The sequence below is a fragment of the Oryzias melastigma genome, linkage group LG17, assembly GCF_002922805.2.
Source record: "Oryzias melastigma strain HK-1 linkage group LG17, ASM292280v2, whole genome shotgun sequence".
Classification (NCBI taxonomy): Eukaryota; Metazoa; Chordata; class Actinopteri; order Beloniformes; family Adrianichthyidae; genus Oryzias; species Oryzias melastigma.
Genome location: NC_050528.1, coordinates 26,561,248 through 26,622,263, shown reverse-complemented (window position 1 = coordinate 26,622,263; position 61,016 = coordinate 26,561,248). Strand labels below are relative to the sequence as shown.

The following is a 61,016-nucleotide window of genomic DNA, read 5'->3' as shown; positions in this document are numbered from 1 at the left end:
TAGTGCGCACATGTTTGTAATCAGAAGTAACTTTGATTAAAAAAAAATGTTTTATTTTTTATTCAATTTGTAGAAAAAAAAATTAACTTAAATTTTACTAGCTGGTGTGCACCAAATAGAACCCCCCAAAAATAACAGTTTTCTTACTTAAATTTTTGGAAAAAATATTTTTTTCCAGTTACTACCACACAAGACAGAAACAAGAAAAAAAGATTTGTTTTACTTCAATTCTTAAAAAAATATATATATTTGTTAAGTTATTATCTGGTGTGCACCAGAGAGTAACAAGAAAAAAATGTTTTTTTTACTTCAATTTTGAGAGAAAAATTTTTGTTGTACTTCAATTTTTAGAATAGAACATTTTTTCCAGTTACTATCTGGTGCGTACGAGTCACTATTAGAAAAAAACGTTTTTTTTTACTTCTTCTTTTTTTTTTTTACTTTGATGTCCCTTTAGGGACTCCGTAAAAATCCGACGTAGAAAAAAACAAACAAAATAAACGTGTGAGCAGAAGCCACCGTAAACGTGAAATGTGAATCTTAGCAATAAATATTTTAGAGATTTAGGTATTCCTATTTCTACATGAAAGAGTCAGTAAAAATAGCTCTCATAAGAAGCCGTAATAAATAAATAATTTATTTGAAAATAAATATAGTTTACTTTTACACAGTAATACACGAAGATGCATGGCATCCATTTGGCTGAGTTCACCTGAACACAGAGGAGATGCAAGTGTGACGTCCCTGTTTGGGTAGAAATAACCAAAAAAGAGCTGGTTTCAGCATCTGCGTCTGAATATAAACGGTGAGTCGAGCATCTGCCTTCAGGTTTCTCTCACATCAAATATGTGTTCACACTAGAGGTCTGTGGTTTGTATCTGCATAAGTAATGTCCAGCCTTCAGCATCTTGCATTTGTGGAAAAATAATCCTAAATCCAGACTGGGATTCCCTGATGATCATCTCCTCAGCCTTTGAGCAGCCTCTTTCTCATCGGGGTGACAGCGCCCCCCTCTGGTCATCCTGCACCCCGGCTGCACTGAAAGCATTTCCGGGAGCTTTTAGTCACCGTCTCCTCCTGGTTTTTCCCTCTTCAGCCCATGCACATGCAGCTGGCGGCGGACAGCGACTGGATGGTCCTCCACGTTGTTTGGGCATCCATGAAGGAGACCGGCTCGTAGCGGTCGGGTCGGCAGCAGGGGTGGCTGGTGACCTTTCGGACGGTGCGGCGGGGCAGCGAGCCGTTCTGTAGCAGCGCTTTCAGGGCCAAGTCGTAGTTTGTCCTGGAAGACTGGCAGGAGCCCACGCAAAACTTAAAGAGGACGATCTCGTCCGAGTCGAAGCCCAGTCCCAGGTCCCGCACCTTCATCTGCCTCTTCTCCACCCGGCAGTCCCGGCTGCTCTGCTTTGGGGGCCTGCTTCTGTCTCTGCCCTTCCTGTCCGCTTTTCCCGCCTCTTCCTCCTCCTCCGGGTCTTTCTTCCTCTTCTTTTTCTTCTGAGATCCTTTAGATTGAGGTTCTGTGGGGTCTGAGGAGCGCGGGGAGCGCCCCGCCCAGCGGATGCTGGGATGGTCATCCATCTCATCCATCACGAAAGGCTCTGAAACAGATAGAAAGGAATCGTGTTTTTGAGCTTAAAGTTAAATTAAGCTTAAAGTTGCATTTCTGAATATTTCCCAATTCTAATTGTTGTGAATCAGACGAACAACTCAAAAAGCTTGTAGGATTGTACCGTAGAGAGCATGCCAGGTGGAGTGAGGGTCGCTGTCGTCTTCCTTGTCTTCCACCACCTCCGGCAGCGTCACTGGAAACTCCTTCTCCTCCTGGCCTCCCAGGACGCCCACGGCGTGGCTGGAGTCGGATCCTTCAGCAGCCGCTCTCACGTGAACTCCTTCCACCACAGGCAGCAGAGAAACCAGCACCCAGAGCAGCACCTGAGGACACGAGCACACACACCGTTTCATTGATGCAGGCGCCTCGCTCGTCTGCTTAGAAGAGTGCAAGAGTGAGCACATTTGAAAGAGAAATTAAACAAAAAAAGAAAAAGTCCGTTTTAGAGAGATTTTAAATTGGATTTTGCTGACTAATTCCTGTTATATTAATGCGTAAGATGGTCAACGTAATATTGACATACCGTTTTACACTGGTCTCGATAGTGTATTAGTGGTGTAGAAAAATATGTATTTGGTGATATATTGTGATATTTAGCTTGTATCGATTTAAAATGCTGATAAAGATGAAGTAAATAGATGCAAAAGCCGTTGACAAACAGCAGGATTTCATCTATTTTAGGGAGAAACTGTCTCTCTGTCTGTGTCTGCCCCTCTAAACCTCTAATTAGTTCTTCCACACTTGGCAGTAAACCTCTGTAATTAGGAGTTTGTGATAATTGTCTCTCGTCTGTGGAGGTACTTGGTTCTCCTCGTCTTTCATGGGGTGACTTTAGATGAGAAACAGCTCAGATTGGTGATTTATCAAGTCCATCAGCTCATACTACATGTATGGAGGGTAAAACTAAAATAATAAATCAGGGTTTTTATCCTAAACTGAATTCAAAAAGGCAGATTTTGATTAATCCATAAAAACTATTTTCAAAGGAAAAATAAAATAGAAACAGGAGGCTAGTGTATTGAGATCAACTGTTCTTCTTAAAGTTTAAAAACTAGAGCAGTCATGTGTGAAGAGCACATTTTAACTTTATGCACCATTACTTTTGATGATTTGCAATTTTTATGCTTTTTGCTTTTATGCCTTTCCTATAAAAGCAGCATCTGAAGTTTATTAGTTTAACTCTGACGACAAATGTTTGCAGTTTTTCTGCAGAATTTGCACCAAAAAAGGAAGAAACAGACGTCAACCAAAGTATTTCTTTCATATAAATGTAATTCCAGCTCAACTGTGCATTAGTTGAGACAAATCAAAGCATAACTCATTCAAGTTTCCAGCCACTCATCAATGTTTTTCCCAGTTGTGGTCAGCCACAGTAACTTTATGGACTTATTTTGTTCCACTTCAGGCTAAAATGTCCTGGACTGGCCACCTTCTTTAAGCAGAAAACCTTTGTTTCCACATGGAGGAAGGTCGTTTTTTCCAAAATAATTACAATTCTGTGTAAAACATGTTTTTGTTCAAATTTTTTAATGAGTAAAATTAAAATCAGACTCATTAGTTTTTATGTTACGAATAAGCTCCTTTTCCAACTGCCTTTTTTGTCTGTCCCAGGTTCACAACAATTTGAGTTATTGTCAGAAACAATGTTTTAGGCTCTAATGTCTTCATACATGTAGCTCATCATGAGAAAAATCCCACAAGAACGAGTTACAAAAACATGATTTACACTGGAGTGTGTACTTAAAGCTACAGCCCAGAATGAAGCCTTGGATGGATGGATGGATACATGGATGGATGGATACATGGATGGATGGATGGATGGATGGATGGATGGATGGATGGATGGATAGATGGATGGATAGATGGATGGATAGATGGATGGATGGATGGATGGATGGACGGATGGATGGATGGATGGATGCACAGATGGATTTTTGTTCAAATTATCAATCAGTTAATTTGAAATCAGGCAGAAGATTAAGAGATATATAATTCCACTACAAACCAAAAATCTATCCATCCGTCTATCCATCCATCCTTGTTCTGATAATTCTGCTAAATTAGTTTAAAGGTGGAGTTCTAAGCATTTTCTTTACTCATTTGGTTGTGAATTGGGAGCAGACAGAAAATGCAATGAAAAAGTGTCCACTTCAGGAGAGGAAAGGTGGGGTTTTCCTCAATTTCTAACGAACTCCGGTGACTTTGCAGAAACTATTTCCAAGAAAACGACACCATTTAAAAAAAATATGGCAAAAAAAGTCACAATCATAATTAAAAGACCACTGGGAATGCTTTTAAAATAGATCCAAAGATGGTGGGACTTTAAGTTAGTACAGCTGGTGCAACGGCGGTCTTTTTTTGTTGTTTTTTTGACCTGTGACACTTTCAGCTGTTAGAGGAGGTCCTCTGCAATGCAGCATTTCCATCCTGGATGTTCAGGACTCCGTGACAGGAGCAGCCGAGCTCGACTGAAATGGATCCGGCCTCTGGGCTATCAGGTAACCGAGTGTCAGACGTTCAATAGAAATGTCAACAGATGCTGGTCTGATTGTGAACTGCAGAGTAAACCGGGTTCCTCGTGTCAGCCGGACGGGAGGAAGCGGCTCTCGCTGTCGGTGTGTTCTTGAGACACGATAACCGGATGGAGGCTCGACTCACTGCAAAGACTCTTATGGAGTATATTTGTCTAATTTCGACTCATTACACTTGATGGAAGACACGCTGACTTAAAAGGCAACATTTCATGAGAAAGGAGGACTTTGGAGTCAGGCAGATGTTCCTCCTCAGCCAAATATGGAATATGTCGACATCTGGAACGTCTTAGTTCTTACTCCTGGAGTTTACATGGCAGACAAAAGGAAGTCAGACAAATCAATGGCCGGTTAAAACAGTTTCAATAGTGGTTGACAGCCATGGAGGACAGTGGAAACAGTTTTTGGGATTTTTGATTCACAGAGTCGAGATAATTTGACTTTCGTCATGTCTACCAATAAAATCATCTCAGAAACGACAGCGTCACTTTGTTCTCAGCTCATTTAATCAAAAGTGATCATTTCAGCCTGAAGGAATAGTTAAGCCAAACTCCACTGAGCCCGGCGTGCCGACAGTTTGAAGAAAAGCTCATGTCTCGCTGCGGATACATTTCATGAGTAATTCAGACCTACATGTAACTCATCTTGAGGTTTGTGTGTCAGCCGAGAGCAGAGGAAATTGTATACGTCTGGGCCGTTCGCAGGGACGGTGAGGGGAGAGGAGAAGGAGGCAACAGGAGCCCACAGCTAGAAAAGAAGATGTCTCTTTCTGACAAACCTTGGCGCTCGCCGACGTGACAGCGGAGCTCCGTCTGTCCCTCCGCCGAACCCTCCATCTGGACCCACCTGCAGAAACAGAGGCGAGGAGGAATTTTAGCAACAAAAACAAGCCGCGCTCCGTCAGCCCCGTCACTTTTTCTTTATCCCTTTAGAAATCTCCAGCCAAAAGGCACAACATGCGGGCGATATGATGTCTTTACACTCACAATTGTCCAGATACTGTAAGAAAGAGCAGCCCCCGTGGGCCCCCGAGCGGGTGTCACATAAATCACGTCCTCAATGCACAAGGACAGTGTTTTTGTTGCTGCTTCAGAAAAAGAGCGGTGTTTGCTGCCAACAGCTGCGGCTAGTGTCGGCTTGTCTGTTCATACATCCATGCAAACAAGCTCAGCGTGGCAACAAAAGGCCGCATCTGTGACTTACCCGTCAAAGGCATTCTTCAGGGTTATTCCTGTGGCAGACGCACAAGTAGGGAACTTCACGGAGGTCCCACACACACAAAACCCCCCAGAGATGGAGGACGACTGATAAGCAGAGTCATGGATGCAGATGTTTATATGTACGTGCTGGGTGGAGGATAGACCTGGCCCTGAGATGAGCTCATCAGGTTCAATCTGTGAGAGGCAGAGCATCTGTGGAAATCGATTCTTAAATCGATGTTGTCGAAAAAATGAAGAAAAAGTCGGACCAACATCTGCGCCACATCTGGAAGCAGAGCGGTACCTGGAGGATCCGGCTGCTGTCAGAGCCGCGGAGGTCACTGACACATGCCAGCTCCTTTGTTATAATATTGTTTCAAACCGCAGATTTCACTATAAGAGGCTGCATCCAACGCTCAACAAAGACGGGATTTTATGTGCGTCTTTACTCGGTTTATTGTTTCCTTTTGGCTTCTTCCATTTTTAACGCGACTGCGTCGTCTGTCAAAGAGCAATAAAGCGGTCAGAAAAATAAGAGATTCATCGTAAAATAAATTCAAAAGTCTCGCATCAATTCATTATAAACTCTTGCAAAACCAAAAACAGATTTGAAAAGGAAATAAAACTGTTTTTTTACAATGTCGTTGAATCATTAGAGCGATTTTAAAATTCTGTTTGCAGTTGATCTTTTATTTCAACCATAAAGAATAAAGCTCCAGAACACAGTGCAGTTAAAAAATCATGCATTTTAAATGACTTGAGTAATCCCTATTCTTATTTTTGCAATTCCTTTTTATTTAATTACAAACAGTTTAACCATATTTATGGCTTCCTTTGATGAATTTGACATTTATAGATCTAGAGTTGAGAATGATTCATGCCTCATTTCCCAAAAAGTGTACAAAAGATTATCTTATGATCGATGGAAAGTGAAAAGATTTGACGGTAGAGATATAATGCCCCATATAACAAAAACTGTGTTTGAGTTATTGGTATTTAGCCAATTTAAATTTTGATAAACAAAATATCTCCTTATTGGACAAATTCTAGAATTTTGGAAATTGAAATTTAATTTGTAACAAGCAACATTTTTGCAAAAGTGTTTTTTATTTTTATTTTACTGCTGCCTTTGTTTCAAATGCTTTAAATGTGTTTCCGGTAAATCCTGGAGTTCAGGAGTTGTCACTGCCACAGACTTCACTGTAGATTTGGTTGATTGGGGTGCAGGTGGGCAGAAAATCCCTCCCAATATGTCAACATACATATTTGACAAGTTGCAATACTTGGTGTTTAAAAATGTTCAATTTAGCCCAAATTTCTGATTATCAGTTCCTAATTCTTTTATAATCAGAGTCTGGTTGATTTTCTTTGCATCCAGATTTACACTGGTTCGTCTGTGGTTCGTCTGTATGGAGGGTCTGTCCCGCGACTGCCAGTTAGCATCCTGGGTCCACCCCCTGTTCCCTCTATCTCCCAGATCCGTGGTTTATCCTGCCACCCCCCTGTCGAATAGAGCGTCCCGCTTATCCAAAACTTGTTCAATCAGGCCTCATGCCCTCTCCTCCTTCATGCATGTTTTGTCAGGGTGAGGGGAAAAATCGATTCGCCAATTACATGGCGATATTTTGTTTTTTGCCGATACTTGTACCAATTTAAATGCTGACAAGACGATAATTGATTATTTCTGAGAGTCCTTCAGCGTCTTACTTCTGTTTTCCACATAAATTGCTAGTCAGCAGCACAGCACACTGAGCCTCTTTGAGCGGCTCGACACCACGACCAAAACAACATAAATGATGTTGTGTTTTTGTAATTCCAAATTAAACCTTTTGCCATGTATGGAGGAAATGGACACAAATTATGGACACCACTGGTAACGTATTATTAAACATATCCATACACTTTAGGACACATCACCTTAAATACAAAACAATATTTTATAAAGTTTTATTTTCAAAGTACATCAGAAGTTTTTATTTTGAAACCCAGACCAGTTTCCTGTTTCTCTGGATTTTTGCACCAACATTGACGCTTCAACATACTGCAAGTAGAACTCGTGCGTAAAGCTTGCGTTGCATTTTGGAGGGACAGATTTCAAATGCAGACGTGTTGGAGGCGATGTAAACATTCTGATTGATTAATGAACTTTGACATTTTTTGTGTCAATGCCATGGAGATGCACCGCAGACAGTCTAGTGAAAATCAGCCTTTGGGATCCAACACCTAAACACGATAACATGTTCAGGCATAGCTACACAAGTTTTTAATGACTGTTTTCATGCTACAAACAAAATGTGTGGCCATGGAACACATGTTGCAAGTTTAGATTCAGTAGTGACACGGCAAAACTCACATGAGTCAGAACATAGCTGGTTTATCTGGTGAACCCAGACATGGCAACGAGCTTGATCAATGAACCAAACCGTTTTTGTTTTGCACTTTGACATTTCGTACCAAACCTCTTCCAACTGTGGGTGACGTACCAGTGCTGGCAAATAGAATAAGAAGAGAAGGATCCTTCCTGCTTGTCCAGTGTGAACACCATGAACTGAATATGTGTCCTTGAATGTGTATCAAATGGCCGGTATGCACATGGTTTTAGTCACATGATAGTTTTTACCATCTTCTGCTTCAAAAGTTAAATTCTTGACCCTGATCGGCAGCTTTACCTTCAGCATAACCCCAGTTTTGTGTAGATCTTAAACTTATATTATTTTGACTTCTAATAACAACAACAACAGAAAATAAATATGTTGTCTTCTTCATTTACAAGAGACCCAACAGTAACCAATATAGGTATGTATGTATTTTTTGTTCTTTTTTTAACAGTTTCATTTTTGTCAACATATATATATATATTTTTTTCATTAAAAAGAATCAGCAACCAAATCTGACATTTCTTCAAGATTTTGAGCCCTCAAATAGTCCTCACAGCACACTGAAAGACTTGAAGGAGAAGAGGGATGGGCTACTAAAAAACAAATAAATAAAATCAAGAAGAAAATTAGCATGGATCAGTTTGTACAATTCTTTAAGTCAAACTGCATCCACTGAAGCCAATAAAACCAAAGAAGGTGGTATTATTGATTTTGAGGTGTTCATTTCTTTGTTCGTCTTACCAGTTGCATGCCTAAACAAACGGCATGGTTTGTTTCATCTGTTTCATACTTCAGTAAACAGTGCCGATGCCGGGATGTACAGGTTACATAGAAGAGGGTGTCATCAGCAAAGTGTCAGACCTCAACAAAAAAAATTTAATAAATATGAACAGGTGCCTGAAGGAAATGATGCAGAATTAACCTAAGTCTTTTTGGATCCTGTTCACATCAGTTAAATCCAACTGAACCATCCCAGAGCATGTTTGATCACCTAAACTGGCTTCTCCCAGGCTTCAGAGCATTACCACAGTTTCAAAACTCAACACAGAGCAACCCTTTTTGAGAGTTCAACATCCACTGTTGAATGGAAAGAAGAAAGGCTTGATCACTTGCCAAACGTTGAAGATTATAGGTGCTCTGGCACTACTTAAATCGCTTAGTGAAAGAGTGCTCTTGGATCATTACATAAGCACTTGTTTTTATAAGAATTTGATCAAGAGAAATGTTGGTGTAATTGTGCCTTTGCAGTATCTGCCCCTAAAATGTGGCGCTTCTGATCATCTCAGTCATGTAGCAGACCTAATGCTAAAGTTTATTTAACCTTTTTACAGAATTAACATAATTCCAGTAGATTCTGAGGCGGAGAAAAGCAGCCTTTACAGTAGTGAAATACACAATCAACAATTATGTAGAGAAAAACTCCGCACATCTTTCACTGTCAGAATCAACTAATTCACGTTGATCGTGTTAACAGTAAAAGAGTTTTGGTGTGTCAGACAGCATGCTTTTAGGGGTTACTAGTGACTTAAAGGGTTAAATGTTTATTTTGTGTGGCTCCTCATTCAACTCTGTGATAACATTTATGCGTACTGTAGATTAATTTCTGTGATTTATGGATTTTCAACAGCTCTCATTCCTACTATTAGTTCTTTTACAATGTTCACTATCCAACTGTTTTTGTGCTTACCAATCCTATAATTGTGTTCACATTGTTTGAAGACTTTTGATCAACCGGTTTTTGCTTGAATGTCCACAAAAAGTTGATTTAGAGACTTTGCACATTTCCAGACCCCAATACAGACTTTTAAAATAAAACACGGGAATGTTGGGTGTTGCGCTCTTAAATGGTACATCACAAAGATACACTAATAATCCTTCAGATTGCAGTCATCCAGTTTCCACTTCAGTCTACTGAGCAACATAAAGGTTTTATTGTTGAAAGATTAGATCCAAACCACCTGAATTCATCAGATTCATCATCTGACTCCAAAAAGAAAATAAACCTTTCAAATCCAAAATGATAGGAATAATTCATACTTTGTGGTTGTTTGCAAATAGTCGAATCAGTTCAGGACTGAATATCTGAAAGTTTGTAGGTAAATCTGTCCACATTGTGCTCCAACATTTGAAACCACATCCATCATTTGTGCGGGCCTTTGTTTAGCTTTGCCGCTGAACTACAGCCGCTGTAGCACACTCCTGTGTGTGCGGCTCATGTATTTGTAGATCGCGCCGATATGAAGGCACCATGTTTATTTAACAGTCAGTAACAATCCAAGCAGTTCAGTCTGTGCAGCGAGATGAAAGACTGACAACAGCTTACGGATCACAGCTCGCGATAAGACCTGCTGATGCGTTTATGCAGCCCTGCATGCTGCAGCTGTGGACATGCAGTCCAGACAGTGACTGCTGCACACCGAAGACTCGGTAAAGCAAACGCTGCAGAGTTTACAAACAAGTTTGGATGCACTGCAAGCTAGCCTGTCCTCCTCTCTACTGGCTGCGAGGCGAGGCGGGGCAGAGGGCTGCAGGTCCTCACCGGGTCTCCGGAGAGGTGCCGCTCAGAGCTCCTAATGCCACAGCTGGGAGTGTTTAGCCCTTTTTTTAGATCAATGAGTCTACACTGGCCTGTCTGCTGGTTCTTTTCACCCCAGCACTCCGGAGCTGTTTACAGCCTGACGCCTCCAGCCTTTTTTTTGCAGATGAAGTGGGAGGAGGAGTTGAGAGATGAAGGAACTAGAAAAGGCCGAAAGGACTCACGCCGGCCTCCTGAAGGTGTTTATGTGGCCTAGAGTTTCAGACCCAATGCAGGACATGTGTGTGATTCTAGGTGTGATTAGAAAGAAAAGCATGTTTGCAGCCTCTTGTTGGGCTGATTAAAGTCATGGGTTTGTTCATTAGCGGGCCCGTCTGCAGCAGGGGAGAGGTCGCTTCTGTCAGCTCCCATTTACACTCTTGGTTTTCTGCAGTCCAGTTGTTGTTCACTGTTAGCTGAGAGGGTAAACTGTTGGGAAGATGAGACGGCAGATGAGGACATCACAACTATTGAACTTTAAAACACTTTCAGGTGTGAAAACTTGGTTTCTAAAAATTAGGGGAAAACTAAAGAGTTTAGTTTGATGATGTTTTAATGCAAAAGCAGCACAACTTTGTGCAACGTGGGGTATTTTCTGCCCAAATAAGATGCACTTACAAGCCATAATATTTTTAATAAAATGATGCCTTATAATGCGGGGCGTCTTGTGTACTGTATGGATACATTCTGTTTGTGCTTAATGATGTCGAAATGACTGAGAGGTACACAGTGCTCTGTCAGAAAGTTTTGTTGGTTGTTTTTCTGAACATGCTAATGCGGCCACCGTGTAGCGGTGAAGGATTAAGAGGGGTTTTTACGTCTTACAACAAGGTTGAAAGTAAATGTAGTCTTAGTAACATAGTTTTAGCTGTATCAGTCTGTTTTTAATGTGTTGCAAATAAGGTTGGGAATTAAAAGTATTATGAATATGCTAATGCAGCTAACACTTCTAGTGTGGCTAATGCTTCTAATGTGGCTAACGCTGGTAATTCTGCTAATGCTTCTAACTTAGATAAGTCTTGTAATGCAGCTAATACTCCTAACGTGGTTCATGCTTCTAACTTGGCTAACCCTTGAAATGTAGCTAATGCTTCTAGCGTGGCTAACTCTTGTGATGCAGCTAATGCTTCTAACGTAGCTAACTCTTGTCATGCAGCTAATGTGTCTAACGTAGCTAACCCTTGTAATGTGCCTGATGCTTCTCACATAGCTAACCCTTGAAATGTAGCTAATGCTTCTAGCGTGGCTAACTCTTGTGATGCAGCTAATGCTTCTAACGTAGCTAACTCTTGTCATGCAGCTCATGCTTCTAACTTGGCTAACCCTGGAAATGCAGCTAATGCTTCTAACTTAGCTAACTCTTGTAATGCAGCTAATGCTTCTAATGCAGATTACGCAGCTAATGCTTCTAACTTAGTTAACTCCTGTAATGCAGCTAATGCTTCTAATGCAGATTACGCAGCTAATGCTTCTAGCGTAGCTAACTCTTGTGATGCAGCTAATGCGTCTAGCGTAGCTAACCCTTGTAATGTGTCTAATGCTTCTAACTTAGCTAACTCTTGTACTGCAGCTAATGCTTCTAATGTGGCTAATGTGGCTAATTTAGCTAATCCTTGTAATGTGTCAAATGCTTCTAACTTAGCTAACTCTTGCACTGCAGCTAATGCTTCTAATGTGGCTAATTTGGCTAATTTAGCTAACCCTTGAAATGCGGCTAATGCTTCTAACATAGCTAACTCTTGTGATGCAGCTAATGCATCTAAAGTAGCTAACCCTTGTAATGTGTCTAATGATTCTAACATAGCTAACTCTTGTGATGCAGCTAATGCGTCTAACGTAGCTAACTCTTGTAATGTGTCTAATGCTTCTAGCAAAGCTAACTTTTGTAATGCGGCTAATGCTTCTAATGCGGCTAACGCTTCAAATGTGACTAACGCTTCTAACCCAACTAACGCTTGTAATGAGGTAAACATGTAGCAGTGTCAGACTGTTTTTTATTTTTTTTTTATTTCTACACAATCTTAAAAGGTTGAGTATTAGCATAATCACAGTCATCTTAGCTTAGCTGTATCAGTCTGTTTCTTTTCACATGTTACAAACAAGGTTCGGCGTTACAAAGTATTCTTATAACCATATATGTATATCACTGACAGCTTGACCCCTCCCCCCTTGTGTTCCAAATAAGAAGTACCTGTTTACTTCAAGAAGCCAAAATCCCAAAAACCTCTATTGTTAAATAAACAGCTATTATTCAGTCATTCTAATCGTCAGAATAACCATTCTTGCTCTGATACCTTTCTCTTAAAATCTTCTTGCTAATCCTATTTTTTTTTCATGATATTTTTTCTTTATTGAAAGTTAATTAAGTTAAAAACTGGCCAACCAGATGCCTGTGGTGCCCGATGGTCCCCACCTCAAGTGCTAGATTGACAGATTCTCCCGAACCGCTTTCAGTTGAAGCTTACAGTATTTACACATTGACGGCCTTATAGTGCATAAAATACAGTAGGCTGCTTTAATTCTAGCAAGATGCCATTGACGCAGATTAGATGGAGCAAATTTCTAATCCAGAGTGTGTTTGGGTTTAAAAAATGAATTCCTTTTCTGTTTTCCAAGGCTATTTTCTTCTAACCTGTTTGCAAACATCATGAGTCACGAGAGATTAATAGAGGCTCTAAAGAAAACTGAAAATGGAGATCTACTCATTTGCAGGATGTAACTAAAGCTACGACTCGACAGCCGAAAGACAAGACGTCACTTCAAGTTTTATTACAAATGAATAAGAATGGACTCATAAACCACACAGACAACTGTGTCAGTCAAAACATGTTATTCAGGACAACACAAAGTAGATCTTGCAGCATTAAAAGTGTTAAAACGTTTGGAATCTAAAGAAAGATCAGTCCAGTTTTTCATCAAATGTTTGCTCAATCAGTTTTAACATGAATATAACAAAATGGTAATTTAGAGCATAGAAGCATTAACAAAAAGCTGGTCCGTCTGCCTTTTAAGCTCCTTATCTTTAATTGTAAATGATTCATTAGTGCTTTGGTTTTATGTCTTGTGACCACAAATACTTGATGCATTAGATTATATTCTCCCCATTCCGAAATGATTTTCCAATGTTTCCTCTGTTAGAGAAGATAAAAAAAAAAAAAAAAAAGTATTTTGCTGAATTTTAACGACGGTTCATCCCATAAAACTAACTCCCCTCATTAACAGTCATGGAAATTTTCTGCTGCATTTGTAGAAAACATTTGGTCCTTAGATTGACAGCAGAAGAGAGGATAATTGTCCATAAAAATGAACCAAATCTTGTCTACACTTGCAAATTTTTCACAGTATTTAGCTTAAACCTAGAACACACACATAGTAACAAATATACTGAAGAAAATAAAATAGAACTTTGTGCATGTCCAAAATATTGTGAAAATGTTTCCATCTGCTGATACCCAAAGACTCTGTTGTAAATCTTTGAGTAATCCTGTTGCCCCAGCAACAGATTGATAAATCATGAGGCCTTGCTAACCCTAAACAACTGCAATGCCAAGAATGTGCCAGGACAGTCAGGTGAGTTAACATGCTTGTTTATACTGCATAGTTTCATCGCCAAACATTTTATTACTTCTGTGTTGATAAGTTCATCTGAAAAAATAACTTTTTTTTAAAGCCACAATAACTGCACAAAAACGATTTTTATTGTTGAAACAAAAATTCATGTTTAGGGAGCTTTTTCCAAAGCTCAGAAGTTTTAACTGAATTGAACCTCATGCCCCTCATGCAGAGGGCATCACTTTTGGGAAGCTTCTGGACAGAGTTTTGCAGAACTTTAGAGTCAACCTCATTTCACAATCCCACATTGAGAAGTTTGCTTTGTCTGGGTAATGCTGGAGTCACAATTACAACTGATGGTGAGGCTTCGGTAGAATCATCAAGATTTAGTGCTGCTGCACAATCTTTTGGGAAATCGTTGGCGTGGTCATGAATGTAGAGGGCAGCAGTCAGGCGGCCGTCAGGAGACGATCACACATCGTCCAATCAGAGTTGCTGCTGGCCGACGATCCAGCTGTCACCGACCTGGGGCCACCCGGCTGTCGCCCAGTTTCGTAATGGCATAATGGCAACATGTAAAGCACAATAATCTTTACCATTACTAAAACAAAACAGGTATATTTGCCATAAAACTTTCTATTTTCTTAAAACCTCTGTGGCCACAGCGTATAAAAACGCGACAGTTCCTAATCATAAAACGTGAGAACAATAAACCTTTTATTCTGTAAATGTGGTCATTTCATGAACTAATACAACAGAGGCTATAAATTTCACATAAAGTTTGAAGTGTGAGCTTGACGACAGCTTAACAGTGAACCATTTATGGTCAGTAAATGAAAATATTTTCAAAACAAACGCATTATTTCCTCCTTCAAAACACCGAAACAGTTTCAGGTAAGAAAGATGAGCAGCTTTAAATAATACAACAACCATTATGCAATAATATTGCAGCATAGAGAGGATGCTGTAAAGTTGTGCTGTTAAATGCAATGCAGTTACAGCGTAGCGGTAGCTCGTTTTTATCCTGTGTTACAAGACAGAAAAGCATGCAAGAAGGGTATTTAGCTGGGTAGAAGTTGGACCCTATTTTCTGTCTGACGACACAACAATCGTTGCTTTACTTTTGTCTGCAGTTCACCAGTTGCTTCATTCCTACTCTATTTTCATCACCAGCTACAGTGAGATTTTTTTTATTTTTTATTGAACAACTACACACTACAGAACAAAACATGGTGTTTTTACATTATTACAATCAAACAGAGGGGGCAATAGCAGCATTAAACAACAAAATCAGAATCAATAAAAAATAAATAAAACAATAATATTAATATCAATAAAAATAAATCTAAGCAAAAGTGAGGTAAACAATAAAAGATCACTTAACTATAGATATGCAAGGGAAGTTTTTAGTCTTTCATATATTGTTTTTATTTCTGGTTTCTTAATTAGCTCTAATGATTCTAAATACAACTTGAATACATTTATAAATATTCTAAAGTCTTTATATTTTTATATTTGTGTTTATTAATTTTAGCCAGACAGAGGATTATATTCAAGCAGATTTCGTCCCAATTATTTTCCAATACTATACCAAACATGATGGTATTTAAAGAGAATGTTGGTTGTTGTGGGAATATATTCCTCAGCCAGTTATGTAACTCTTTCCGAAATATTTGTGTTTGGGGACAAGAGTAAAATAAATGTTGCATGGTTTTAATTTCCTTTTCACAGAATGTACATATGTTATCATTTATATTAAACCGTAATCGTAAAAGTTCTTTAGACGGATAGATAACATTTAGTATTTGAGTTTCTTTAACTTTAGGAAAGATCGGAAATTTCTACGGTGGCCATTTTGGTCTAGTTGTATTCAGAAGAATTTCAGGGCGAACAGAAGCTCGGTCCGATTGGACTCAAACTGAGACCATCTGGAAGGACCAGCCTGAGAGCGGCTTCTGCCCCGGGACCAAGGTCCTCTTGTGTTGCATTGGTAGAGTGTGGCACCTCAACTGCTGTGTCAAAATCCTCGGAATAAATGTTTCAATAATCCAATAAATCACTTTTACAAAGAATTTATTTTTCTTTCTGACTCCACTCTCAGTCACATCACAGCTGACAGCGATTGCCGTATTTATTTAGACACACCCACATCGATAAACTCGCCACACTTGAACCAAACTAACAAGAACTTATTTAGAAATAAAAGACACAAAATGAAACATAAGAAACTGTAATTGGGATCACATTCTAACATCTTGAGTGTATTCAGACTGAACTGGATTATCAGGGGAAACCAATAGTCTTCTGTCAACAATTGCTGTGGGACTCACTGAAACTAAACTGAGAATGGTTTGAGACACCGCCGACAGCACACGCTCTCAACATTTTTGTTTGAAAAAGTGTTCAAAAACCATCAGGGAACACAGAACCCCAAAAGTCTCAAACGTCCTGGAAACTCCCTACTTTGGAGAACAGTTGATGATTTGTCACCAGCAGCTGCAGAGCAGTAAGATAGAACTGAACCTTTAAAGCATCAACGGACCTGAACTCAGCAGAAATATGGTTTTGGTGGGCCGAATGTGAGCAGACTGTACTGAGAGAGGTAAGGATTACTGTAAAGGAGACCAACTCAACGTTCATGGAAACAATGAGTTGGTGATTCAACTGATGCTGCAAGTCACAAAACATGAGTTTATAACACGTTTAGGATAAAGTCCACAGATTTAATCCACTCTGTAAAAAGTCTATGCACCTAAAATGATCAAGAAAATGTATTTTATAGAAATAACTTAATGGGGGTGTATTTTATAGGTTTGCTTCTTCCACTTCTTTTCAAGCAACAAATGAAACTACTGGACTTCAATTGATATTCATGCTATTTAATGAATCTCATGGGACGTGTGTCATGTTTGCATGACTACAAAACACTTATTGTATGAGAAATTACACTTTCTAGAAGATCATTTTCTATGATATTTGGTAGCTTTTCTTTTTATTCTATATTATGTATTAATCAATTATATAGGTTAGATACGTGTGTGTTTTTTTATTTTGCTGCAGTATTTAACAATTTTCAATGCTTGAAATAAATCAAATCAACTCAAATGTCAATTCAACTTTTTGTCTGAGTGAATTAGAATTCTCTCTGTATACATGTGATGTGAATCCTCTATTGTTACTGTTTTATAGGCAAAACTTCATTGAATTTGATCCAAATTCGTAACGTTTTTTTCCCTTTTTTTTTTAGCTAAAATCAGAAAAATTAAACCACAGCATCAGTTCAAGAAAATGTATTAAAATAAATAAATGGTACTTTTCATGCTTAACCACCAACACTTTTTGAAATCTTTATTACAAAAGTATAAATATGTCATACAATGTTTTTGTTATATCCTTTTTGAAAAACAAAAAATACAATTTTATAGTCAAAACAGTTGGCAAAAATCTATATTTATTTATATTTTACCCAAATATATGCTGGATGGGTTATATGGGTTTTTTGAGCATTTATACGTACTTAAATTTGCTCTGAAAAAAGTATTTTTACTTGTTTTATATCTATCTTTTTAGTAAAACTCCAGCTTCTGGGGACTTTTTAGTTTTATGGCAAAAAATATAACAAAGAGACAAAATAAAAATGAGTAAATCCAAAAAAAAGCAATGACAAATACAAAATTAAATGAAAATGCTCTTTAAAATAAAGAAAAGCTCAATTAAATAAATAAAGTTTCAAGGATTTATTCTAGGAATTATAACATTTATATGTCTTATTTCTTGCTATGTTTGCTTTAAGCCAAAAAAATAAAAATAAAAAAATCAATTTACCATTTGTACATTAAAGTGAACAATGGGCTAATGGTAATTCTGTGTGGTTTCTATGTCATCATAACAATCGATGAGATGATCAAACTCACTGTGAGATTAAACTTTCAACACTTTCTGCAAAATATAATATAAATGATCAGTAAAGGACAAAAAGGCTGTAAATACATCCTGGAGTCTTTTTGTCCCTGCGTTGGTCACATGCTGCATCTCCCATTCTCTGAGTCATCCCTGACTAAAATAATGCATCTGAAGGACATGTAATGAAGACTACATCATAGATGTCTGCAGGACAGCTGACTCCTTTTTACGAACTCCACAGCTACTACTGTGTGCACCATTTCCTGTCAATTACTCACAAAGCCGTCTTTGCAGAGACAGAAAAAAGGCAAAATAATACGCGTGTGTTTCTGATCAGGGATCTGAGTGCTCAGTGTGCACGATTAGGTCCCCGGGCCCGAGCCGTGCCCCCAGAGTCTCCATAAAACTCTCGCCTTGTTCAAAAGAAACAAAGCTCTCTGGTGTTTCCTCTCCCCGGGAAAGCCAAACTTCTCTAATACAGTAATTACCTCCCATTAGCAGCGCGCTGTGCTCTGCTGCGTACGCATGCACGTATGTAAAATGCTCTGACCTCCAGCTTCAACCTGTCACTGCCGCCGTCCTGATTGCAGGAGCTGGGAGGAAAGCAGGGGAGCGGTAAATCACAGCTGGCTCAATAAAAGACACCTGCGGTGTAAGAGGAGACGCAGGAGAGGGAGGCCGAACACCAGGAGAGCCGCCTGATCGCTGCCAGACACCCCGAGATCTGGGGAGGTCCCGCGAAGCCAGAAGATCTGCCGGATCCACGGCTAACCAAAACTGGTTCTGTGAGTTTTGCATGTGCCGCCGTGCTGACAGAGTCTCATTAGTGTGTCACGAACGAGGCTCCGGGGTGTTGCATGGAGAACTTTTTCTGATCTGACTAAAGAGGAGTCAGGAAAAACAAGGTGTCCATCTTTCTGCACCGCTTCCTCCCACAAGTGTTTCCCTCCTTTCTTCAAGCGGGCGGCCGGCCCACTCAGCAGTAAACCAATTTCACTCTTCAGCAGTTTTCCATGCAGATAAGTCTTTTGTAAGCTACACGGCGGCCTGTCAGGTGCCTGTTCGGGAAAGCTCCCGGCTGATAAATACTGGCTGCATGTTTAGATGTGTGGCTGACACAAAGTCAAGGGTGAAGGAGCTGGAGGGGGGACATTTATAGAGAATGAGATCATTAAAAAAAGAACACGATAAGAGTAAGAGGCGTTCTGGAAGGAAAATGGGCCGTAGCACAGGGGCGAGGAAAATAGGAAAAACATAATTGAACAAGAGCGGACTTAAAGCGGAGATAAGAAAATGGGGAAGGACAAAATGAGAGTGCGGAAAGAGGGTGCAAACTGAAGCCCAGTCCCTCTATAATCCCTTAATCCCTGCCAGGCAGGCAGGATGTAATTGCTCGTTAGTGCCAGTTTCCACTCTGAGGGCTGTCAATGCTGGAAAACCGCAGAGCACCGGCCAAATGAGAAACAGATAGCAGGTCCCACGTCTCTCGGTTCAGGTCGGCGAGGAGGGCCCCACCTAATGTCAACCCCCACATGTGTGCACACAAACACACTTCACGTGTGCCGCGCTCTCGTTCCCCCCAACAATCCCAGAACCGCAAAGCGAGAGATGCACTCTCCTTCTTCCCAGACGGTTTCTGCACAAACACACTTCAGCCCACACGCAGGAGGTCCGGCCCGGAGGAGGAGGACAGCATGACCTCACCGCTCCGGGTTTCCCCCCACCAGGTGGTTTTATTAACCGAACGACAACGCGTGCGTGTGGAGGTGTCGGAGAGACTTTCAGGTCGGGGTCAGACAGGACAGAGAGGGAGGTCCGGTTACCAGCCAAGCGTGAGTTTCCACAGAATAAGATATTCAAATATTACATTTTATGTTTCAAATTTATCAGCTGCCAAAATAGATAAATCAGTTGTCTCAAGCAAAAAAAGAATAACACTGTAGCCACTGACTCTTCTAAATAAAAGAGATTTCTCTAAACATCAGTGACAAACTGCTTTCATTTTGAAATTTGGAAAAAAATGTTTCTGCTTTTTTAGGCTGCTTAACTTTGATCTAACTTTGAAAATGTGCAGAAAGCTGTCACACTGGTGCAAACATATTGTTAGCACTTATACTTGAGCATTGCTGTTGTTGGCATTGATCTGTAATAACAGCCAAAGGCTTGTTGATGAATGTTAAAAAGTCAAGGATTATTTTTATTCCTATTTTTTTTTTTTTTTTGGTTGTCTTTACTTTTTATTGTCCATGAAAAGCTTCATTTTTGACTCTTTGAATCTTAACCTCCCACGGATTTAAAGAAAACTTTAGCTCCGCCCACTGCATAAAGACATCAAAATTCTAGCAGAAATTTTCCTAAAGTAATGATGCATGAAACGCTGCTCTTCAAAACACACTATCATCCAAAATCCTTCATCACTGTCAGAAGATCTCGCCAAAAAGAAAACATCAAGAAGACGCTGTTTTTGTTTTTCCAAGAGCTATTTTTTTTTCACTCTTACTTTGGTTAAATGTTGGACTGGCTCATGTGAAACAGGGTTTGTTTCATAGGGAGCTCGTTGAGCTTCATCCAGTGTGGACCCCGAGGTGAGACGCTTCACGCTACTGCTGTAATATGTAAGGGGGACCAAGTCTGGGTCTCCCTGTGCTGGTCCCCAGCCCGGTCAGGAAGGGCATCAGGCGTAAAACTCTCTGCCAAAACCAAATGTGCGTCACAGTGTATCCCTGAAGGGAAATACATTTTCCTTTAAATCAGAGATTTAAAATGAAAAGTCGTTACATTTGCTGTTTTTCTGTAGCCACGCCCCCAAAATGGGGGTTTTACAATTAGAGAGTAACCACCAAAAAGCTGCCGGGTATTTAATGTGATCCCAGCAGAAGCTGGTCTAAAGCCAAAAACAATATTTTGAGTAACATGACCGCGTTAGCGATGGGAGTGCGGTTAGCCGCTGTGATAGCAGCAAAGAAAAACAGTGAACTTGTAGACACGGCAATTTAAAAACCTAAGAAACCCGTCGTAAACTCGAGACGAGCAAACACGTTGTGATGCTAAGACTCTCGTCCTCCCAGTGACGATTAAATGAAGGAAAATGGAAGATTCTGTTCTAGTCTGCACAGTTGTGATGGTAGAAATGTGGCCTCCCAAAACGTCTGGACATTTGAGGGGGAGGGGGCAGCAACAAGGAAGCGGGGGAGGGGAGTCTACATCGCAATTTTATTATTGTTTAAGTAGTAGAGGAACTCAAACTATAAAAATGTTAGGTAATATCATTAGCTTGTTATGATAGTCAATGTTAAGTCAATGTACTGATGTGATTACAGGTCCTGCGTTTTGACCATCAAACTCAAACACATTTGTGTTGTTGTGGTGCGTCCAGGGTTCAAACATCAGAACTTTGGTGAAAGAGATGCAAACAATTAGGGGCTGCGCTTTGGCCAATGGGGCTGCGCTTTGGCCAATGTCACAATGATAATGCGATCAACTTGATCCTGATCGGTTTACTCCTAAACTGATGATAATTTTCTTGTTTGCTTTGAGACATCACTTAAGGTCCTCTAATTGTATTCTTCATTTTATTTTTCCGTCCTTGGACTGATGTGGAACAACAAGTCGTCACACAGAGACTGAAGTACCGCTGATAGCAGCCATCATTCAGATGCAGTAAATGGTGAACCTCACCGTATTGGGAGAATCTCTGATTGATCATGACCTCAGACATGGAGATGTGATTACCAACGCTTTTGTAGAGCTCTTTAAAATGAATAAACCCGATCTCTCTTTCATGCTCTTTAATGAGATTACAATGTATAATTGTTAATGTTTGAAATTGTATAATTGTATTTTATATTCATTTAAAGTTTTATTAGGTAGAGGCTCTAATTAGTATAAGCCCATGTGGATTTTTTGCCTCTTCCTGTACCTACTTTTTAATGTATTTTTTATACCAGTTTTTTTGCAATATTTTGTATGAGTAAATAAAATCTGAAATCTGAAACCTGAGACTTGAGTGAGACCTGGTGGCAGAAAAGATGGCGGCTGAGAATCGTTAGCCGTAAAGAAGTCCATCACAGAACATCATACAAACTGGTGGAGCTACAGCTCTAATGTAAAAGTCTTAACATTTTTACCAATATGAACACTTTTGGTGTTATTCTTTAATAAAGCGTTTGTCCTCTTTTGACACATTTTATGCAAATCATGAACACAAAAAAAAGTTTTGATTCAAGTAGCGACAACTCTGAATTCTTGTAGAATTTCCGTTTCCGGCTAATGATTTTCAGCCGCCATCTTGTCTGCCAGCAGGTTCTCTTGCTGAAAGTGTCCGTCACCCAGATGCAGCTCCTAAAGTAGATGGTGAACCTCACTGTGCTGGGAGAGTCTCTGAATGATCTCATGAACCAAGGACATGGAGACGTGATTACCTATAGCTGTTGTAGAGGCAGCAAACACAAATTTTAGACTTATGGGTTCAACCCAGGGGCGTCCAAATCCAGGCCTTGAGGGCCTCCGTCCTACATGTTTTCCAACTAACTCGCCATTGAAGCTCCTTATTGGCTAAACACACCTGATCCACGTAATCACAATAGACAAGGCAGGGTTTCTGGAAAACCAGCAGGAGGCCAGGCTTTAAGGCCTGGAGTTGGACTCCCCTGTTAACCCAACGGTTGGGTTATACCAAAGACTAAACCTGAGACCCAATCCCTTTCTGCTCAGCACACTCCAGGGGTTGGATTTGGGGGTTAAACCATGATGGTACCTGAGGGTAGCTGTGACTGCATATATCACCCCTCCCGCCCCCAATATATGGCTCAAATGTGGTGAACATATTTCTCAAACCTCAGTGTGAATCAGCTGATGCAGCTTTACCTGGACTCTTTCAATTAAAAAAAAAACAGCCTCAGTGGATGGATTCCCCTAAAGACAGAAAACTCAACAACGTAATACAGCAGCTGTCAATGAAACCATGCTGACTACCTGGAACTTGGAGGCAGGAAACCCCTCATTCCAAACTACACTGGTTACAATATTGCAATCCAATTTCAACCTAAAAGCTCATTCATTTTAGCCAGAAGTGAAGCTCAGGAAAAACACTAAAGCTTCAATGATGGAGAAGCCTTTAGCCATCGAGTGACTCGACAGAACCATTGAGCCAAGAACTACCCAAACAAACGAACCAGACTGTAAAGTTTTCATTTGAGCTGGGCTTTTCATCACAGCGTGGAGGGTGAAGTCTGAACTTTGACTAGATGGTTGAAACATGAGTTGCTGCTGGGCTCCGGGTCGCTGTTCAGACTAACCTTCGGTTAAGCTTTAACTGCCAGGCAGCCTCGCATTCGTCCGCAGAACATAAACACAGGAGTTCACGGTTGATTCACTGACCTCAGCGTGTCCGGGTGTCGCTTCATGAGTCTGAGGCTGATATCTCCATGAGCTGTGACGGTTTGTGACCATTTAGGGAGTCAAAGTGGCACAAAAAATTTGCAAATTGACTGAATTTTTGGTGAAAATTTGTTGTCACATCAGTTTAATGCAAAGCTTTCTTTTGCTGTTTCCAGTCCCGATTTAGTTTGATTTCCTTTAATAGTTTTTACATCAAAATAATTTTAGAAATGTTTTTTTTTTAAATTGCTCACCACAGATTTGACTCCTAAATGATTGTTGCGTGTTCAGACACGCACGTGAGACCGAAACCCGACAGAGAACACATGCAAATCTTTGGAGAGATTTTCTACACTCGCAGTTTGACCCCGACTGTGTGTTTCCATTTTCTTTTTCTGACAGAAAAGACTTTCCCCTCTGACAGCTCCTCCAAACAAACCGTACTCATGCAGCTCTTTTCCTGACTGTACTCTGCTGATGGTTTATCATTCTAAGGTCTGTTGAGTCTGTGAACAAGCTCCTCACAGTCAGGGCGGTTTCTCTGGGACTTGCAAAGGTCGATGTTAAAAAGAGTTTGCTGGGACGTCTGGAAGACTGAAGCTTGTGAAGGATCTCTTCGCCGTGGAATATGTTTGGAAAACCGCTTTAAAATCCATCTCAGGTTGACGTCTAACATAGTGGCTCCTCTATCACGGCTGCTGTCCTTCGGTCTATTTCCTCAATAATTGGCTCCGTAGAATTTTCTTACTCCACTTTTATTTCCACAAGATTTACAGATCGCCAAGAACAGTACTCTCTTTTAGAAAGCGTGCGCCGGATTGAACCAAATAGCCCGGGCTCTAATTGGAACGAGCTCTTAGAGGTAAACTGGCTGATTGCATAATCGGACTGATAGATAATTTCCTCTGCTGACCCTGCAGCTTCTGCACCGGGGAGCGGGGCTCTGCAGGAACGTGTCTAATGGTTCCTCGGCGGGATAAAGGGCTGCGCTCGTTCTGCACAACAATGCGTTTGAAGTGCGGCGGTCCTGGATTACTGCCCTCGCACGTTCAGGGTTCAAGCTGCCAAAAGAAAGTTACTGCGGGCCGGGCAGGTTCTGAGATCAACGGGTCACGTTGAGAACGGTAAAGAAAAAAAATTGTGTTTTTCCACGGGCCATGAAGCAGAGACCTTAACGGAGGAAGAAAGACGCCACCGGCACCAGCAGTGAGGGTGAGAGGCGAGGCGGCATCCCGGCACACCTGTCAGACGAAACAGATTTATGGTTGCAGGAGTTTAGCAGATGTCGTGACCCCATTACCCACATTTATGATGATGTTGACTTTCAGTGTCCCCACTAGAATTCGGCTACACAATAAAGCTTATTTCTACGACGTCCAAAAATCAGCCTAAACTTTCATTATTTTTTTTTCCAGAATGAAACCCTAACTCTTTCCACAGATTTAACAGTTCTCTCTGCTTGTCGTTCTAATCACGGCTTGTTTGGTAAATTTGCTGTTGTTATTGGATGACACAGAAACTCCTCCTTCTATCTGTTTTCCAATCGTCTCTTGCTTTTAAAATCCTTCTCTAACCAGCACTTCAGGAGGAACAAGAAGGAACACTTGTGTGGTGCTGTTCATGTGGAAAGCCCACCTTTCGGTTCCTGCAGCTCTTCTTATGCCCTCCTGCTGATGTGCTGTCTCTGTGAACCGTGGCCTTATACTGTAACCAGGACATGGGGTTCTCAGAAATGTCTGGATTTCACAAAACAGTCAAATTAAATCCAAAGTGTGAGTAATAGTAGACATATTGTGACATTAGATAGCTGTAAGCTGCAGTAGATGAGTGAAAAACATTCATTTTTACTTCAAATCAAAGTCATATAAATCAACTTTCTGACAAACGGCAACAAAAAAAAAAGTCAAGACAACTACCAACTTTATGTAAACAGCTGTCAAACATGATGTCACTCCTCCCATGTGCACGTTTTGTAAGTCCTAACCAACAGTAACAGTCAGTGAGATAAAACTGTAGAGATAGACCAACCCGAGGTCACATGCTGCACTGTTTGAGAGGATTTGCTCCATTTGGAGCTGAGTTTTTTATACTTTTTTTAGCTCAGCTGTTGTTGCCATTTTGGTTGGATGTTAGAGTGTAACAATTTGTTTTAACAACAACTCGATGCATATTATAATTAGTGTTCGCTGATCTGATTCATAGTCTGTTACACTTGGTCCTTTTTTAATAATCCAATTGACCTCAAATTGATCCAGGACAGTAAAAAAATAATTCATGTCAAATCCATTCACATTTTAAGTTCATAAAGTTCAGCCCACTGTTGTTTTTCCACATCAAAATAATATAAACGGAACGTTATTATAGCGTTCTTATGGTCACATGACTTTGTAAAATTCAAAGTGTTTCCACACACTGGACTGTAATAAAGGTTGGTCAGTTTTTGCTGCCATCAGACGTGTGTTGTCTGCTGTGATGTCACTTAGTCATTTTTACATGATATTAAAAAGAACCATACCTCAATCCAAATGGTATTTTCCATAATTTATTATCGATTTTTCACATTTTTAAACAATTTATTATTGGTATGCATTGATTTGATTCACAACTAGCGACAGACATATCAATCTGGTTGGATTGTAGGAATAGGAATCAATTCATTGATTAAGCATTACAAACCTACTCCCAATCATAGACTATATTATCACTGGACATATCAACCCCTCCCCTCTTGTGATCCAAACAGGAAGTATCCGCTGGTTTCAAGAAGGCCAAAATCCTATAGATTTCTATTCATTTTATTTGTCAAAATAACCATTCTTGCTCTGATGCCTTCTTCTTAATTTTTTTAAAGATTTTTTTTTCTTTATCGCAGTTTATTCAAGTTATAAACTAACCAATCAGATGTCTAAGTAAAAGCATGTGGTGCCAGCTGACTCCACCTCAAACGTTTGATTGACAGCTTCTCCTGAACCTGCTGGCAGTGTGGACTTCAAATAAGCTCACTCATGATTGGCGACAGTAGTTCTAAAAACGCTGACTCAGAGTAACTCAGACCAATCACTCTGACGGAGAGAAAATGGCAGCAGACGAACAGGAGGTCACGGTGACGGGATTTGGCGTAATTTGGCGTCAGAGGTAAGTCATTTTCTATACGTGATGTCTAGTGATTCAAAATGAAGAGGTTTACAGTCACAGACGGTCCCATTCATTCACCTTCCACGCGTTTTGCCCAAAGACACTTTGAAAATCAAACCTGCAACCTTCCGATCAGAGGTCGACCACCTTACCACTGCACCACAGCAGCCACCATGAACGTTTAGAGGTCTAAGCCTTTTTGTTCTTTGTTTTTTTATTTGTTTACACATAAAAACTTGAGCTTGATTTCATTGTAGCTCAATTTTAAGCATTTTTAGGAGTTTGGCTTCTTTAAAATGTATTTATTGGCAGGTGGGTTGTCAAATATGTTGAAGCAGCTGAGCTCATAACTTTATCCCTTTGTCAGATGTTATATCTGTCTTATATATACATATACATACATATATATACATATATTATGATACATCTGGGTATTTTAGTATGTTTTTTTCCTCACAATGTTAGCTTAAGATGTAAAAATACTGCTATGAGTGTTCAGGAAAAAGCACCTTATTTACTCATTGTCATGCATGTTTAACATGGTTTAAATGAATTATAAAGAATTAATTATCAACAAATTTTCAATTCTTTCAATACAGCCAGTGGTGATTTTTAAAAATTAGTTAAACTTTTTCCCACTTTGAGATTTCAAGGAAGCAGACATTTTGAAATGAGCAGGAACAGGCCTTCTACTGCCCCTAGTGGCCGGATGATGAACTACAGGACAGAAAACATGAATCAGATTTTAAACAATGACTTTTTAAGGAACGTTTAGATCGTGCTAACGAGATAAGAGTCTCAGAAATGTGTGTATCAAATATGATACAAATGGTTATTTAGGGATAAAGTAAAAAGGAAGTTACTGTTCTTTGTCTTATTATCTCGTGGACCAGTTCTGCTTCTCATTGTGTTTAGCGCCACCATGAGGACGCATGAAGCACCTGGCGGGGCAAAGTCTTTTATAGGACTTTTTATTGGCTAAACACTGCTAAATTTGGCAGCCAATAAACCCTTGTGATGCAGGAGCACAAATGAAATACTGCCGTACAGATATATTTAGAAAGTCCTCGTGCTTAAAAATCTCCCAGATGGAAGTCTTCCTCACCAGACTCTAAACATCTTCGTCCTGTTCATCTTCACACTCAGAGACTCGGTTCAGTCTGATTTCAAGATAAAGTCAGCGGCTGTTTAAACCACAAACACTCAGATAAACCCCGCTGTACTCTGGCTTGCAGACAGACAGCGAAAAGCATTGAAACTTCATAGAAAAAGACAGATATAAACCCGACGCCCTCTCCTTATCATCCTGTTTACACATCAATCTGCAAGTGGGCTAAAATAACCAACCGATATGTCTCTAGAATTCCCAAAATATTTGATAAAAGCTCGTCCACTTAACAGTAAATGGAGCGTCGCTCCAGAACCATATGGAGAACATTTTTAATTGGGTCTTCAGTGAAACTTAAAACCTCTTTTGTTTTCTGAACTGCAAAGAGTGAAACCAGGAATAACGAAGGTTTGACTTCAGCCTCAAGACAAGATGAAGTGAGCAGGTTCACTGGAAAGTTTAGCCCACACCGCGCGGCAGGCTCACTGGCGTCTTGTGACCCGTTCAGGTAAATTAAACGGGACACCATCGCCCGCCGCCGCAGAGTTCATTTTCCCATGAGCGCCCAGATGAAGACAGCTGCTGATGCGACACATCTGGGCTCCTCGCCGCTCTTCACTTTGTTTCTCGCTGAGGCTGCCTCTCTGTCCATGACCCTAATAACCCAAATTCCTGCCTGATTAAGTTGGTTTTAAAAGGAAGCCACACAGAGAGCGCTCGGGCGAGCCTCACCTTAAATGGGAACACATTTTAGCCGCGCTGCAACGATGATCAGAGGGTAGGATTTCACTTTTTTGGCTGTTTGGGAACACGGTGGAGCCGGATAGAAGCTGCAGAAGTTTCCCAGCCTCTCACACCAGAGCCGCTCCAATAGTAGCCATGAGCTGGACGCACACATCCACACACGTACACACTCTGGTCATTATTAGTGTCTTGTGTCTGGTCGAAGCAACGATCACCAAAGTGTTTCCGTGTCGCCTGCTCGTGCCCCAGACAGGCTGGGTTTAATGACCTGGCCTGATGGTTCAAAGCAGCCCTCAAACGCCATGATTAATGAATCTGACCTGCTAATTTCAGAAGAATACGCCGTATTGTATAAAAAAAAAAGTGCTCACACAAACAAAAGCGCTTGGCCTGTTAACATTCCTCTGTTTTCTGAGGGAAAGCTGTTTTAAAAGAGGGAGATCAGTGATAAGGATGGGAGCGCACTTTTACGTTTCATCAGCGGCTCCAACAACGTATTAACTGCCGCTTTGTTCTTGACAATTTTCACCGTTTAGGGCTTGAAGAAAAGTGCTCGACATCACCCAAACAATGCAAGATCACAGAAAAAGAAAGCGGCTCGGTCCCACGCGCTCACATGAGACGCTCCGCCCCTGCAGAAATCAAAAAAGCAAAGCAGAGGTAGCATGGGAAGCATTTGTCTGAAGAAATACATCTAACAAATTGAAATTCCTTTTTGTCAGATCATGCCTCCTTTAATTTGGCCTGAAGGAATCACTGTGGTTTGCTGAATACTCTAAGCACTTCCAGATTGGAGTTGCCCTGTGGCACTCCAGGTTGCATAATCAATCTCCCTCGCTGCACTCTCTCCATTAGTGCCGCGACAAAACAAGCAAGAGTAACGTTATACACCGGCGTGGAGACCCAGCTGAAGACAAGGCTCCCTGCACGGAGCACACATCCATCTTTTACTGACAGACTTCCATTAATCTGAGGAAGGAGGGAAAAAAAGAAAACCAGTTGGTCTAATTTGGTGGCTGGGCTGCAATAATCTTGGCCAGAACTCTCAACACCAGATTAAACTAAACGCTGAATTTCACATAGTCTAAAAAACGACATACTTCATAAATGATCATTTTTACCAAGTTAAAGCATTTATTTTGAAGTTACTTTACGCTTTAGCCACTATGTTTGTTATGATTTACTTATTGTGACCCACTCCGATAAAAAAAGTTTTTTTTGTGACATTTTTTTTATGATGGAGGACAAATAAAAGAAAATTACACTTAAAATTTCAGTTCTGATTATTTATTTGTCATGAATCAGGAGCAGACACAAAATTGCACTTTGAAAAAGAGCTTATTTGTGACGTAGAAAACACAACCACAAGCTTCCTGCTCTGCTCCATTCTGATGGAGATAAATAGATCCATGAACGTCTTTGTTTTCCTCGTCTGAGATGGAATCTGACTCGAAACTGTACGGCTGGATACTTCCATTATAAATTGGGATTTTTGCTGCACCTTTAATGTTAGGTTGTGAGGGGCTGGAAGCCAGCAGGAGAGTGTAACTACAAGGGATGATGGGAAGAAGGGGTGGGCTTACTCCATGCTAACAGTCACGCCCACAGTTCAGAGGTGAATTCCTAATTAAGTAATGCAGAAACTATGAGAACAACAAAGGTTTTTCATTTTTGCTAAAAAAACAAAAAAACAAAAAACAAACAAAAAAAACTAATAATGAACAGAAGAGCTCTATCACTGGTTGATTTTGAGCAAAAGTATTCACATAATTTTTAATATGTTGCATTTTTCTGAGTGTCATGGGTCCCTGGGTAAAGTCTCACGTGTCTCAGGAATGTGTGGACCGAGTCTCTAGTATTATTGTTTTTATTTTTTGGAATTTCTTGCTCTCAAATTCCTAATTTTTCAGTCATTTTCAGGCCTGCTTTTAGGATCTTCCTATGCTTTTATTTTCTATTTTGTTACATAAACCACAGTTGAGAATAAAACAAAACTACTCAAATTTATCAGATATTGTCATATTTTGATCTATTTTTTTTACAAATACTTTTTATTGGGTATATTATATCGGGTAAAAATTCTCCAACAAAAGTGAAGGTGTAACTTTTTATAGCAAAAGTGTTCTAGGGTTAAAAGATCACTAGAAACGCCTTTTGAATAGATCTAAAGATGATTGGATCTATTGGAAGACAAAGTTCATCAAAACTTATTTTTTTTCTTTGCAATTTGTTAATTTTTTCAGACTGAAAATCAGAATAACACCCAAATTTTCATTTTTTGTTGTTAATTTTTGTTTTGATTGATTAGAGAAAACTGCTAAATTTTACAAAATGTGGTACACAGTGGTACACAGGTACAATAGTACACATGGTACACAGACAAAGACCTAAACTATAATGTGATGAAGAGGAAAGTGTCCAAACATTTGTAACGTCACAGCAGCAGCTTTACTCTCTCAAATGCTGCCATTATCCCGTCATAACTAACAAAGTTTTGTGGGAGTTTTTCATCTCCTCCCCAGTTTGTTATAACATTGACTTACATCTCTATTTTTGTCTCATTACAAGTGTTCCGGTGTTTTTCTACTTGTCTCATTCCAGTCCTCTCCAACTCTAGTCACAGAGTTTCCCCTAAAGTTTGGTTCTGCTGGAATGTTTCTCATATTTATGACTTTATAGAGTCACCCCATAGAATAAATAGTTTAAAAGATTACAGCAAAAAGTTCATTTATATTATTTGTTTGTTGCTCACATGTGCAACTGCAAAAAATATTTGGATAAATTGGAATGTTTTGGAGCAAAATGTTTAAATTTGTTAAATATGAATTATCATGAGAATCAAATTATATTATTTGATCAGTTTGATTAAGTGGTGAATATAAACATTTGCTTCTAGAGTACTAAAACATTTGTGTTTATGTTGTTACTTATTAGTTATTTTCTTAACAAAAATAATAGCTTTATTTTTGTGCTAACCATAAGTTTTTAATTTAGAAATTAAAAAAAAAGATTGTCTTTAGTTTTTCAATACAAAAATAATACATTAAACAAAAATTAAAAGTGGAGGTTAAATTTAAAGATCTTGGTGACATTATTATGTAAAGGAGAATTCTTAGGATGTTGTATTTTCTTGTCAGTTTAATCTAGAACGATCAACTTTACCTTCAATTTAACTTTTTTACCATCTTTTAATTCAGTATTAACCAAATAAAAAATGCTACTAAAACCAATTCGTGTTCTAATAGGTTTTCTCAGGAGGAAGTTTTGAATTTAACATTTTAAACACAGATTTTACTGGAATACTTATATTTTTTTCTCCAATATTGACTCAATTTGGTGACAAAATTCTCATTTTGTTTGGACAGCTTTAGAGTTGAAGCACTGAAGTTGTGACAGTTTTATACTAAAATAACTGACCATGAAGGGAACTTAGAAAACTCACACTTTGGTTCATTTTCTTGTTAAATCATCCAGTGCCTACAGATTAAACAGCCCCCATCAGCAGGTTGGTGGCACCGGGAACCTCCAGCAGACCCAGCTCCTCGGCAGGGTCACTGACCTTTTGACCTCTGGCTGGAGGAAGTAAAAGCTGTGGCGGCTTGACGGGGTGGTGTGAGATGCCTGACTGTGAGGTCGTTAAAAAAACAGAAAAACTAAAGAAAAAAAAGAAAGACATTTCTTCACAGACATTAAACTGAGGAGCAACCCCCCGCGCGCACAAAACATCATCCTCCACCTCCATCTGATCCCCTCGTCTGTGTGACGCGGCGTCCACGAGGTGAGTCAGGAGGTCACTGAGTCACTCAGAAAGAATGGAGTGAGCCATCATCCTTCCCTTTTGATTTCAGAGACATATCTCCAGTTCGGGACAGAAAGTTGGAGCTGGGGGTGTGAGGGAGGCACAGAGCGCAGAGTTGGAGCGCGTCCCGGGCAGCATCCCTGCCCCACATTTCACCGACCCTGTCACTGATGTTTGTCTGCAGCTCACCTCCAACAACAATCACTCCTCTGAGCCGTGAAAGCTGCTCGCTTTGATTTAGATCACCACCACCATTCACGGCCGCGCCGCGTAAACACGTTCCCACTCCGGAGTCATGAGCTACAACTTGGCTCCATCAGCCCCAGGCAGCAAAGCGCCGCGCTCCAGCGGCCCCGCGGATAGACAGTAAGCCGAGCGCAGCTCTGCGCCCCGGTCACAGCGACCTGCAGCCCGCTGGCAGGTGCGTAAAGAGCCGCAAAAGTGAAAGGAGGCTTTTCAGAGCCCAGAGGGGATCGGGAGGAGTGCGTTCACTGGAGCGTTAGGAACCCAAACACCAGCTCCGACTGTAATAATCTCGTAAATCAACGTAAAGACAACTTTATAGAGCGGGAAGGGTGTTCTTACCTGCTGTCGCGCGGGCTTTCTGCGTCAAGAGCGCACCGTGGCGGAACGGAGAGCCGCCTCTTCCGCGCTGCGCTGCGCTCATGTTCCTGGCTATCCATACGGCGCGGCGCGTCATGTCTGACAGCGTGCTGTCACGGCACGTAAACGCTCGGAGCGGGCTGTCTCCTCTGAGGCTGGAGCGAACATGAAGAATCCGTCCGAGAGCGGCGCAGCTTCAAGGCGAAGAGGCACCTCCTCCTGCTGCTCCTTTGTGCGCCAACAGAACGCCTCTCCTCTGCTCTCAGTGCTGCCAAGGCCTCTCGCAGGATCTGTACCCTGAGCAAGAAAGGAGACACACGTCCCGTCATTCACTTTTAATGCTTTCAGGTGCGATTTCAGCCTTTCAGACACGCAAACCCAACGCGTAAAAAACACAATGCGCCTTTTTTGCGCGACAGAAACCAAGTCGGACTTTTTCTAAATTATTCTGGAAAAATATCGCCAAACTTTTCCAAACTGACATTTTACAGGTGGGAGAGTTTCCCAGGACGAGGAAAACAGTAAACTGAAAACTTCAGGGGTTTGTTTGCGGCGGTATAAACAACAGAGAGGCAAAGAGAAGGACGGGAAGACAAACAGTCACAAGTGTAAAAAATGCTTACCCTCAATACTTTGGTGACTCACATCGCTTGATTAAACGAAGCCAGTTTTTTTAAGGCACTGCTCCCCTTTTCTTACCGACTGCGACCTGTTCAGTCTTGTCGCCAAAAAAAGCTGGTGAAGTTAATGAGTAAATAACAACGTGGAAAAAATCCTCTCAGTGTGCTCGGCTTCCCTTATGAAGAAGATCGTAATGTAAACCCTCACAGAACTGTGCCAAAGTCTCTTTTAGATAAAAAAAAATATCCCAGGTTGAAAATAAAAACGTCCGCGCGTCACGTTTGGTCAGCCACGCGCGTCCTCTGTGCAGAAACGCGCATAAAGAGGAGAAGAATCACCTTAATCTAGATTCTGGTATCCAATTAAGTGGCGTTTCTCCCACAGCCAGGTGCCCAGCAGCTCCGGAACGGCGCCGTGAATGCCCCGCAGGACGGTGGCTGTGCGTAAAAACAGCGCGCCGCTCCGCCTGTCTGAAGCCTGTGAAACCGGAGCGCGGCAACGACGGCGGCCTCACAGAGCGCTGAGAGGTTTTCCTCCCCATCCCCATGTCTCAGATGTCTTTTTGTTCCCGCTGGTGGAGGGAGGCAGGGGGGTGGAGGGGACCGTCACACAGGGAGAAGCCACGTTTTTTTTTCTGTAAAAGATCTCCAGCTGCAGCCTGCAGTGATTCCAGCAGGTGTTCCTGCTCCACTTGTAGCTCTTTGCTCCACTGAGGAATCTGCGTTCACACTGAAGCGAACCGCGCCGCAGTACTTTCAAAGGTGAGGCAATGGGCTCGATTCCCGTGTCGAAGTGTCCCTGAGCAAGACACTGACACCCCAAATTGCCTGTGGTGGAAGGTTGGTGCCAGCGTTTGGTAGGTAAATCTGGTTTTGAGGAACCAGGTTTACACCGCTCTACTTTGGATGTATTCAGACTGGATGTATTTGGTTCGCTTAAAGTGAACCAGAGTTTGTCAATCTGGAACAAATTTTCAGTTTGAATACATCTGGTGCGGGACTAGGAATCACTCTCTGACTCATCTTTCAAAGTGGTCTCAATTTATTTCCAATTTGACTGTTTCCTCAGTCTGAATAGAAATAGGCTCCGTACTCGGAGCGGAACAACTGGACCAAACTAGTCACTGTAGCCGGGCATTATGGGATGTAAACAGAGTAACAATGAGACACAGCAACTCATTGAAATGTGGTCAGATCAACACAGACTCATTATTGATGCATTCAGACAGGGAAAATGACTAGTTAGAGACCAGGTCAGCTTAATTTGGTCCAAATCGAGTCCTAAAATTGGCATTTGGTCTGCATTCAGATCTATCCAGATTTCTGTTCTGGACCAAATCTTGTAACAAAACCACATGACTAAAGATCTCTTCATTGGTTGGCCAACAGTTACGGGGGCGGGTCAAAACAAAAAGAGAAAGATGGATTTGTTTAACCCTTTAACACTGGAGCTTCAGTGTTTATGTTCTTTGATATGCTGCAACTTTTCAACCGTTAACACAATCAAGGGGATTCCAGTAGATTGTGAAGGAGAAAAGCCGCTTTTCTCCTTCACAATCTACAATGAATGAATAAAAATCTATTATTTTTAGTTATTTCACTCTTTGACCACTTTGTATTCAGACTGAATTGTTTGGACTAACAGATTTTCCAGACTGAATCCACCCTTCCTCTAGTTTGTTGAATCCATTTCTGTTGGAAAAAGTAGAAGTCTTCAGCTTTCACTAATCCCATACGTTAAGTTCACAACGTCCAAGAAATCCGATTACTCATTGTAACCCGGTTATTTAAGCTCATGTAAACCCAAACCGAGCACCTTTACAAGTCCGTCTCCACCCTCCATCCTCGTCCACCCACCCATGGACACACACGGTGAGCCCTTCATGCTCAGACACTCCCTGCAGGGCAAACACTGCAGCCGGCTGGGCAAACAGCTCCCGGGCTTTCTTCTGTGGGCCCACTCTCCACGCCGAGGCGGAGACAAATGCAGGGAGGATCCCTGCTCTCTGCCACAGCGCTATTATTAGTAACAAGCAACAATGCACACAAGCGAGGTGCCTGACATGCAGGAATGTACCCTCACATAATAAAGATGAGCGCAGCAGCAGGAGGTGGGGAGGAGAAGAGGGTCATAAAAATCCAGAATATCTGCCACCTGTTGAGAGGTCAGGTTTGTCTTATTTTGGTAAACAAAACAACATGAAGACGACCGCACAGTAAACACTATGAAGATTAAATCAAAAGTTCTTGTGGAGGTGTTTGTGAGCAGTGTGTCTGCATCATCCATCACCGTGAGCCATGCCGAGGAACTTGTTTGGCATTGTCGTAGGGATTTACAGCATGACACTTTCTGTACACTCACAGCTCAATCCCATGTAAGCAGAACACACACACACACACACACCCCCACACACACACACACACACACACTGGATTAGAACGGGCCGCCTCTCTGTTGTGGAATTTTTCATTTCCTTGTAAGAATATAAAAGTAAATTTATAAGGAGATGATTGTCATCTGCTCGGTTTGGGTTGTGTGTGTCCTTCACCTCATCCTCCTTTTTGGGATGTGCAAAGAGGTTTCCATGGAAACAGAGTGCAGGTTTGGGTCTCCCGAGTCGCTCCAAGTGTTAGGTCAGGAGGTGAGAGTGTGAGTTGAGTGTGTGGTTTTGATTTTAGGGACGGTCGGCGAGGAGCGAGGAGGAAAGCTGCACTTCTCCAGATGTGACATGGAGGAAAAGGTCAACGCCATCCCCTGCTCGTCCTTCTTCTCTTTCGGTGCACTCTTCTGCCTCTTTCAGCTTCATATTGTTTATTGATGATTAGACCACACGAAGCTCAATTTATCTTAAACAAGAAACGAGCAAAACTTCATTAAAGTTGAGGTGAGAGGAACATCAGAGCTTTTGCAGAAGTGGAGCAGTGATGGACTGAAACGAAGAATGAGCAGCAGAATCTCAGAAGGTTTTAGAAACATTCTTGCGTGAATGCTTGTACGCCTCAGGCGCTTTTATATGGGGTCAAATCAGGATCGGCTTAAAGTGAGCGAAAAACCCAAACTGTAAATTTGAAAAGTAGACATCATTTTACTGTTCTGGCATTAAAACATCCTCCTGCTTCAACGAAATTTATACTTGGTTGTGGTAGCATTTATTGTTTTTAAAGAAGGAACCTTTTCGAGAAATTAAACTTGACGGCTAAAAAAAAATAAAAACATCAAACCGTATTTAGGATCTTCTTCAGTCCTTAATTTTTTTTTTTTGCTTCTAAATTGCTTTAATTTTAGGAGAACAATTTAAAACCAAATGTTCACTTTTACAACTTTATTTTTAGTTTTACTTTATATTAATATGCTTTTTTTGCTTTTGATTGTTTTGTTTGATTGCTTCTTACTTTACAATAAAATAAACATTTACCGTGTTAGCTTTTTGCAGCATTTGTTAGCTGTTTTTTTTTAACCCTGTGAAGTCCACAGCATCAAAGTATTGACAAACAATCAACTTTTTAAAATAATTAAGATGGTTTTTTCTGAACAAAATCCATATATGTTGAAAGACAGATATAAAAAAAATGATCAGTTGACTGATTTAGTAAGTTTTTGCTTACAAAAATGTTACTTAAAAAGCCAAAAATATTCACTTGAGTGTTCAAGAACCCCCCCCCCCACTTTATTTACCCACATTTAATATCCTGTAACTGTATTCTAAAAAAAATATGATCAAATTTTGCATTATTTCCAGTGCTGTTAGTCAATAAAAATAGTCAGAATAATTAGACTTTTGCATTGTGATAAAACACGTTTAACCACAATGTTTTACTACGTACATTTTAAATGACAATATGACAAAAACAGTTTGAATTTATAAAAGTGTTAACTCACAAGTGTGATTTGTGTGTACAAAACACTTGTGTGCGGTATTACAAACAGCCATAAGAAACAAAGCAATTTGAATAGTCCAGGTGAATACTTGATTCTGATTGGCTGCTGGGTGTAAATGACACCTAGAAAAGTAGCTGGTCACAAAGCCCAAAGGTTCTATAACACTGTGCTGGCTTTCTTAAAACAAACTTTTCTTCATCTTCTGGACAAAAACAAGCATGAAGAGGTGAACCTTCTCTCGGAACTGATTCTTAATTGAACCTTTTGTGACGATATTTGCCGCTGTAGACAAGGTCGTTGCCGACCGGTACTCATCAAATACTTGCTTTTGTGAAAAAGTTATCTAAACTGGAAAAATAAAATGAAAAGGTTCCTAAAAATCCACTGAATATGTATTTCTTTTGTACATGACCATGTTATAAGTCGGATAATACCCGATTAAGTGTGCATCATCAGAGATTAATGCACGCCGTGGAACCCTGAACTGTCCGACGAGAAGCAGAAGATGGTTAGCCCTAATTAGTGTTAATAGATATTAATAATTATTTGTGTGTTAACGTTAACCGTCCCAATTATTTCAATACATTATGTGGATGTTTAAAAAATAGAATAACAATAGATGAGTTATTCTCACCATAAAGTTCTGAAAATTAGCAAAAGCTTTTCCCGCCAAAAGCGCTATTTAGAATTCATGGAAGCAGCCATTTTGAAAAGTCCTACTACTGCCCCTAGTGGAGTGATAATGAATTACAGTGACATCCGGAGTGTTTTAAAGAACATTTTGGACCATGTGAAAAGAGATGTGCCTTGTATTAAATAGAAGTGATCATAATGTTTATGGTTAAGCTATCATAGCCTTTAAGTTACCCCATTTTGCAGACATATTTTTAGCTAATAACTTCAGCAAATTAAAAAAAATTACATTTAGGAAGTTTTTGGAATTGTTTCCACCTTACAAACAATCCTCAGTGCCTCATCACTGCAGCATCTCCATGCACAAGCGTCAGCTGCCAGCACGCAGTGGAACTGCAGCCCTGCTCGATGTGGATGGTGGCCTGCAGAAGACAAACCTCTGCAGGAACATGACACGGCTGCAGGTGGGTCTCATGTAAAAACAAAGTCAGACTGACTGCATGTGGGGCATGAAGCAGCAGGGTAGGATTTTCCCACATCCCAGCTGACCCCGCTTTAAGTAAACAGTCAAAAAACAAAGCAAAGGTGTCTGAATGGGGTGTTTTCTCCCCAACTCCTTTTTTTTTCTCTTTTTATGAGGGGTTTCAATTTCAGGCCCGGAGGTCGTGGCCTCTCCGTTCCAGCCCTGCTGAGACGGGGCGGGGTGGGGGAACCTGTCGCTGAGAATAAGAGTCCCGTCAGCTGAAGAGGCGCAGGCGTGCTCATTTCTCCCGCCGACCAGACCGACGGGAACGCTGCCTCCAGCCCGGCCAGCTGCCTCGGGGAGATCCCAGGTGGGAAATATTGTCCTGCGGGGAGCGAGCATTTGATCCCCGCCCAGCAGAAGTCAGGAAATCTGTGGAGCCGGTGCAGGCCGGGCTCGGTGGATGCGGCGAGGCGTGACTCTGTTGAAGCTGAACGTTTCTGGCACCCAGTTAACAGCAGGATGGGATGGTCCGGAGGTGCTTTAAAGGCCCTCGGCGCCACGCCCTTTAACCTTTACTCACAGCGGCCCACACATGGACGCTTTCCTCCCCGTGAAGCTCCTCAGTTTCACAAGGGGAATTTCTAATCGACCCTCCGCATTTAGAGGGGCAGGGGGGTCCAAAATGACTTTAGAGGGGTAGAGTTGACACACCCTTCAAAATAAAAAAATACCAGAGCACAAATGAAGACACTTTCTACATTCTTAATGATTTCGTTAGCATTTTATAATAACTACACACAATGAAACATTAGTTAAGCGTTAGCTGAGCATGAGTTTACACTTAATTAATCATTTATTAAGCCTCACTCTTATTTTATTAGGCATTAGCAAGTAGCTTATGTGTGTTGTTATTAACACTTTAATGCGCAATAAAGTAGAAGTGAAGCTTTATAAATGATGAAGTGTTAACTCATGTTCAACTAATAATCAATATTTTATAGTGTATAGCTATTATAAAGTGTTACCATCATTTCTAACTTACATCAGCCATTTTTTACACTTTTTATATGAAAAAACTCCAAATATGGACAGAAATAGGGTCATTTTCTACTAAAAGTAACTTATTACAACTACTAAAAAATACTGCAAGTTAAAGAGTGACATATGACTAAAATTAGGACATAATTTTACAAAAATAATCCCTAAATTGAGAATTCTAAAACTCTAAAACTTGTCACTGTTAAGTATTATTTGGTCTTTTTGATGTACTCCTTAAAGTTAGGTAACTAGGTAAAGAAAACTAGTGTGATATTGGTCACTTGTATCATAAATTACAATTATGACTTGCAATACATTATTATTGTTTTCTTTTATTATTGTTTTTTGTTTCAAACACAAAATGAAAATAAACATACGAACTTAAAAATACAAATAAAAGAATTAAAAAACACAAAAATACAAGTAAATCAAACAATGTGCTTGAAAAGGAGTGAGAAGAAGAAAAATTCTTGCGTGGTCCCACCCCCTTTTACACTTTTTTTAGGCTATCTATGTACAGTTTTTTTTCCTCAAAAACATTTCAAATACATAAACACGAAGCAAAAAAATGAACATCTAATTATTTTTACCTTACTGCAACAGTTTATTTAAATAAAAGTCAACAAAATGTAAACATCAAATGACCCAGATCTACACAGGAGACAGGAAACCAAGTTTAAAAGGGCTCCGTTTGATTGGTCGGTAGGCTGAAGATACATGTGTGAAATGTCCTTGATTGGATCAAAGGCTGGATCAGAATGAACTTTGGACAAAGGCACAGTTCCCAGAGAGAACCAATTCCAAAATTCAGTGCACTAGAAATGTCCCAAAAGTCTTTGCAAAAAACTAGCATGCATCGATGCTCACTAGATTAGCTAATATAGACCATAATGCATTGCGGTAGAGCAATATCTAACAAACAAACAAACAAAAAAACGTGTTTAAATGTAATATTTTCCATGGACCACAAGTTTGATCAGAATCAATTATTTTGACATGTGCAGAACCTTAAAATCGGAAACAGCTGCAGAAGAAGTAGCAAGTTCCATTTTAAACAAAAAAGTTCAAAAACTGCCTCTGCCAGCTCACAAGGTCCCACAGCCACATGGAGACATGGTCCTCCCAGGAGACTTGGTCCTCCCAGTCCTCCTGGGAGGACCAAGTCCGGCAGCTTGTTCGTGCAGACCAGCTGGACGGACTGCAGTCCGAAGCTCACGCCGTAACAAAGCACCCTCCTGCTCACAGACATGAAGCTACGAGTCAGGCTGCTCTGCTCAGAGACCCGGTTCACTGGTACAACGCAGCCGACAGGCCCTGTTCACGCACCAATACCTCCTCTGGAGCACCACCTAACCCAGCGCAGCAATGACACACAATCGGAATGGATTGTTTGCATGCACCACGATCGGATCAAAAATCGTATTTCGATCGGAAGGATCCAAATGAGTCTGATTGGGCCAGAGTATTCTGAATGGCGTGTTCACATGACGCGTTTTTATTCTGATCAGGCATTTATTCCAATTACTTATGTCCATGTAAACACAGCTAATGACATGATGGGGATTGGTCAAATGCACAAAGGGGTGTATTTGACTCATTTATAAACTCCAACCTGCCATTAAAAGGGTTAGCCCTGGATATTTCTCAAATTGATATGACTTTGGAGTTAAAAAAAAAAAAAAGAAAAGTACTAGCGACCCCGCTGCAATAGGCTCCAGCAACCCCATGACCCTGAAAGGGATTAATAAGGTTTAGAGAACGGACAGATGGATGGAGAAACTTTCTTTTAGCAATAAAATTTAAGGGGAAAAGTCAGATCAGAAAAACTGTCTCCCACAAGGTTAAAGAAAAGTCAATAGAGAAAATATACTACAGCTGTTTGGAGCAAAAAAAGAAAAATCTTTATGGTTTCCTGCAGCTCTGACCGTCAAAGCGTTCCACAGGCCCCACCTTCATGCTGACAGCCAAAAAAACAAACCAAAAAAAGGGATTACTTGTTGACATAAAGCAGGTGAAATGCAAATATTGACTGTCCTTTGACATAAACGTAGAGCAGACTGGAGAAAATACTTTCAGAATAAGAAACATATGTAGGGGGAATATAATCCTAGTTTTCAAAAAGCCACAAAAATGCAAAACACATGCAGTCAAAGGTCTGTTTAAAATGATTTATTCCATAGATAGAAGCAAATAAATGTGTACAAAAACAGAGATTAACACTTCAGAGTTGACTTGAACAAATGCAGATACTGAGAAAATAAAGTTTACAAACATGAGGGAGGAAAAAAAGAAATACATTCAGCTCGAATTCGATCAGAAAAGCACAGATATGTGATGAAACCGTCCAGCATTGAGGAAGTGGCCGTACACACGCGCAAATCTGCTCGGTCTCCAACTCCTGAGAACCACATTTGCCCCGTTTTAGCCCAAAAGTGCACGTTTAAAGGAACAGGGATGATATTTAAAGTGTCAAAGAAAGCAGATGACTGAAGGGTTGTGAGAGTCCAATCGCGTCATCCCATAAAAGGCACAAAGACGGATTGTGGAAATTCAGTGAGTTATCTCCTGGGCTAAAGCGGGCAAAACCACCACGATGTTCAAGTCTTCTCAGGTGAGGAAGGGGGTAATTAACAAGCGTGTTGTGGGGCAAAAAAACAAAAGGAAGCAGTTTAAGCTGCAAACTGGGTCGATCGTGAAGTGTAAGGCAGTCGCCACCTTCCGCTTCTCCAACCTGTGGAGGCGCTTCGACGGGGGCGGAGCACGCTGCTGCACCGGCCACCAAAAAAAAAAAAAAAACGAGGGCGTGAACGCACAACCCCCAGGTGCAAACAGAAAGAAGAATAAGACGACGGCTGAAATGCACGAAAACTTTGTAAAGCTGATTAAAATATTGACATGAAAAACATCCTGGACATTCACCCCCCCCCTCCGCTCATGCTCAAACACAACAGAGGATGAATCAGCACAAAATAGCCGATTCATTACATGACCAAACTGACATGTAACAGAAAAGAAAATGCACAATGTAAACAGAAGTCTGTTTTTCCAACTGATTCAGGATGTTGAAAAGATGATTGAATCTGAGAGGAAGCCCACGGCGCCGAAGCAAGAGCAAACCCAACAGGACGGCCAGCCTGTGGCCCAATCCATCGGAGTTTATCACAAAATAAATAATCAACTCAGAAAGTAATATGTTTATATAGATATATATTTATATTTATATAGTATTTTTGTACTGTACAATCCAAAACTTTTGGATTTATGGCAGCAACTGCAGCGAGCCTGGACAGAGCTCCATGTGGAAGTCTGTGGAAGCTGAAGGCTCGCAGATGATTGAGTGAAGAAAGGACCGGGCAGCTCAGAACACTGAAAGGGCTGATGGAGCTCGCTTGCTCAGAAAATACAAATGGGAGTCAGTCTTTGCAGATCGGTCACAATGATTAATACTGAACATGAACTTATTGGTGGTTACCAGCAGTAACCAACATGAGATGAAAAGAAATTGCTGCAAAACTTCCTAAAAAAAAAAATAATAATAATATTCGTCATTTTTTGCCAAAATGAAATTTTTTTTTTCTGTTTTTAAAAACAGATACTAGTAATTTAAACTGAAAAAAAAATGTAGCTTTTATTGATAAACTATACATTTTTTTAATAAAAACTCACAGAAAAATAAGGCTCTTTCCCAAAAAAAAAAGTATGGATTTGATGGACTGATCCACTCAGATTTTGTCAAACCCAGCCTCGGGAGGAATGTTTCAGCTCAAGAGGTCAGGGAGGATGTTACAGGGGAATAAATCTAAACAGGAAAGAGAAAATAAATGTACTCCACGTTTTAATAAATACATTTCTGCTGATGCTTAGTGTAAACCTGTCCTGTACTGCTTTGTAGAATACAGATTCTTTTTGTTCGTTCCTACATTTATTTTCTTGTTCAATCACAGATTTCTTCGCTCTGAACACTTGTAGTCATACCAGTCGGTGGAACAGGTGTCGTACAGCTTCGACTTTGAGCGAACGAACAAAGAAACCTGATGACTCAATGGACAAAAGCTTGTGACGAGCACAGTCAGATCTCGGATATATACACTCAGAAAGATGAATACATTCAGGCGTTGGCGGGAGAGGACGACCTCTTCCCTGTGCGAGGTATGTTTGGCACTGCTTTTACCCCATCTCCCCCCCTCTCTGCTCCACCGCGCAGGCCGACGGCCCTCCGCCCCGCCGTGTGTCCGGCGAGACACCTGCGGTGGTGAACGTAGCAGCAGAGCCACGGTCGTTGGGACAGGACCGGGCGGACCCTCGCGATGCACGTTTGCTCCCCCGTCGCAGGAAGCAGGAGTCTTTGGTTCAGAAGGCACGTTGAGTGCGTCCCCCTCCGATAAACCGCGCACGTTATTACAGCTTTCTTTTCTTAATACATTAAAACCTTTGGTGGAGCCCGGCGGGATCCAAAGGTTTTCTCCTCCGAGTCAGTCCATTTCCTGCTTCCAGCTTTTCTTTGTCTTGGAAACGGCAGAGGGAGACTGTGGGTGGGTGTAAACTCAGATACCGTTGGTGAGATCTGTGATCACATTGGCCTTCACCAGTTTGCGCAGGAACTCCTTCTCCTTGGGTATGTTGTGTGTCCAAGACTGGTGAAAAACCACGAGAGAGAACGAAAATCAGACACTGCAGGAAAAAAACGCAACTTTCAAACACCAAAGAACTACATTCATAAATCCACGAGCCTGTGTGTTAGCGAGGCATTTTTATACTCCAGTCCCCACATGTCTGGCTGTTTTAATAGTGACGGTGCGAGTGTTCAGCCACAGTGGGTCGGCTTTCCTCCCTGCTGTCTTGTGAGACTTCAGTCCAGCTGGCTCACATGTAACCAGACTCAGTGGTTCCTGAGTTTTCAGAGTTCCTGCAGTCGTCTTTTAATTAAAAGTATGCAGTTTTTAGACAAAATCTTGGACAAAGTTTCTGCAGAGCGGCAGGAGTTAATTAGAAAATTTACCTTTGACGTGTGGGCAGGACTGTTGCCGTGGAGTAACCCCCCTTGCCCTACCCGATGCTAAGGCTCAGAGCAAGAACCTGCTGCCCGCCCAGTGTATTTTCTACATCACAAAAAAGCTCTTTTTCAAATGGTATTTATGTGCTCCTGATTCACAATGGAAGAAATATTTAGAAATGCAATTTTTAGCCTAATTTTCTTTATCTATTTCCTCCATCATCAGAAAAATGCCAAAAGAACATGTTAAAAAAGCAAAATCCCAATTTGTATTGAAGTGGGTTTTTACCAAATGGAAGAAAATGTTAAAAATAATTTAATATCTATAATAATCCTTAATATCCAATTATAAAAGTGAGAATGGCAATACTGCCAGTGATGGAACCAGCAGGACGCCTGTAAGATTCCGACATACTATGTTCTGATCAGTGGCGTGCAGTCGGGGAGCCATGTGAGGCAGCGCCTCCGCAAAATATAGCCTAAAAATACGTAAATAAAATGGGAAGGATGTACTCTTCATTCTTAAATAAAAAAATCAAATATTATGCTTTACACATGTCTATTGATTACTTTTTTCTGAGTGGGTTTTCAAAGTTTCTTTGGTTAAAAAAAAAAAAAAAAAGTAGCAAATATACGAGTTTCCTGATCAAATACACAAGACATCGGCAGGTGAGGCGGCTGCAGCCCGTGCTTCTCCTGCGCTGCACACTGACTGGAGCTGCAGCTGATGTATGCGCTTAACTGTTTCCATCTCTGTATCATCATTAAAGATGCTTTATTTTTAATTACTTCAATTTCTATTTCTTACCATCTGTCTTATTACATGTGTGTCGGTAGTCTTTATCTTCTAAAAATGCGCTTTAGAAATAAACCAGGTGAGTCTCGCAGTACTCCTGCCTCAAGGCAGAGGGTGCTGGTGAGTCTGGAGAATGTAACAGGTTTGTGACGCAGCAACTCCCATGGGTGGGCCCAAAGTCTCCCTTCTCCTCTGCAATTAGGATGCATCCAAACAGATCCATGCATGTCTTTATTTTCCTCATCGGAGGCAGAATATGTCTAAAAACTGTTATTGCTTTCTGTTTTTCTGCTCTGCTAATGTTAGCTTGGGCTTGTGGTATGTGTGGGATAAGCTAACGGGAGTGTAAACAAAGGGCTGATGGGAAATTAGAAGAGCTAACCTCCAAATCATTCTGACTTGAAGTAAACACTACAACTAAACATTCATAAAGGTGTCGCTAGTAAAAGATCCTCTTTTTGTTTAGTGATTAAAGTAATTGTCAGCACAAATCCGTAACTTGTTTGCTTGTAAGCAGGTGTGGCAGTTCAGCTAGCCACTGGATTTGTTTTTTTAACCGTGTTGTTTTAATATCATCGTATCTATTGTGCGGCTGATGCATTTCCATGGTGACACATTTCTGCACAGCTGTAGAGTAACGCATCACCTTGCAGACTGGCAGCATATTAGCTTTTTCCTCCTAAACAAAAAAGCCAAAAGTGTTGTCATTAATTAGCCATGTGTGGCTAATGATGACAGTGTTGATGAGGGTGATAATGAATGCCAAAGGTTCCCTGGGAGTTTAGACAAAGGTTATCATCGTAGCGAGTTCATGGTTTACACTCGTCAGAGCGAGGGTGACATCCCTGACTCCAGCGGGCTTCAGTGTAAACACTGAGAGGAAGACGTGACTGATGGAGCTGCGAGCGCTCTGTCACGGGCAGCGGCGGTGATCAAACGATGCGTGGTGAAAGATCAGTGCCGCTTCAGAGTGGACTTTACCAGCTCGGAGGTTTGTAAAGATTCAAGGAGTTTAGCTTCCTGCCGCACACTTTTTTACCCTTTGTATAACTGCTGAAAACTTTAACATTTGCTGAAATTTTCAAAATTTAGTTTGGTTTAAAATAAATCTGGTAGAAACACATTAAATGTGGGGATGGGTAAAAGAAGAAAACAACATTTAAGTTTTTTATACAGCTTGTTTTTGCAGAGTGGTCATCCTAGCCAGGCTCTTCTCACTGACAGGTAACTTGATCAGGTGTGTTTAGAGATCACCTGATCCAGATAATCAGCAGAGCACAGATCTGGAAAACAAGCAGGTTAAAAGCTCTTGAGGAACAGGGCTGGAAACCATTTTAGTTAGTTTCAATTGTGAGATTTTTCTTATGATTTTGTCCTTTTTCAGCCAAAATCAAAGAACCCTGTTGTTTTCAATGACATAGTTTCTTTATTTTTTTCCCCTCATCACTACTGAGCTGTGGGCGGGACTAACGGGGCGGAGCAACTCTGCCCTTCCCACTGACAGGATATTTTCCACATCACAAATACAATCTTTTTCAAACAGCATGTTTTCATCTGCTTCTAATTCACAACAAATATAGTCAGAAATGCAGACTTGATCCAAATTTCTTGATACATGTTCTTTATCATATAAAAAAAAAAAACACTGGAATATGTTCAAAACAGAATTTTCATCAGAGTGGGTCTTCAAGCAAAGTTTAAGGCTACAAGTTGCTCCTCGTTCCCTCGTAACCTTGATAAAACTCTTCGATTGTGATACATTCATTCATCTCAGTTGAATGAAAAACAATGAACCACCCCCCAAGTCTGATCGTGCCAATGATAACAACTCTTCCTGAGGTGATAGTTTATGGATTTTACAAGCCGCTGTGGCTAGTAACCCTGAAACTGTGCGAGTGAAGAAAGAAAACGCTCAAACTACTGAGCCAATTAAAGATTTTTTAGCCTCCAAATCCCACTGTGAAGGTAATCTTGGGGTTTCAACGTCTCTCACAGAGCTCAGTCTACCCCGTGGCTTCTGCGGTGGAAATGAGACCCTGTAAATAACCTTGGCTTTCTTAAAAAGGTCCCTGCGGTTTGTTTTTTTTTTTTCTTTCTTTAAGTCAACCTTACCTACAGTGTTTTACGATTAAAATTTGACAGGCGTATTGAACGCTTCTTGGGTGAATTATGTGCTGATGTCTGAAGCACTCACCTCCTTAATAGTGGACATCCTGACAGTCTCGTAGTAGTGCAGGGGAGCATAAGGCATGTTCATGTCATAGCCAAAACCAGCCACTGCCACCTCGTCGCAGTTGTGCAGCGCCATCGTTATAGCAACTGTTCCCAAAGTTGGAATGTTCTGCAGTAAAAACAACCATGCGGTTATGATGTGCACCCAAATACACACTTACCAAGTTACCAAGAGCAGACTGAATGCCTCCACGAAAGCCTGTAAAGAAAGATCTGGATGAATGTCAAAAATGATGCACTTATGGAGATGGTCATGCTCCTCCACCAACAAGGTTTTAATGCAGTTGGCTCCCGACAAGGGCTACCACGACTGGTCGATTAGCTCAAACTACAGTAATTGCTTTCAAATGTCGCGTCTGCCATTTTCTTTGACACATGCGCAGTAGTGCTAATCCGGGTCAGTATTGGTGTCATAGGAAGTTCTAGGAAGACTTCGGTACCGTACAAACACGCTAACAGAGCTTGAAAGTGGGAAACGTAAAAAAACAAATACAAGACAAAAGTGTCCAATGCAATATCTGCAAGGCAGAACTTGCATGAGCACCTGAAGAGGAAGCATGTTGTGACTGTGTATGATAACGACGAAGAGGGATCGTCAGGTAAGCTAAGCTAACATTAGCGCAAACAGAGAGCAAACTTATTAGCTAAATGTTCTCTATGCAACACTGCAACCTCTACCCCATCGGAGCAAAATGTCTTTGCTGAAGGGAACATCTGCTCTCCAAAGATAAAGTCTTTCAGCAAGGCATGTAGAAATGGTAACTTTTCTGGCCATGAGCAAGAGCCGCATACAGTTTGGAATTTTATAGAGTCAGAGTTTAGTAAAGTTGCATACAGTTGTAATACTCAGCACCACAAAGTGCACTTTTTGTTATATTTGAGTTAGCAAGACCAAAACTTTATCTTTTGTGAAAAATAGTTCCTTTGTTTCATTTAATCTTGTTTTAATGCCAGAAACAAATAAAGGAAAGAAGCTGCATGATTTATTAAGGGTTTAATAAACTATAGTTTTAATTGTCTTCATATGCAGTTAGCATATAGCTGAAACACTTCAAGTTTAAAGCCAATGATGGTTAAGATTTGTTCTTTAAAAATGACCAGATTAGTTGACTAATCGAAAAATAGTTGGGGATTAATTGACTATTGAAATAATCGTTTGTAACAGCCCTACACCCAACAATGTCAAAGACAGTTGTTTAGGGCAGAATGATTGTCATTTCAGATTCCCATCCATTATTTCACTCTCCGTTGAATTCTTTGAGGGTCATGGAGTTACTAAAGTCTACCCAGTTTCTGAAGGGAAAGTTCACTACTTTTCCATTTCGGATTCATAAAATGTTCCCAACTCTCACCTTAGTATTCAAGATAATAGTACACTACAGCAACAAAAACTTTTTTTCAAATTAAGCGTTGAGAAAAGGATTATGTTTCCACATTAAGGCAATCATTTTTGCCATAATTCTTTAGCTCAAATTTCTTGGTCACTTGGGCGCCTCTGCCTTTGTTCTGCATTACCGCCTCTAACGGACTTTGAGCACTCCGTAATTAACTATTACCTTTAGGATGTGACTCCTGCAGACCTTTGGTGCTATGCATTGATCTACAAGGTTGAACCGGGCTTCTTAACTGCCCTGGGCTGCTAGAGATCAGGGGTGTTGTACGTGTGATTGTTGAATAAAGAGAGAAAAGGGTCTTACTGGGAAAAAAAAAGAAAAAAAATGCAGGAGAGAGTGGAGGGAGGCCCCATTTAAATCATTACCCTGATTTTCAAGCCCTCAGGGTAGGTGTGGTTGAAGCAGCAGCTGGTCAGCCTCCTACTGCGTGTCCTAATGCAGATTATTTCACACACATGCACCCACGCATGCCCAACATAAACACAACTATAACAAATAGACCTCCTCTGTAATTTCCATGTTCATAAACATAAACTGCTTGGGTCGGAAGAGAAATAGTTGTAGTGTTGGAGAGAGTGAATGTGCCAAATCATATATCTTTGCAGCCTGTATTGTGAGACACAGCAATGCAAACATGCACAGAACCAGTTTAGATGGCTCTAGCAAGCAGAAATGCGCACACACAGACACACACGAGCGAATACCCACATGCTGAACACATGTTGCAGGATGGAGTTCATGCAGGGGTGTTCTGGTGGCCCCAAAGGGTAGAGTTAAGGTGATCCGCTCCTCATGTCCCTTCTAATTCAACAACAATATTCCTTCTCTACTTACCAACAGCCTGCAGAAAATACATACACATGCAGCTGTGCAAAAAATGCTTTCTAGGGTCTAACTTCAACACACTTAAGGAGGTTTGTGATCTTGCTTTCTAATATACAAACCAAAGCTAAACATGTTTTTCATGTTTTCCAATCAAAGACTTATCTGGTTAAGTCTTCATTTATGTTTTTCATTTCCGTGACCTTCTTTGAGATGAGCACATTGTGAATATGCTGATGTGGCTAATCCTCTCAGGCGACTGACGAGCTCCTCTCTGACTCTCTCTGGCTGACTGCACTTTATATATGACAACTTCGAAAATAGACCATTCACTGATGGTGGACCGTATAATCCAGTACAACCCTATAGTGCAGAAAGTATAGTAATGATTAGCCTGATTGTATAGTTATGTTTGTGCCAACTAATTTATGCAAGACTTATGGTGTTTTAATAGAAAAGTAAGAAGTTGCAAAAGCAAAATCTCTTATGACACAATAATATGTTGGGAAAAATGTGTCTGCAAATACAGCCCTTAAGTTTGTGAACACAAAGTGTGCATCTTTTTATAGAGGTGTTGCCTTTTTTGCCTAAATCTGATGAGAGACATTTCGGTTGTGGGTTTTTTTTATTTTTTATTTCATAATCACAATTAAAACACTACTGGGAATGCTTATTAAAATAAAAAATATATATCATAGGGAACTGGCATAGGGAATTAATACAAAAATGTTTAAATATGAATTTTTAAAACACTTATCCTTGACAAAAAAAATAAAATTCCAGAACTGATTGCTTCTGAAGCACCTCCCCCTGACATCGCCTCTCGCATGGACCTCTTCTGCAAACACTGGTCACCAGTCATGGTGATAGCAGGGGGTGCTGGACCCTTAACGCCCACAGATCTGAGTGGAGCGGTGGGCTGATCATCCCTCTTCTGAAGGACCTCTGCTGCCATAAGTGTTTTAAAAATGCCTATTTAGACTTTTTTGTATTAATTATCAGGGCATATCTGTTTATGAAAGTGGGAAAATGTCAAGTTTCACCAGATATTTTTCACAATCTAAGTTCAAAGTGGCTGATAAGAAAACTCTAATGACCCAGCATTCTAGCAGCATTTAAACGCATCACTTACACACAAAACTTGGAGATGTGAAAGTCTCACATCTTATTTGTGCGTAAATGTGGTTTTTAAAAGTATGTGTAGTCAGTTTTAAGCTGTTGTATTTTTAAGTTGTGCATGTGTATTTTGGCGTTTTTATATTTTGTTACGCACAAGGTGTATTATATGAGTTACAAATCAAAAATTACACACACAAATCAGATGGAACTATTTTCTTTCCATAAAACTTGCCCTCGGATTATTGGTTGTGTTCGAGTCGGATGCAGTTTTGTTAAGAAATCCATGTTTGGCTTTTAGACCAGACATTTTTTGCAAATGGAAGAGGTTTCTCCAGCGTTTTACTCCATTAGCTTTATGTTTTTGAGAGGCGGGTTAGAGACCCAAACATAATCTGGCCTTGCTTGCCTGAAATGCTCAACTTTTTTTTTTTAATAATCATTGTTGTTCGTAGAACGGATGGTACATACCTAGAAATCTTAAACGGTGAGTAATAATTGCATGTTTTGTTTTAAACTGAATACTAAAATAAAACCCAACACGCAAAGGCATAATAATCACAATATCTAGAAATACGTCAAATAATGACTATAGGCCATCCAGCCTTCCAAAGCACCATTTCACCAAAATCAGAGATAGCAACACGCCAACTTACTTTTGCAACGACTTTTTCAACAAAATACGAAAGTAAATTCATGTTAGCAAATTAAGGGGTTGCATTTAGTAACATTTATCCGTTGTGCCGCTGGAAATTTTTCTCTTGCGGCGTTTTCCTTTTGTTTGACATACCAAAAGCATTGCTTGAAGATTTGGCACAAATAAAACTCCATATGATTGAGGCCTTTGCACATACTGAACATTTCAACACTTAATTAGATGTCAGTGAGAACTGGCTGATTTCAACTGATAATGACAAAAACAAATATCCTAGAACGACCATTTTACTCTATCTTTGTGTTTGTTTTTCTCTGACTTTCTTTTTCAAACAAACACTCGAGAAGTCTTCTTTGAAAATGACAGATGTGACAAACTATACCAGTCAAAGTTAAATAACTGTGTGATGTATTTTAACAGAAGAATAATTACACAGTAGCCTGGGGACAGAAATGTTTCTTGTAGTTTTTTCACACGTAATTTTCCCTGAGGCTTTTTAAGAAGCAAACAAGGTACAAAGATTTACAATCTGTTGTATCTATGGAGGTGTGAGAGGAAGTCTTAGCATGCCAGTGTTTTTTGCGGCTGTTTAGGGCTTTAATCTCAATCATTTTGGGGTCTAGTTACTCACACTTTCGATGTTAAAACATCTTTAAAGCACTTTCCTCTGAGTCCCAATTCTCATGCCCGTTGAAAGATTCTTGTTTGAGAGATTTGTTTACCTTTGCGCTCCACAGCTTGTACTTTCTGTTCTCTTATACTCTTGAGTGTTTGCTTCAAGTGATGAAACAAGTTATGCACCAAAAACAGCCCGCATACTTTTGTGCTGTACATTGGCTAGTCAGTTTTCCCCTTTGAGAGTTTTTCAGCATTAGACTTTCAGTAAATTTTGATTTGTTGCGAGTCTATTCAGTAAGTATTATAGTGGCCATTGTAGGTTTTTCTTTTAATAAGATAAATGTTTCATGTCTGTATCTCAACAGGATACTAAAGAAAAGCTCTTGTGTCAATTCCCCTTAACCCTCACTCTATCTTATGGGGTCCAGACGACCCTACTCTTACATTGACGCGTTGTTATTATAAAGGCGGACAAAGGTGGACAGGACTTCATGTCTGTCATTGGACATCAGTGAAGATCCAGTGAAGATCAAAAATCATTAAAAAAAAAAATGTTCAGCACAGCATCTTGTGGGGTCCAGATGACCCCACTCCAGGCGTCAATGTGCCTAGGATAGCGGAAGGGTTAATGGTGCTTATAACTGTACATTATTGAAACAGATACACAGAGAATACAAAAAAGATCCATGTCTGTGTGTTCTTGTACTGAGATAAAGCCATTTTCCTGACTCTGTTGTTGTACAGTCATTAACAAATGTCAATTACTTACGTGATGTATTTTACAAAAGTAAAGAAATGAAGAACCCACAATTTTCCTGTTTTTAAAAGACAAAAAACACAAAAAGCTAAAGCATTGTGTACATATCAATATAGATTGATTTATTTCCAATCAACCAGTGTTAAACGTGTGCTATTTTCAGCTGAAGTAATTTTGAACCCCAACATCCTTACCAATTACCACTTTGTACAAAATAAACAAAGCAGAACACTCTTCAAAAACTTTGTGTAAAAAAAAAAAAAAAACACCATTGCTGCATGCATCTTACCCCTTTGCCCATCAGGCCGTTGTTGAATGGCAAGCCAATGAACTGGAATGCAGCCTCCTGGATGAAGTAGGGGTTGAGGATTCTCATGTCAGATGCTTCTCGAGGCACATATTGAGCCACCGACTTCCAAAAGCCCTCCATGCCTCTCTGTGTTGAGAAAAAGGGAAGACAAACAGAAAACCGCGCGTTATTCATTTTTTTAGTATTGATGTTACGTACCTGCATATCTATTAGTAACATAGCACAGAACCTGACTCCTCTCATGGGAACGACTATAACTAAAGACACATCAAAGTGGAGCTATCCTTTCTATCGTGATATAAAACACAGAAGCCAGCCAGGAGCCAGACCCCTTCCTCCACTCATTAGGGAAATGACTTTCTTGGCCTTTAATGGATGAAGTACGGTTGTGGGGCTCGCAGGCCATCTGCAATTATGACCCGTCAGTGTGGAACTCAGACTGTGAGGAGTGCAGCTAGCCTGCTGACATGAGAAGATGCAACAACACAGGCGCCCTTCTACAGCCATGGTGAAGAAGATGCATTTGCACGAGCGGACGATAAATCACTGACGTTACTTTATGGAGCAGACCTGTCAGTCCCCAGTCAATGATAAGAGGAACTGGCTGAAGCAGCCCCATGAGCCTAAGCAGAACAACGTTGGTATTGGAAATGGACGAATGCACTTTAGCAATAAACAGATCTGAACAACAAATACATTACTTTTCTATAAAATATTTATCAAAATACTGACTAAGTCATAGTTATATCAACATGATATAGCATTACTAAATAGTAACTGCAGTTCTCCATTATAATAGTGTAGTTTACCTTTTGTGACTTTGGACTTTTTATAGTGCAATTTTGCATGCTAACTGTCCTGATTGGTTCATTGAGTTCTGTATCATGATTGGCTGTTAACTATTGTCAATCAATTTCCTATGTTGCATGTCTCCTATAGCCTACACTACAGAATGCATTCAGCTAACAAATATGATTTTATTTCCTTTCTGTAGTAGACTTACTTTCTAAAGAGTTTTGAACATTGAGAGTATATAAACAAAAAAGAGAGTAAAACTGTCGGAGAAAGGTGCATAACGTGTGCAGCGAGGGCTTAAAAACATCTATAATAATTATTCAAAAATGAAGTTGACTCTTTCGTGGATTTTGTCTGTCAAAATATTTTTTATCCAGAGATAAATGAGTGAGCCCTGTGAATTATTCTAATAGGATTCAAAAAGAAAGCTGATTCACTGTGGCGACCGCTGATGAGATGTGCTGAAAGATGAACAACCATTCTACAGCAGCAATTATTGTATTAAAAACTGATTTTCAAAATCGGATTCAGAGAGCTTGAAATTTTAGCTAAAACATGCAAAGTACAAATTGGTACAGAAAAAGAAACTTTTCTTGTGTTAGATGGTAAAACAGTGCTACAACTATGGGAAAAATTGTCATTCAGAGCTTAATGATAATGCCGCTAAAGCTAGCTTTTGTTGTGGCTAATAAATGGACTTGATTCACATATTTCACATTTTGCTCCATGAAACGGATTCTGAAATGCCTCCTCACAGAATAAACCATCTTTGTGTATCAAACCAGGGATCAAGTCCAGCTTAAATTTGATCAATAGGCGTACAACTTTAAAGTTTATCTCCCTCCTCTCTCTGATTGGTCAAGCAGCTCTATAAGCTGAAGGGACTCTTTTTTGGGTCAGTTCATTCAGTTTTGCTCCCGTTTCAAAATTCCTTTTTGAGTTGGGAGTTACTGGTTACGTTCTTAGAGTACTTGCTCAAATGAGACAGCCAACTTGTCTGACTAGTTTGTGGCTCGTTTCCAATTACTTTGTTTATCCCAGAGCTTCTTCCATGTTGCATTGGTATCCTTTTTGGTTGCAACTTGCAACCAACAACCAAAGTCTAACATCTAAGAGAAAGTAGATCGGTGCAGTCAGCTTGGTGCACATGGAGTAAGAGTTCTGTAGGTCTTTATGTGATTTGGCTGTTGAAAGCCATCCCAAAAACTATCCTGGTTCTGTAAATGGATTCTCTTTTACATCTTTGTATCATTTATTCAGAGGAGATTAAAATAAAGGAGGAGCGTCACTGCGAAAAAATACTTCAATTGATTTAATTTCTCTTCTGGCGTTCACAATTTGACTCAATTTTCAATTTAACACCATAAATAAATAACTATACATAAATAACTCTTTCAGATTTTCTTTCAAAAATACATTTTAATCAGCTATGAAAAGATATTTTCAAAACAATTAATTTAAACTGTACAGATGGGGAACTTTTTTTTAAATAAAATACTTTTTTACATTAAAAACTAAAACAAAAAATCTGTTTTAAATTGTTGAAAAATTCTAAAATCATAAGTTTTGAAATTTGACTAAATCAAATCAAATATTTTTAAGTTTAGATATTTAGTACAATTATACTTGAACTAACACAACTCAACAGTATATTCGTCCACAGTAACACGGCAACCTAGAAAAGGGAAAAATTTAGCTTGAACACATTTAATAAACAAAAAAACAGTAAAGTAAACAAACACTTGTGGTTAAAAAATGGCACCAAAACGGAAATGTTTCAAACCACTCTCACCTCAGGGTGTAACTAGAAAGTTAATTATTTAATAATTACCATTTGTCACTACAAAAACTAATTAGGCATGGCAGCAAAGCACCAAAATAAGGCAAGACACTTGTATTATGCAACTTGATTGAAATTTAAAATAAAAAAATATAATTGTATATTATATAATGACAAATGAAAGCTATAAGTGAAAAAAAGATTAGATTTTTACTAATCCAACAGCACAGCAACTTTTCCCCAATGTAAAGTAGAACAAACAGTATAATCAGCACAGGATGGATCTGCCTCACAGACTGCTTCTCATTGGTCAGCCATTCTCTTGGCACAAAGGCAAATCGGATCAACATATGTGAATGGGAATCACCTGTTCAAATAGCTGAGCACCCACCCTGCAACCTTTATGACAGAAATGCATGACTCCCAGTGTGTGGTTGCGTGCGTGAGTGTTAGCCAAGGCAGCAGCAACAAGTCTGCAGGCTTTTGTGGATCGCGGCGGCTCTTTTTTTTTTTTTTTTAAACGTGAGCTCAGCTCTGAGCCTTCAGCATGCTGCAACAGGAACAGCAGCTCATCTCTCCTGTCAACACAGTTTGTGTTTGCCAGGAATCTATTTAGCGGTGCCGTTTGGATGTGAGCGTCTGAATGCAACGAATAAAGAGAGCTGCATTTTTTTGTTTTTTCTGGGAAGGGGAGAAGCATGTGACAAACACGCCTCTCACTTTTACAGAGCAATGACCTAACATGCGCACAGACACAAATGTCACAGGGTGGGGATCTTTCTGAAAGATCTAAAGACAAAAAAAGAGGTTTTGAGAAATGTAAAGGGAATTAGTTTGTAATAATTTGGGGCTGTCGGAAGGGCGGGTGCTATTTGAGGAATGTTGTACTTGATCATGATGAGGCTCAACTCAACTCAAATGGTGGGGAAATAAGCTCCTGGATTAGCTTTGAACTTCAAAAAGTTGAGGCAATATTTTATTCCTATCATAATATAGACAGCATAGCAAATGTTTGTTATCTGAGGATCCAGAGTAAATAAATTAAGTGTTTAGCCTCATCCTGTGCTGTTTTAAAGTCTTTTAGGTTTTCCTTTTCAATCTTTAGAAAATGTAACTATTGTGTAATTAAGGTTACATATCAAATCTGCCATTTGGTTGAAGATAAATTGTGGTAGATGTATTATTTGAGCACATACAGACAGTAGCTAAAACACTTGTTTACTAAAGGATTCACTCAACCATGACAACAGATGTTCTTCTCTACTCCTGTACCCGCTTACAAGTTTAAAAATTATGGGGATGGGTTATTAAGAAAAATATTTATGTAAGGGCTGGTCCCAAAAAACTCCTGTTGCGTAAATTGCATAAATGACTTGCTATCAAAGCTATTGGTAAAATGAACAGACTTTTACAAGCATGATGAAGTCCAAAGTGTGCTTTATCGTGGCTTCAGGAAAGCTACAGCTTACTCATTACTACCAAGACTTTGAGTTTCTTTGATCAACAAAATACAATGCCAGTCTCTGCTTAGTCATGATGACCAAGTCTAAGTATTGTAACATGGACCTTGACCCAATAGTGCTTCAGTTTTCACTTCATTTTCCTTAGGTAGCTAACAAATAAACCCCACCAATGACAATTGGTGTTTTTGAACACCCATGAAGAAAATTGACTATTTGCCATTTTTTATATCTTTTTGTGTCAGATACAAAGACAAAAACCTTTAAGGATGCTTGTGGTCTGTGATATCCCAGAGGACGCTAAATGACTGACTATAGGCATTATTTTGTCCAGAAAACATTCAGTGACCACAATTCGCCAAGTCATCAGTAGACACCAACGGCAGCTCTGAGTTCCAAGAGTTCAGCAAAATAATGCAAAAGTTAGGATAAAAAGTTCTTGACAGTACATAGAAAGTTGTAAAACATTACCTGCGATAGACAAAATCTTTAATTTTTACAACTATAGATAAGGTTGTAAAAACTCCTAACAACATACTTTATAAACTTTTCTCAGACAGACATTAATATTTAAAAACCCTTTCTCTCATTTAAACTTTTAAAGTTCAAACATACGTAGAAAAATAAATTCAATATCTTAGATGGAGCCAAAGATCTGTTCGCGATTTATGATTTAAGGACATTTGGAAAGTTGAACTCATTCTGTTCTGCTGACATAGCAGGGAGGAGATTGATTGACACTGGTCTACAGCCAATCAGGATGCAAACACAATCCACTGTAGAAAAAACAAACAAAAATAAATAAATAAAGTGTGCAAAATTGCCCTAAAAAATCCACAAAATCACAGATAAACCATGGAATAACACGACCACTGCTTACTCATTGGCTTCTATTGTCAAACAGGACAAGGCTCTAATTCTTCATTACATCTCTCCGTTTGGGTTGTTTTAATTATCAATTTAGATGTCTCTTTATGGAGAAAATATATCATAGTACTAATAGAGTTATAGGACAATTCTGCAGTTCCAACAGAACGCTTCTAAGAATACGGACAACATTTAGCGTAGTGAAATAAACAAATTCAAATATTAATTCCAGGTTGTTCCTCTTGAAACCATCTGCCCCACTTAAACCATCGCGTTCACACTAGCTTTCCAGGAACACTTCAAACCAAACAAATTTTTCATGGTGTTCAACTAGAGTGGTGGAGCAACTCACTGTTTTATTTCTGTTTCGAAGAAATTTTAGCTTGTTCAGCAAAGATCATTAGCTGGGAGACAGCTTTACAAGTGTAAGATTTATTTTTTTATTGCTTGTTCAAGATTTTTTTTGTCTCATTTGTATTTGTTTATTTATAAACATGAAGCTCTAATTAGACTCTACTTTAAATCAAACAGTAAAATGTAAGGTATAGCAATTTGTCCAAAAATTAGCTTTCAGAAGTGTATTTACTTTCCTTTTATATGCTCCTACATACAGTGTCAATAAATACTCAAATCTATATAAAACCTGAATTTAAGTGAATAATATTTGCTCAACTCTTAACAAGATCCACAAAAATGGAACAAAAATGTCTTTTGGAGTTGTCAACAACAGAAGAATTGTGGGTGATTTGTCTTTGTTTCTATGACTTTCACAGCTGCAGAAAAATCACAGCTATAGAAAGCATGTCATAAAAGGGAGCTTAAAGCAAAGGATTACATACAGACAATTGCTTGTGGCAAGAAGATTCTACTGGAAGCGGGCAGATCAAACAGATGGAAAAAAAACCCTCACGTGAACAGAACAAAAGTAGAAGAAAAACAGAGCAAACAAAAGAAATGTTCCAACACTTGTAAATGTCTTAATGTTTGCTGGACTGGGAATAGACATGATGCCATGCATTGGCTTTTATTTTTCTTGATTAAAGTGAAAAAAAGCACAAATAAAATGCACCTCCCTGAACCAACATAAAAAGACTAAAAAATAATTAACTTTTAAAAATGGCACAGTTTGAAACAACTTTTGTAGCTTTTTGTGGTGGAGACGTCACATGAGGCTCGAAGCAAAAGTTAACACTAATTTCTAATCAGTCCATCACAGCAGCATATTGACATGGTCAAGACGACCTGCTCCAGTTCTAACTGAGCACCAGAATAGAGAAGAAATGTGATTTAAGGGAATTTGAATGGATTGTTGGTGCCAGACAGGCTGGTTTGAGTATTTCAGACTGTTGATCTACTGGGATTCTCACCTACAACCACCTCTAAGGTTTACAGAGAAACTATGCAGTGAGCAGCAATGCTGAGAGTGGAAATGTCTTGTTGATGCCAGAGGAGAATGGCCAGACTGGTTCAAGCTGATAGAAAGACAACAGTATCTTAAATATCCACTGGTTACAACAGAGGTCTTCAGAAGAGCATCTCTGATACAACACGTCCAACCTTGCGTCAGATGGACTGCAGCAGCAGAAGAACACACCGGCACCACTTATGTCAGATAAGAACAGAAAACTGAGGCTACGATGGGATGGTAGGATCAGAATTTGGCAACGTGATAGCATGGATGGAAAAATTATGCCTTGAATCAACAGTTCAGGCTGCTGCTGCTGGTGTAATTATGTGGATGATTTTTTTTGGTCAAATTTTGGGCCCCTTAGTACCAACTGAGCATGGTTACAACGGCACAGCCTACCTGAGTACTGTTTCTGACCATGTCTATCCCTTTATGATCATAGTGGACCATCTTCTGATGCTACTTCCAGCAGGATAACATGTCATAAAGCTGGAATCATCTCAAACTGGTTTCTTGAACATGACACTGGACTCAAATGAATCCACAGTCACCAGACCTCAACCCAATAGATCACCTTTGGGATGTGGTGGAACGGGAGATCGACATCATGGATGTGCAGCCAACAAATCTGTAACAACTGTGAGATGCTATCATGCCAATATGGACCAAACTCTCTGAGGAATGTTTCCAGTACCTTGTTGAATCTATGCCACCGAGGATTAAGGGAGTTCTGAAGGCAAAAGGAAATCTATTCTGGTACTGGCAAGGTGTTCCGGTGAGTGCATGACTATGTCTATAGCTTCTGTTGGACTCGCAGGATCAATTCTAGCAACAGTGAATGGGGACAAACGGACAGACTGGAGAGTTGCTATAGATTTCACATATGCTGTTTAATGTATGTGGTTTTAAGCCCCTTCCTCTGCACCACAAACAAACTTGAGGTTTCTAATGATTCTTAAGTAGCAAACCACAACCACCCAGTTACCAGTCAGGTAATGACCCGACCTCTAGTTTTCTCAACCATAATCTCAGAACATGTCTGCATTAGGGGCAGATGTACCTTCTTACTTGTTAAGGAGCCGTCATTCAGTTTGGCTCATTTCAGGCCCTTCAGTGCAGTAAAATATCGAGTAAGGATGTGGTTGTGTTTGATGTTTATGGAGTGGATTACTAAAATGGGATGAACTGGATTCCAGAGGCTTACTTAAAGCATTTTTAGAGTTTTGTTTATTTGTGTTTGTCACAGTAAAGGTTGTCTGGGGAATTTTGTTGGGTCTTTTGAGTTTACAAGATGCTAAATCTCACCATATGTGTACCTGGCTTAGCAGGCATCAAAAGATTACGTTCACACGCATTTATCTCCGGGGTGATAATTGTGTTAAAAATAATTAATGACTGTGGTTCTTTAACTCCGGCTTTTATAATAAATACAGTATTTTCAAGTCTTTGTGATAGTGGTTATTTGATTTATTGTTTTGGTGCAAATATACAGATCACTGGTGTTGACATTTATGAAAAAATGCTCTATGTTTTTTACTGCAAATAAACAACTTCAAAGTATGGAGATACACCTGCTAACTTTCAGCATCTCAGGACATCTCCCGATGTTTTTATGTGGCTTTAGTTGGTTTGAGTAATCACAGTCTGTAAACCCTAATCAGGCACAGTTCTTCGAGCAATCAGTCATCATAAAAAAAGATGCTAAAACCGGTCTGCTTGTGTCCTAATCCAGGTCTTTGCAAAACCAGTGAAGACTAAAAGCTGAGTAGCATTTCCTCAGCTTTACACGCGAAAGAACTACTGATGTCCAACAATAACACTAATCCATCCCTCCAGTGACCTGTCGTCAAATGCTTAAGTC

General features: G+C 40.1%; 2 protein-coding genes across 12 annotated transcripts in view; both read right to left on the bottom strand.

Annotated features, from left to right (window-relative positions):
• Positions 1 to 387: 387 nt before the first annotated feature.
• Positions 388 to 33,773, bottom strand: LOC112147149 (artemin). The gene is made up of 5 exons (XM_024273292.2): positions 33,139 to 33,773; positions 32,498 to 32,812; positions 4,919 to 4,986; positions 1,731 to 1,932; positions 388 to 1,598 (listed from the first exon to the last, which is right to left on the bottom strand). The coding sequence occupies exons 2-5, from the start codon at positions 32,610 to 32,612 to the stop codon at positions 1,093 to 1,095; spliced, it is 891 nt and encodes a 296-aa protein (XP_024129060.1). The 5' UTR covers positions 32,613 to 32,812; positions 33,139 to 33,773; the 3' UTR covers positions 388 to 1,092.
• A 7,532-nt stretch (positions 33,774 to 41,305) lies between these two features.
• st3gal3b (ST3 beta-galactoside alpha-2,3-sialyltransferase 3b) overlaps positions 41,306 to 61,016 on the bottom strand; it is a 68,729-nt gene continuing 49,018 nt past the window's right edge. For all 11 annotated transcript variants that reach the window (XM_024273611.2, XM_024273610.2, XM_024273613.2 and 8 more), the window contains 3 exons: positions 52,825 to 52,971; positions 47,136 to 47,282; positions 41,306 to 43,786 (listed from right to left, as the gene is read on the bottom strand). In XM_024273611.2, the coding sequence (XP_024129379.1) occupies positions 43,697 to 43,786; positions 47,136 to 47,282; positions 52,825 to 52,971 (384 nt within the window). In that variant the 3' untranslated portion in view covers positions 41,306 to 43,696. The remainder of the gene's footprint in view (positions 43,787 to 47,135; positions 47,283 to 52,824; positions 52,972 to 61,016) is intronic.

Bases quoted from the DNA above. Each gene is read 5' to 3' on its own strand.
- LOC112147149 (XM_024273292.2), bottom strand. From the start codon at position 32,612: ATGACGCGCCGCGCCGTATGGATAGCCAGGAACATGAGCGCAGCGCAG. The intron at 1,933-4,918 runs GTTTGTCAGAAA...TCGTGTCCTCAG, and splicing joins TCACGTCGGCGAGCGCCAAG to GTGCTGCTCTGGGTGCTGGT. The intron at 1,599-1,730 runs GTACAATCCTAC...TATCTGTTTCAG, and splicing joins CACCTGGCATGCTCTCTACG to AGCCTTTCGTGATGGATGAG.